We start from the raw sequence: 60948 nt of genomic DNA, 5'->3' as shown, positions 1-60948 counted from the left end.
GAGGAGGGTCGCGAAGAGAGGAGGAGGGTCGTAGGCGGTGGAGGCGGCCCGTGGACGCTAGGGGAGGAGGATCGTGGAGAGAGCCAGAGGATCGCGGAGAGAGGAGGTGGGCCGTGCAGGAAGGAGGAGGTGGCCGCTCCGGCGGGCCGGGAGGAGCGGGAAGAGGCGGACGGGGGAGGGGAGGGGCAGGCGGCGGGTGGGCGGGCCGTGGGCGCGGCTCCGGGGGCGCGGGCAGCCTACCGAGACAGCCAGGGCGGGAGGGCCGCGACCCCGCCCCGACGGTCGAAGGCAATTCGCTTCCCGGCGGCGCCTTGCGCGGAGGAAAACCTGGCGGTGGAAGGCTCCGGCTCTGCTGGGTGACCGCTCTGAATACAAAGAACCTTTCTCACGCCCCTGCGCCCTTCCCCGGGGCTCCCAGATACAAGGGACAGGCTCTGTGACGCCGGAGCCCACGACGGTCGGGGCCGCAGCACCATTTCTGTGGTTCTTGTGCATAAATGTGGTCCCAAGTATTTATTTAAAAAGGAAAGTTTAATAAAGATTATAACACGTTTTGTCTCTCACCACCAATTAAAAAGGGAACAAATTGAGAAATGAAGCCCATGGAATTGTCCCAGAAAGCCAACCTGCCAGGGTCCAGATGTTCCTGGGCAGGGGGGTGTTGGGGGGGCCCCATACCTCAAAGTTGTTTATTAAGCAAACTCCACGCCTCCAGCACTGTGGCTTCGTTTTCCAACTCAGTTAAATGGCGATGAGGGTCCTCCCCAGCCATAATCAGAGTATAGATCAGCTTCTGAATCCTCAGATGAGCCAACCTTGCTTTCAGAATCGCACCGTCCATGAAGCTGGAGAAAAATGGCCTGATTGTCAACACTCGCTCATCTGCAAAGGTCACTTTTCCACAGAATTGGGAATTAAATGGTCTCTTCCAAACCAGACATCACTCATGAGCAGGAGATGGGATTGATCCTGCATTTTCTTCCATCTCTCTTAACCCTCCTGTTCAATATATTGTATCTCTGTCAGGAAGGCCAGATTAATAAAGCGGGAGAGAAAAAGGGCAGGAACTCTTGCAATCCCTAACCGGCCCCCACTGCTTCTCTGGTAAGATTCTTTCCAGGTTTCCCTAATTCCTCTAGTCCCCACATTCCTGGATGTGAATGCTCTGCTTTCCAGTTTCCATCAGGAACTTCTTCAAGATAGGACACAGGAATATAAATACTTAGAGAATGGTTACCAAAGGCACTACCCAGCAAGCAAGTACTTTCAAAACTAAGAATAGTGTTAATGATCGTTGAAAATTTCATTCAATCTCTACTTATTGCTTTGATGCAGGAAATCGGGCATTTATATATCTCAGTGCTTGATCTCCTTCAAAGTATAAAATTTAAAAATATTAAGATTTGCCTTGTCTCATAAATAAAAAGTCATGATTTTTTTTTTTTTTTTTGTCAGGACTCTAGGTCCAAGGTTTTCCAAATATGCGCCGCATATTAATTGTGGGGTGTGTGTGTGTGCACATGCATGTACTTTTAGTCTGTTATTGCACCACAAAAACAAGAGCAGGATGTAATGTCATTTATTTGTTGGGAATGGTTGACTTAAAAGCGGCTACTTTGAGTATAGAGAATTCCCTTTCTGGGAGGGGTTGGGGAAGAACCTTACAGAGAGAAGCAACTGTTCCCCCAGAACAGCTGCAGACACTGATTGGCAATGGAATTGCTTGGCACCAGTACAATTCCATGTAGGCAAGAGGGATTTATTTATTTAACAATAGTTAATGATTCTCCCAAGCAACTCCCAAGAGGCCAGCTTTCAGTAAATGTACTTTCAGGAAATCATCTACCCTTCCTAGAAGCAGGCATCAACCCTACAGTGAAGGGATGTCCCTAGTTGACCACACAATATAACTTTCAGGGGACCACACAGCTACAAACGCCCCCAAACAACTCCCTCCACAGTCTGCCACCGCACTGGCTTTCCATGTTTGAAATGCCCCCTGGGAACATTATCAGGTCCTAAGCAGAAAAGTCGAGAAAAACTGCACCATTTCTGGAAGACCATCATTAAAATAGACAAGTCGCCTGGGAACCAGCGCGGGTCATTCAACCCTCTCCCATTAGCGAAATGTATCAGATTTGCTAGTTAATGCCCAAAGACCAGCATTTCCAAAGTGAAATGTATGTATAACTGGTGGTTCTTGTGATACTGTTAGGTAGTACTTGCATAACATTTTTTACTTTAATGGTCAGAGGTTTTTTTTTTTTTCCCCTAACACATAACGAGAATATCAAACCCATGGTATAATGAACATAATTACTTTGGATGAGTCTGAGTTTTTTTTAAGTTAAACAGAAATCTTAATAAAGTAATAGAATAGCAAAAATAGTTGTAACTTCTATGCAGAAACCAGTTTTTATTCTTTCTTTCAACTTACTCTCTAAGAGTCTCTGCTAGAAATTTAAGACATAAAAAGAATCCCATTTTAACAATCTGTGTAAAAGTCCTGGGTTTTGAGAAAGTCTAATCAGGAAGGAGAGAATCCCTGGTCTGGAGGGTCATTTCGGGGAAGCAGGGACGGTAGATGATGGGTGGCAGGACGGGCACATGGGGAGGGAAACTCCGGCCACTGGGCACCCAGGGTGGATACGTGGCAGGGCAGGACTATCGGAGAACTCCCTTTTTCACAACAGGCAGAACCCAGCAACTCACCGAAGAAAATTCGGACAGTACAATAGAAATTCCAACTGCTGTAAGCCTCTTAAGGGCTTGTTTCCAAAACAGCTATGGAGAGATCCACCCAAGAAACTATTCATGATGCTTTAAGAAAGACTTTATCTTATCAGAACAGCTCCGCTTTTTGCCTGATTGTAACTTAGGGAATACTTTTATACCAACTCTAAACATACACAGGCCACCACCCCTGCTGCCATGTAGAGACACTCAGAACCCCACTTCCTGACTCTCCCCCAGAGATCCACTGTTGTAGGGCAAGTAGAAAGATGCTTACATGCTTTAGGACACCTTTCCCTCGTCGACTGTAGTTTATCAGGGCCTCCTGTGCTAGCTTTTTAGGTCTTACACCTAGGGTGAAGAGATAGCCAATATATGAGTGTTTGTGACAGAGTCTACCATAAGTGAAATTTCCTGACATTCCCAAACATTGTTTTAAATCAATAGATCCAAATCTTTACATATGCAGCCCCTGCCTCTGCCACCAGTATGAGTGGCAAATGCCTCTTGCATTTCTCCCTCCTGTTATTTCTGCATCCTACCTTTTGTATTGTTAGGAGAGATAAAATGATGTAACAATATGGGTGCCAGGAGGAAGGAAGCAGAAACGCAAAAGGTGTGGAAATATCACATGAAGACCACTATTAAAATAAAGGCCAGAAAATGGATATAAAGTAGTAGTTTAGGATGGGACTTACAGTATTTTCCATAATTTGGAGGTGTTGGAAAACAATCACCAAAATCCCAAATTTGATGTGCCTATAAAAAAAAGAGATAGAAATAAATACCAACCACTTTCATAATAATAGAAATCTAATAAAATTCATTTTCCCAACATTGCTCCTCCCCACCCCTGCATTCAGAAAGCACTGATACTGCTGTCAAAAGCCACCACTGTGAGTGCAGTGTAGTTTCAGCCACTCGGGAGGCCGAGGCAGAAGATTGTTTAAGCCCAGGAGTTCACGGCCAGCCTGGGCAACACAGCAAGACCCTGTCTCAAAAAAAAAAAAAAAAGCCACCACTGTAATAACAAACAGTAACAGTAAAATATAGACAAAAGAGTACAATTCTAATATGAAAATACCATATGCAAATCAATTTAAAAAAGCTAAACACCCTAGTAGGAAAATGGACAAAGGAAATATACTATCTTATCATTCAAATATAATTATTCACGAATTTGTATTTGCAAATTCACCTACTTGCTAAAATGTATTTGTAAATTAACTAAGCTCCATTCTGGCATTAGTTATAGTGCTGTTAGCCATGAGTTCAATGTTAATAAATGAACAACATATATTAAGTGTCTTTAAACAGAAACATACATAAAAACAAAATTATATATTGATCAGTCGGCAAAGATGCAGTGACTGGAGGCTCCCAGGAATCTAACCCTGTATTTCCTTTAGGAACAATGGTTCAGTATTCCTTAATTCAGTATTCATGGTGATTTTACAAAATATAACCACAAATAGTGAGAATCAATTACAATTCATGAAAGAACTGTGAATGATGAATAAACATAGGAGGAGATGCTTGACTTCGCTAATAAATAAAATTAAAAGAAAATTGAGCTATCTTCATCTATCAAGTTGGAAAACATCAAGATTATATTTTAAAGCTAGTGTTAGAGAGGATATAGGAAAACAGGCACTCTCACGCACTACTGGGGCACAAAGCCAATTTTTGGGAAGGCAGTTTGGCCATTTGTAAAATAAGTATACTTTTGACCCAAGAATTCCTCTTACGCGAACGTACCCTGAAGAGATGATTTTACAGCTGCAAAAACGTATATTCAAATTTTGTTGATCATAGCATGGGTTACAGTAGTTATAAGTTAGAAAACCTTAAATGCCTCCTTATATGGCATATGTGTATATACATATATATATATATATATATTTTTTTTTTTTTGAGATAGAGTTTCACTCTTGTTGCCCAGGCTGCAGTGCAGTGGCATGATCTCAGTTCACTACAACATCCACCTCCCGGGTTCAAGCAACTCTCCTGCTTCAGCCTCCCAAGTATCTGGGATTACAGGCACGTACCATCACGCCCAGCTAATTTTGTATTTTTTTTTTTAGTAGAGATGGGGTTTCACTATGTTGGTCAGGCTGGTCTCAAACTCCTGACCTCAGGTGATCCACCTGCCTTGGCCTCCCAAAGTGCTGGGATTAGAGGCCTGAGCCACCGTACCCAGCCTATGGCATATTTTTAAATTGTAATGGAGTCAGTTAATAAAATATTATGTATCCATTAAAAATGATAACAAATAATTATGTTGATAAACACTGAAAGATGCCCATGAAAATATTAAGGGATAAAAGCAGGTTACAGAGGACAGTGTCCAGTATGATCTCATCAATAGACTGTGTGTATGCATGTATCCTTATGTATACATAAGTATAGAGAGACATTTATGAGGATGTTCACTGAAATGAAAATAGTGATTGTCCCTGGGGGAAGGGAAAGAATTTCAGATAATCTTTACTGTGTTACTCTGTATTATTTGAATGTTTACAATCAGAGGACAGTTATTTTTAACTGCCAGTATATAATAATTTTTCCTCTGCATGGGAAAGAGGAAAAGTTGGTGATCATGATAAAAGCACAGTATCATCAGTCGTTCACAATTTGTAACCTTGGTTATTGTTGTGTTCCTATAACCTAATAGAAAGCTACACACAAAATAAGCACTCAGGAATAAATGGTGAATATTGTTTTTTAAAATTTTAACCCCTTCTTTTTTTTTAACGAATAATATGCAGTATACAATAATTTAAGCTCTCTACAGGTAAGTGATCACTGAGAAACGTTGGACTTACCACTCCATGCTTGACATCAAATGACTTTTTAAAGGGCCTGGTTATTTCAGGGAATAGTCCTGCATGAACATGAAGAGGGAAAATCAGGATTAAAAGCAGTGTTAAAATAAAATTTCTTACACTTCCAATTAGGCTACTACCACAAATTGTACACACATCATCTGTTTCCCTTTAGCATCTGATGAAAAATTATAGCTAGATAAGAGGAATAAATTTTAGTGTTCTATAACATTGTAGAGGGAATACAGTTAACAGTAATTTATGGCCAGACACCGTGGCTCATGGCTGTAATCCCAGCACTTTGGCAGGCCAAGACAGGAGAATCACTTGAGGCCAGGAGTTTGAGACCAGCGTAGGCAACATAGGGAGACCCCCGTCTCTACAAATAATAATTTTTAAAAATTAGCTGGATGTGATGGTGGCACCTGGGGTTCCAGCTACTAGGGAGGCTAAGGCAGGAGGATTGCCTGAGCCTGGGAAATGGAGGATGCAGTGAGCCATGACTGCACACTGCACTCTAGCCTGGGCAACAGAGCAAGACTCTGTCTCAAAAAAAAAAAACCCAATAATTTATTGTGTATTTTCTTTTTTTATTTGAAATATCTCTGGAAAATTGCATATTTTCAAACAGCTACAAGAAAGGATTTTGAATGTTCCCAACACAAATAAATCATAAATGTTTGAGGTGATGAATATGCCAGTTACCCTGACTCACTCATTACACATTGTTTACATGTGTTAAAATACCACACTGTTCTCCAGAAATATATACAATTATTATGTGTCAATTAAGAATAATATCTTTTTAAAAGTAAGCATCAAACAGGTAAGACAAAACCATACAAGTTAAATTCATAGTAATTCTTCTGGAGCTTTTGGGAGAGATAAACATTTTTGTGTCTGAAATATTCTCCTATGATACACAACTTACACTCTTAGAATTGGAGAGAAGCAAGACTGCTGAAATTCTGAGGCTGTAAATTTTTTTTAAGGTCTTGAGAAGCTCAGGTGTATTTTTTAAACAATTTTATTGATATATCACTTAAAAACTTAAAATTTAAGTACACAGTTCAATGAATTAAGTAAACTTACCAGGTTATGCAATCATCACCATAATCTGGTTTTAGAGTATTTTCATCACCCCAATAAGATTCCTTTTGCTTTTTTATAGTTAATCCCCTTTCTTAACACCAGCACCAGAAAACCACTCATCTACTTTCTCTATAGATTTGCCTTTACTGGACATTTCATATAAATGGAATCATACACTCTGTGATCATTTATGTCTGACTTCTTTAATTTAATACAGTGTTTTGAGGTTCATCCATGTTACAGCTGTTTTAGTATTTTGTTCTTTTTTTTAATTGCTGAATAGTATTCCATTGTATGAATATACTAGACTTTGTTACTCATTCACCAGGTAACAGACATTACGGCTGTTTCCAATTTTGGCTGCTATGGATAATGCTGCCATGAGCATTCACATGCAAGTCTGTGTAGACATGTGTTTTCATTTCTAGTGGGTAAAAACCTATATGTAGCATCGCTGGATTCTGCTTTTAATTTCTGTTTAACTTTTAAAGAAACTGCCAAGGTGTTTTCCAAAGTGGCTGTATTTTAATATTCCCACCAGCAATGAATGAAGATTCCTGTTTCTCCGCATCTTCCCCAACATTTGTTATTGTCTTTGCACTTATAGCCATTCTAATGGATGTGAAGGAGTAGCTCATTATGGTTCTTTTTCTTTTTATTTCTTTCTTTAAAATTTTCTAATTATTTTTATTTCAATAGGTTTTTTGGGAACAGGTGGTGTTTGGTTACATGAATAAGTTCTTCAGTGGTGATTTCTGAGATTTGGGTGCACCCATCACTCAAGCAGTGTACACTATACTCAAGTGTAGTCTTTTATCCCTCACCCACCTCCCACCCTTTCCCCTGAGTTCACAAAGTCAATTGCATTATTCTTATACCTTTGCAATCCTCATAGCTTAGCTCCCACTTACAAGTGAGAACATGCGATGTCATTGTGCTTTTTCACTTGCACTTTTCTTCTTTTCTTTCTTTTTCTTTATTTTTTTTTAGACAGTCTTGCTCTGCCACCCAGGTTGGAGTGCAGTGCATGATCATGGCTCACTGCAACCTTCAACTTCCAGGCTCAAGTGATCCTCCTGCCTCAGCCTCCCAAGAAGCTGGGACTACAGGAACATGCCACCACACTCAGTTAAGTTTTCAACATTTTTCATAGAGATGAGTTCTCATTCTATTGCCCAGGCTGGTCTCGAACACCCGAGCTCAAAGAATCCTCCTATCTCAGCCTCCCAAAATGCTGGGATTACTGGTATGAGCCATGGTGCCCAAACTGATTTTTTAATGACGAATTATACTGAGTTACCTTGTGTGATTTTATTAAAAATCAGGGGAAAATGCTGAAAGGGTGTCTTGCTTGATGTAATATGATGGGATCTGGCATTAGAAATAAGTCGAGAGAGTGAACTAGCCTGTGGCAAATGTTCATTGTTTTGTGTGCTATTTTATGCTGATAAACTTTTTTTTTAAAACAAGGTATCTTAAGCCAGAGTCAAAGAGCTTAACAATTACTTAGCTAAATTCAAGAAAAACCCACTTTTTCATAGCCACAGTAAAAGCAGACGGATAAGAAGTTTATCCTTCACAATTAGTGCTGATTGTTCCATGCTCTGTGAATTCTTAGCCTTTCAAAGCTCTGTAAGACTTCTATAAATCCCACAGGCCTCCCAGAGGCTTAACTAGCTTTTTGTTACCCTTCCTTTCAAGAATTATACTAATCATTAATTAGTAAGTGATATGATTCTATAATACTAAAGTTTTATAGAAAGTAATTTTGAGGGCATTTGGTGCATTATGGGGAAAAAAACAGACATTAGAATTTGTGCTAGATCATAGCATTAGGTATTTATACATTTGTGCTTATATTTCGGCCAACTTGGTCATTTTTCTCACTGAACTAGAAATGTCTCTCATTTTCTTTAGTCAGTATATGGAGAGGAACCAGTGTTCCTCTTCACCAGTGTTAAGCTCACATATGTTGGAGTACGGTTAGCTAATGACTTCTCTTTGCGAGGTCACAGTTCACAAAATAGAGCCCAAAGTACGGCTTGACCTTGGCAGCTTCAGTTGGCCTTTTAATTAAGGACATTTAATGTTACCCTAATTTGCTAGTATGTATCTACCTTCCTGCTCCCACTTCCCAGTCTTAGAACTGTAACTGAATTGGGCAATTTGTTCTTGATAAAACTAAATATCTTCGTAATTACCAACAAATTCTATCTTTAGGTATAAGGTCCTTAAATGTTGTACCAACCCTGATGGAAATACCTGTATTTCCTGTAATTCCTGGTTACGGGTATTTAGTTTTTAAAAGCAGATTATCAAGAAAGCAAGTATAGGCTTGCAGAACCAGAGAAGCTCAAGTGTGGAAGTATACCTGCAGGTCTTCTAGTCATTTAGTCCACCTACTGGGTGTCTGTCATAGTGCAACTGCCAGCCTTATCTGTGATTCTGCTTTCCTTTAATATGTTGGGGATACTTTGATCTCCCACCTGCCTGTCATTTGAAATGAAGGTTCATGAACACAAAACATAATGTTGGAAGGTGAAGACAAACCATTCTCCATCCTTTTCGAGTACTGTGGCCTTAAATTGTATGTACACAAAGGAGGAGAATTTAGATTAAATGTGAACAATACAACCTAGAAGCAGCCAAGATGTGTGTATTCTTGGCCAGTGTAAGTGTCTTTATGCAGCAGTCCCCGATCTTTTTGGCACCAGCCACCGGTTTCAGGGAAGACAATGGAAACATGGAAGGTGGGTGAGCAGGTGCAGGGTTGATGGTTTCAGAATGATTCAAGCACATTATATTTATTCTTTATTCTTACATCACTTTATTTCTATTATTCTTACACTGAAATAGATAATAAAATAATTATACAACTCACCATAATGTAGAATCAGTGGGGGCCCTAGCTTGTTCTCCGGCAATTAGATGGTCTCATCTGGGGGTGATGGGAGACAGTGACAGATCATCAGGCATTAGATTCTCATATGGAGCATGAAGCCCAGATCCTTTGCACGCTCAGTTCGCAATAGGGTTTGTGCTCGTATGAGAATCTCATGCTGCCACTGATCTGACGGGAGGCGGAGCTCAGGCAGTAATGCCAACCATGGGGAGTGGCCGGAAATGCAGATGAAGCTTTGCTTGCTCCCCACTGTACACTTCCTGCTGTGCGGCCCAGTTCCCAACAGGCCTCGAACTGGTACAGTCTTTATGAATATTTTTCTGAAGATAGGTCCCAGAGCTTTCATCAGAATTTTCAAAATGTCTCAAAAATATAAGGTATCATTGTCTTAAAGAGAGATGTGTTAATCATTGGGATAGATTAGAGAGCAAATCTCTTTCCTAACAGATTTTTAAGAATAAGTCATTCAATGTTCTATATATTAGATAAAAATCATTCTAGCAACATTAAATTTCTTTTTTTCTAATCAGCTGACTTTAAGACAATGTCAAACTTTTTTTGAGTGTGATAATAATATCGTGGTTATGTAAGAGAACATTCTTATCCATAGGAGACTCATGAAGAAGTATTTAGGATATACTGTTATGATATTTTAATTTTACTCTCAACATTCCAGCAAATAAGTATATATAGGTATCAGTACAGAGAGATTTAGATAAAGCAAATGTTAGGAAATGTGGCAAAATATTAACAATTGATGAATCTAGGAGAGGGCAGGTGGGTATTGATTGTGCCATTTTAATTTTCTTGTGGATTTTATAAATTCTTTAAAAGGATTTTTCATTCCTTTATTCTTTGGGAGCAAAAGAATAAGGCAGTTCATTTATCTGTCTTTTTATTCGTGCCCTCCCCCTTTTATCTGCCTTAACTTGGTCATTATAAAGAAGGCAGTTCTATCATATTTAGTAAACGGCTAAAACCAGGCACAAGAAAAAAAAAGGAAAATCACCGAGGAGCATCCCAAATTACATTTGAGCTATAACCAAGGACAGAACTAAAAATAATGCTTCACCTTTTCCCTATTTTCTCCCCATGTAACTCCCGCCCGTCTCATAGGCAGACACATGGTTTGTTCATATAAGCCTACTAAAATCACTATGGTGTCCACCATAGCTCTATCTTTTAAGTTCACAGGCAAAATCAATTGCAGCCACCTCCTAGTTGATGTTATGCTTGAACAGTAAAGTGCACGCAGTAACAGATGGCATCTTGTGACCTTCTTAATAACAGGCTTGGCTGCCAATGTTCCCTTGTGCCCAGTCTCTGCAGGGAATTTGGAAACTGTTGCCTTACACTTGAATATTTTCTGGCAAACACATTTAACCATTTCTTAGTCTGTTTTCTAATTTAAAATAGAGAGAGCAAGACAAAACAAAATTCCCACCACCTGGAAGGGACATTGATATTTTCTGAATCCAGAGGCCCATCCGGGGATTCTCTGGGGTGTGCTGGCAGTCACACAGCGTAGCTGTCATGTTTAGTGTGATGAGGCCCTCAATTACAGGCAGAGTGTTTATCACTCTACCTAGACATATTGGTGGCCAGCGTGTTTTTTTGTTTGTTTGTTTGTTTGTTTGTTTGTTTGTTTTTTTGACAGAGTTTCGCTCTGTCACCCAGGCTGGAGTGCAGTGGTAAGATCTCAGCTCACTGCAACCTCCACCTCCCAGGTTCAAGCGATTCTCCGGCCTCAGCCTCTGAGTACCTGGAACTACAGGCGCCCGCCACCACACCCGGCTAATTTTTGTATTTTTAGTAGAGACGGGGTTTCACCATATTGACCAGGCTGGTCTCGAACTCCTGACCTTGTGATCTGCCCACCTTGGCCTCCCAAAGTGCTGGGATTATAGGCGTGAGCCACCGCACCTGGCCATCTTTTTTCTTCCTGTAGTTTAAAAGAAATGCATTCACTTCTCACAGCAAGGCATACAAATTAGCCAAAAAACAATCTAAGTCATGGAGTTAAAAGTTCCCTCTGCCATGACAGCTCACACGGTGGTGAGTGAGGCTTGTTTTCGGTCATCTAGTTCCCTTTGTTGCAAACCTTGCGCAGCGGTGGCTATGGAGGTCCACAGGGAAATGGGAAAGGATGGAGAGGGCAGTGATTAGGTGAGGGAGCAGCCTGCCTGTCTGACCCCGATCCCTCCATTGTCCCACAGGAGCATCTTTCCTTTGTTGAAAATGGAAGGCAAATAAGGGCGACCCTAGGGGAAAACAATGAAGACAATCACACTAAAGCCCTTCCGAGCCCATTTCTCCACTCAGCAGAATGACCTGTAAGGCCTTATACCAGGAAGGAAGTGCTAAAATCAGTCTCTGCTAGGCAATCAATGTGGGGAGATGGCTGGAGGAAGAGCAACAACACCACTCCTCGGGAATATGTGGTGGGGTAAAAAGTGCAGCACCTCAGCTAGCAACAGCTCAGCCAGCAGGTGGAATATTGTGTGGAGTCACTAACAGAAAGAGAGTCTTCCTCACAGTAAGACCTAGGGCTCCTTTGGGGGAGTGTAGGTGGATGGGTTTCACTCCTAGGTATCTCGGTGTATAGCTGAGGAGAAGTCAGAAGTGAGAGTCTTCCTGTTGACCCCATTTCTGGGCTTCAGAACAGAGGAGGCCTTGGAGAGAGAAGTTTCCTCTGCTGGGAAAAGCTGGCCTGGGTGTGAGGAAGCCTTGGCTGGGGAGCTGTGAGTCTTTCCCGGGAAAGCTGGGGGAGGTGCCCATTGCTCCTTTATGTTCGCATCCCAGGGCCAGCGTAGAGTCCCTTTCTTAGACAGACCAGAAGACCCATGGAAAAAGCCTCCCTCTATTCAGGCATGCCCTATCCCACCTGCTTCCACCTTCATTCTGGGGCCCCAACCTCCAGGATCAATAAGCTTTGGAAATGATCCAACCACAGAGCAAGGGGGCACACCTCTGAGGCATGATCAAAACAAAACCAACCAAGCTGGGAAGCCACGAGACCCTCACACTGCTAAGAAATGGAAGGTCCTTCCCCAGCCTCAGGCCCCAACTCCTCCCACAGCCACCAGCCAGTCATCTGCCCTCTCTCCTCTTTTCCTCTCCCCTCAAATCACATTTGCCATCCCTTATTTATATTCCTTATTCATAAGTTTCAGATTTGGGGTTTGCCTGGCTGTATCTCCTGTAGCGCGTCACGGAACCTGGGTAGGGGTGGAGAAGTGAATATAACTAAAATCATGTTTGTGTGGAACACTGCCATGCGCTAGTTATTCACTTCATTTTTAAAGTATTGCAATTCTAGGGGCTCCTACATAGGATTCTAAAGGCTGTCATTGGAAACACAGTTTTTCAAAGGTTGCTTCTATATACTACATTTTAATTTTGTAAAAGTCATTTATAAGTTTCCTTTTGGAAGACAAATTATAAACAAAGAACTGCCCCTATAAAGAAGTACGCTGTGGGAAGGAAAAAGCCAACCATGGAAGGACCATAAAAACCATCGTTCAACAAACACTGACAAACAACCTGCTTTGTGTGATGCCCTGTGCCAGGTGCTGGGGATACAAAGACAAGACAGACAAGTTCCTGCCCTTGTAAAGCTTATGTTCTAGTAGGAGAAAGAGATAATAAGCAAGTAAACAAATACCATAATACATAAAAAGCAAAGCAGGCATCAAGATAGAGATGAAGAGGGTGAGAATGTGAAAAACTTATTTTAAACACGGTAGCCAGGAAAGGCCTCTCTGAAGAGGTGCCATTTAAGTTCAGAATTGAAGGACCTGAAGGATACAGCTCAGCAGAACTGGGATAATTGTGTTCCAGCAAAGACTACAGCATGTGTAAAGGTCCTGAGGTGGGAAATAGCTTAGCAGTTTCAAGTTGCTGAACAAATACAATATAACTGGAACAGAATGAGCAAAGGTGGGAGAAGGTGTGAAATAGACTGGAAAGATAGGCAGGGTCACATTCGTGCAAGACCTTCCAGGCCATGGCAAAAAATTAGGATTTTGTTTTAAGTGCAACAGGAAACAGAAGTGAGATTATTTTGTTTATGCATTAAGATGTCCCTCTGTGGAGAATAGATTGGGTTGGCAAGACATGACTTATGGGGTAGTCCAGTGAGTTCTTACTGCTTTTTGATATCTGTAAAGGCTTGGGAAGGCTTTACAGAAGAATAAAAGTGGGATTGAAAGAGTAGGTGAGAAAGGATGTTAAAAATGGACACAAATACTCTTGAAATTACATTACAACTCGTACACATTTTGCCCTCTTAGAATATTATTTGGTTCTTGTCAATATTCTCCTAGGCACTGCCATCCTTGTTAAATGTCATATCCCATAAAAGCATTTCCAGGTAGCTGATTCAGAGACTTGAAGTTTGCTGTGTTTAGGAAATATCCCAGGGATATTGTACACGTTTTCATATCTGGACTTTACTGTGGTCATAAAATGTAACACCTCCTCCTAGTGCATGTTACATCTTCTGGAACAGCAAGAATAAAAGAGACCAGTGCGCTCTTTTGCAAGGTTCAGCTGGGCTCTCCCTAGAGCAGTACAGGTGTAGAACAGTGAAAGGAAAGGGAAAGCCAGTGAGTGTTGGCCCAGCTGTATCACGGTTTGCATTCTACGTGCTATTTATAAAGTTGCTTCTGCTGGACAGAAGTTTAATAAAAACATGTTAGAATCTGTATTAGCATAGTACAATGGAGAGAAAGTTGAATTAAAATTTTGTTGTATTGCAGCTTTATAATACTGGATTTTTATTAGCTATTGCTTTGTTTTACTTTGAATATAAGAGCTGAGCATATGATATAGAAGGGAATCAGGTCAGAAAAGCCACAGCCAAATCAAACCCTTGGAAAGAAAATTAATATTCATGCAAAAGGAAAAGCACTTAATGTAGGCAGAAATAAACTGAACTCTTTGAAAGGCAGATGTGAAAAAGAATTTGAGAACTTTTCTCCTATGATGACCATGAATCACACTTAAGAACAGCCCATGTAATTTTTCTGTTTATGAATGGATGTTACAAAGGAACAATCAGCAGACCAAAGTCCACTAGTGACAAGCAAATTTATATAATTGACTTGCATTGACAATTTGATCCTTGACTTCAAGCAAAATTAATGTTGATAATCAAAAATTTGACATGGAAATGGAAAAGAAGCACAAGGAGATATTATCATTTGGGTAAATTAAATAGTTCTGCCTTGATGTACTGTTACCTCTTAATGAAGAGAGGCAGCATCAGTTAAATGAAAATGACCACTTGCAAAGAATGAAAAAGGCAACAGGGGTAAATTGATAAGCAGTCATTATGAGTATATTCACCGATGTCATTTCTACCTTTCGTCCTACCAATGCTTTACTATAATAACTGGAGAGCAGATAGGAATGCAAAGTAATACGTGCTGTAGAGTAGTAGATTACTGCTTTTGCTACTCATGTTACTACCCCTCAAATACCCCCACCCACTCAACTGCAGGACTGCTCAGCAGGTATAGCAGGCCACAGGTGATTAGCAAATTCTGAAGGGCACAAAAACCAATATGAATGTAATAGAATTGTACTTTGTGCTACTCAGATCAGATGTGCTGTCATCTTAACTTACTATGAATGACGTGTTCAGGCTGTTTAATTTCCCAAACACAGGCTCAGACTTGTCTTCAAGCTGCATAGTGTGTTTCAATTTTATGTTCTTTACTGCAAAGGGAGGAGAGAAAATCTCCTGATTTTAACAATAGCAAACATGGTCAGCTGCCCTCTCCTCTTGCCTCAACAAACCACAAAGGAACACATAAATCCCTCCTCAGATGTACTATGCTGATAAAGTCAAATTTTACTAGGAAAGCTAACAGAATAGTGATCATCCAAGGCAACCATCAAAAACCTTTATCTCCATTATTTAGGAAAACCCAATAAGGCTGCAGGATAATTTTTTCCACCATGCGCAGCCCCCACCACACACATAGACACATTCCACCACAAATGGGTATTACCTGAATATTTTATAAATTGCTACAAATCCTAATTTGATATTACAATCATTAGTCTTGTTAAACCTTCAAAGATTCAACCCTGAGAGACGGAAATTATATGGAAAATAATCTATTGTGTTCTCTTCTCAAAATCAGTGTGTGGCAGAGTGGCCAGCTGTTCCCTTCCATAGTGAGCAGTTGTTGCTAAGAAGTGGCTGCCCAGCCAAGGAATCCATTTCTGAGCTCTCTGGCATCACACTGGAATGTGAGCGTAAGTGATGCAAGTCACTTCCAGGCTGAAGTGGAGAAAGAGCACGTGTGTCTCCCCTCCCCTTCACCCCCACCTGCCAGATGGAGACAAAGGGCTCTAGGGCTTTGGGGATTGGTGGAAGCCCAAGAGGAAAGAAGTCTGTGTCCCAAGTAACCATGAGAAAGGTCTACCTGCAGAACAGCCAACTTTGCATTTGGATAAAGAAAAAAAATATTTTATTGTGTTAAGCAACTGGAATTTGGAAGTTTATCTATCAACTCCCTAATTAATAGATAATTTTGATAATAGATAAATTGGGGGGCTATCTATAGCAACTAGTGTTAACCTAATTTAACTGAAACAGGGTGGAGGTGGCTATAGATGAGTAAATATAATTTACTAGTTGATAGTTTTGGTTTCTCTTCTTAGTTCCTTGGTGTACTCAGTAAAGCTCAGATTATATCACCTGGAGCTCCAAGCTCTGGTGGAAGTTACATTCTGGGAAGTTACATACTGGGACTACTGTGAAAGAGAAAAATGTCTGCTTTGGAAGAACTGTCATTTTTAAGAGCAACCATTCCAGCGTGGAACATGGTCATTTTCCTGCTAAAGACCACCATCCCTTTAGTAGGTAAATGGAAGCCATTGGGACTACCATCAAGAATCTAAAAGTAGAGGAGAGTGATGTCAGTAAAATGGCAAAATAGGAGTTTTCTACCATCATTTCCCCATGGACGGATTGATTTTGACAACCACCCATGGAAGACAGTACTATAGTGGGAGCCTGGGTGACCAGTGGAAAAATTCCAGTACATTAGTAGAGTAAAAACTCCAAGAATAGATGCATTGAAGAGGGTAAGAGCAGTTTCCCTTTACCTGTGACACCTCTTCTGCAAGGTAGCACAACTCAGTGCCAAGAGAGAGCTCCTCAGCCCACGATTCCTCCCATGGGAAGACGTGAGAGAATAGTGAGTGAGTCCCTGGCTCCTCCAGCTGTGTGAGACGCTGCCCAAGGGGCCCACTTCTTTCTCACCCCACAGAAAATACTGAGGTAATTATCATAGCTGAGTGGTGTGGGAGGCTGCAAACAGGGAAGAGAGGCAAAGACTCACAGCCAGCAGGACTCGGAACTCAACAAAGGGCCATGGATCCCACTTACTGCTTCAGGGAGTCCAGCAGAAACCCACCCATGAGCTGCTTGGGATGCCTCACCTGCAGACCACCCCAACTGGCCCATGGGCACCCCCAATGCCCCACATGCATCACTAGCCCCTCCCCTGAAGCCTGTTCTCCACGTGTGTTCCTGGAGGCAGCAAGTGCAAGCCTCTGCAGATGGCACGTGCAGACAGCCCACCCAACTCCATGAGACTGGGAGAAAACACACAAACGTGAGCATTTTAGGGCACTGCTCTAGGGAAGACAAACAAGAGCCTCTCAGCGTCTGGTCTGGTCTGGCTCTGCAGGATTGACAGAAGCCATACAATCTTAAGAATTCCCTCCAAAGAGGGAGCAAGAAGGGTGGAATGGGCACATCCATAGAAAAGGCCTGAGAGAGCCATCAAATATCCAGCTGAGATGACTGTGATGGTGTTTCTCCCCTGAAGCCAGTCAGTGAAGACTGGAGGAGGTGACTATATCTCCAAATGCAAACACAGTAACTCAAGACTTTGAGGAATATGAAAAGTCAAGGAAACATGTCACCACCCAAGAAACACTGTATTTTTCCGGTAACCAACCCCCCCAAAATGGAGCTCTACAAATTTCCTGAAAATTTAAAATAATTGTTATGAAAAAGCACAGTGAGTCACAAAGAAAACACAGACAACTTAATCAAATCAGGAAAACAGCACATGAACCAAATGAGAAGTTCAACAAACAGAAATAAAAAACAAACAGAATGTAGGTCAGAGGATACAAAGTGGCAGATATGTAGAAAGAACTAGTCTAGAGATCTAATGAACACGTGAGGATTGTAGGTAATAAAACTGTACCAGATCCTGGATTCATGCTATTAATCAATGAATAGATTTTAGCTGCTCTTGCCATAAAAAAGGGTAATTATGTGAGATGATGGATATTTAAGTTGCCTCATTATGGTAACCTGTTTACTATATATGTACTCTATAGCATCATATTGTATACAGGCATACTTTAGAGATAGGGTGGGTTCAGTTCCAGTTCGTTTCAATAAAGAAAACATCACAATAAAGTGGGTCACATGAACTTTTTGTTTCCCAGTGCATATAGAAGTTATGTTTATCCTCTGTTGTAGTCTATTAGGTGTGCAATAGCATTGTGTCTAAAAATAAAATGAGCCAGGTGCGGTAGCTCATGCCTGTAATCCCAGCACTTTGGGAGGCCAAGGTGGGCAGATTACGTGAGGTCAGGGGTTCGAGACCAGCCTAGCCAACATAGTGAAACCCCATCTCTACTAAAAATACAAAAATTTGCCAGGCGTGGTGGCAGGTGCCTGTAATCCCAGCTACTCAGAAGGCTGAGCCAGGAGAATCACTTGAACCTAGGAGGCGGAGGTTGCAGTGAGCCGAGATTGCGCCACTGAACTCCATCCTGGGCAACAGAGTGAGACTCCATCTCAAAATAAAAATAAAAAAATTAAAATAAAATGGACATACCTTAATTTAAAAATACTTTCAAAGTTGGAATCAATCATCTCAAACCCTGTTGCTGTTTTATCAATTCAGCTTATGCAATATTGTAAATTCTTTGTTGTCATTAAAACAATGTTCATGGCATCTTCACCAGGAGTAGATTCCATTTCAAGAAATCAGTTTCTTTGATCATCCGTAAGAAGCAACTCCTCATCTATTAAAATTGTATTATGAGATTGCAGTAATTCAGTTACATCCTTAGGCTCCACCTCTACTTCTAGTTCTCTTGCTACTTCTATCCCATCTTACACATACTTAACTCCACTGAAGTCTTAAACCCCTTAGAGTCATCCACAGGGGATGGAATCAACTTCTTCCAAACTCCCATTAATTTTCGTATTTTGACCTCCTTCTATTAAGGACAAATATTCTTAATGGCATCTAGATTGGTGAATCCTTTCCAGAAGATTTTCAGCTTACTTTGCTCAGATTCATTAAAGGAATTATTATCTATGGTGGCCATAGCCTTTGAAACATATTTCTTAAATAATAAAACTTGAAAGTCGAAATTACTCCCTTATCCATAGGCTACAGAATGGATGTTGTGTTAGCAGGCATGGAACCAACATTAAACTCCTTGTACATCTCCATCAGAGCTCTTGAGTGACCGGGTGCATTGTCAGTGGGCAGTAATATTTTGAAAGGAATCTTTTTTTCCAAGTGGTAAGTCTCAATAGTGGGCTTAAATATTCAGGAAATCATGCCGTAAATAGATGTGCTGTCATTCAGGCTTTGTTGTCCCATTGACAGAGCACAGGTAGACTGGATTTAGCATAATTCTTATGGGCCCTAGGACTTTCAAAATAGTAAATAGTTTTGGCTTCAACTTAAAGTCATCAGCTGCATTAGCCCCTAACAAGAGAGTCAGCCTGTACTTTGAAGTTCTGAAGCCAGGCTTTGATTTTTTTTCTCTAGCTATGAAAGTCCTAGATGGCATCTTCTTCCAACAGAAGACTGTGTGGTCTCCATGGAAAATATATTGTTTGGTACAACTACCTTCATTAATTACCTTAGCTATGTCTTCTGGATAACTTGTTGCAGCTTCTACATCAGCACTTGCTACTTCACCTTGGCACTTTTGTGTAATGCAGATTGCTTCTTTCTTTAAACCTCATGAACCAACAACAACTGCTAGCTTCAAATTTTTCTTCTGCACCTTCTTTGCCTCTCTCATTCTTCTTAGAATTGAAGAGAGTTAGGGCCTTTCTCTGGATTAGGCTTTGACTTAAGAAAATGTTGTGGCTGCTTTGATCTTTTATTCAGACAACCAAAACTTTCTCCATATTAGCAATAAGGCTGTTTTGCTTTCTTATCATTTATGCGTTCACTGGAATAGCACCGTTAATTCCTTCAAGAACTTTTTCTTTGTATTCACAATTTGGCTAAATGTTTGGTGCAAGAGGCCGAGCTTTTGATCTATCTTGGCTTTCAATATGCCCTCCTTACTAAGCTTTTAATTTAAAGTGAGAAATACGTGATTCTTCATTTCACTCAAACAATTAGAGGCCATTGTAGGGTTATTAATTGGCCTGATTTCAATATTGTTGTGTCTTAGGGAAGTGGGAGGCCCAAGGAGAGGAGAGAAATGGGGAAATGGCTGGTTGGCAAAGCAGTCAAATTTTATTAATTAAGTTTGCTGTCTTATATGAGTGTGGTTTGTGGTGTCTCAAAACAATTACAATAGTAACATCAAACATCACTAATTGCAGACTACCATAACAGACACAATAATAATGAAAACTTAAAATATTGTGAGAATTATCAAAATATGACACAGAGACAAGAAGTGAATACATACTGTTAGAAAAATGGCAGCAATAGGTTTGCTTGATGCAAGGTTGCCACAAACTTTCAATTTGTGAGAAAAAGGCAATTATCTGTGAAGCACAATAGAGCAAAATGCAATAAAACAAGGTGTTCCTGTACCTTAAGCAAGCAAAATAAAATCTATTTTAAAAATTCTGGAGCTGAAGAATGTAATAAATGAAATAAAAAATGCAATGGAGAGCATTAACAGCTAACTTGATCAAGCAAAAGAAAGAATCTATGAACTCAAAGCAGATCATTTGAAACTATCCAGTCAGAGGAGAAAGAAGAAAAAAATGAATGAAAAGAAATGTGGAAAGGCCATGGGATTTGTGGAACACTATCAAGAGAACTAATATACATATACAGAATATGGTACTACCAGAAGGAAAAGAGAAAGAAAGTACTAGAAGAGAGAAATAAGTGGAAAACTTATTCAAAGAATGAAAACACCCCAAACCTGGAGAGAGATATGGACAGCCAAGTGCATGAAGATAAAAAATTCCCAAACAGATTCAACCCAAAGGTGATTTTTCCATTGTTGGGCAAAGTGTTAGAGCTCCAGCAATGGAAAGTGGTCAGCAGGGTAGTAAGAATAATTTACCAACAACAGTATAGATTTGAAAAGTAGTTTTATTAGATAGAACACTGGAGGAGGGTGCAGTGGGGCACCTCAACAAGAGAAGACTGAGTGCATTGTGGTGGATTTTTCCTTAGGGGTATTTATGGACCTTAAAGCAGAAGCTTTAAGGGTCATTTGGACCATATTAGCCATGTAGGTTATGATAAATGATTACATTCGTAGACATTTTGGTGCCTTGATGTCGACAAGGGTTGCACAATGAGTTTTGACATGCATGCATTCTGGAGATGTATAAAAATTCTAGTTACTTATGAATTTGGGGGAAAGAAGACTGGCACCAGATGCCAGCTTTAGATTATAGGAAAATCTAATTACTTCTAAATTCCTCAGATAAGTTTTGCCTCTGAATGGTCACCAAGTGATCTTTACTTTCTTCAACCATGACACATTAAATCAAACTGTCACAGTAGGTAGCTAGTTAGACATGAGCAGAACAGGAGAGGGCTCCCCACCCCACCCCACACCCCCGACCACACATACGCAGCAGGAATGTCAGGCAACTATCAGAGAGACGGGCTTAACTGTCTCTCTAAAATAATAATTGGCCACAACCAATGCCAGGGAAAGACAGTCTCTCAAAAAACCAAAACTCCTGAAACTGGTAATCAGCAGCTTCCTGATAAGATTTCAGGAGATGGGTGAGTGGGCTCAAGAGTGCACATTAAGAGTCTAAATGGCAGAGTTTAACCGGTATACGACCTTCTAGGGACATTTGACTGGTAAGGGAAGGATGCCTCAAGTGAGCATGTGTACAATCCAGTACACACACTGTGCATGCTCCCCTCCCAAGCATCAGCAGGCCACTGCACATGCAGACAGCCCACCCCAAGGGAAGGATCAGGAGAGAAGGAACACAATACCCCAGAAGCATACCAACATATAAAAACCCCAAGTCAAAATGTCAAGCTGCACATCTGATCTGTCAAGTCACCTGCTTGGCCCTCTTCTAAGTGTACTTTACCTCTTTTCATTCCTGCTCTAAAGCCTTTTAACAAATTTTCACTACTGCTCTAAAACTTGCCTCTGTTTCTCCTTCTGCCTTATACCCCTGAGTTGAATTCTTTCTTTTGAGAAGGCAAGAATTGAGACTGCTGCAGATCTGTATGGATTCGCTGTTTGTAACATACTTTGGTGCCATGAGGCAAATACATTATGCTGTTAACATACTTTCCACTACGTTCCACTGCTAACAAACTTTGGTGCTGCATGACTCAGATATGTTCCCTAGTCGTAAGAGACTTCTACACCTTGCCTTCTTCATCTGAAGGCATTCAACCTCTGTACATGGTTTTCTTCTCCCCTTTTACTCTCCTGCTTACAAACCAACCCCCAGAATGATTCCTCTCAGCCACAAGTGGCTGTGCTCCTCCTGGCTGATCTCTCAGCTCACCCTGGCAGGTAGCTTGTGGTGGGGGGAAAGACCTTGAAGCCCACATCAAGTAGAACTGAGGCACTAATGGCCCTCGTAAACAGGGAGCTCATGAGAATGGTAGGACTAAAGCCTAAACCCATGCAATGCTTGGGGTTTCTTCTGCTTTTCCAGCTAAAATTACCTCTTTCCCAAAAATACCTATGCTGCCTATTCTCCTGTTTTCTCTGTGTGTTTTCTGAAATGGCCTTGCACACCTGCCAGACTGTCTGCCTCGGGGGCAAGTCCGCCTCTTTGTTTTCACTTTTGCATGCCACGTGACTTCTTAAACACATACTCCCTGTAATTAATGTTCTTGCAAGCTGCATTTGCATGGCAACAAAGACATGGGCTTCCTTGCAGGTATCCCCTGAGATTTATACTTGTTTTTACCCTACCAACTTGGATGACTTCCAACCCTTCCCCTGTCTCTTGGCACATTGTGGGGACAGACAAACTAATTGGAACCCTGGCTCTGCCAGCAACTTATGACTTGCATATGCTTTTTGTTTCTGTTACACTCTAGGGGCAAGTTTTTCAGTGGCTTTTGAAGCAGTTTGTCTACCTGCATAGGGCCTCACTCTGTGGCCCTTTAAAAGTCCCACATACTTGCTTTTTTTGAGTTAGAATCCCTCGGGAAGGAGGCAAAGTTCTTCCTTTGCCATTTGTGAGTTCTTACTCCAAGCCCCAAGCCCCAAGTTCTCTGGAGGTTACTACTTTATGTCAAGAGGGCAAATAAACGTTTCCCTCTAAAATCCAAGGGTTGCTGTTTTTGTGAGCATATGAAGGCTTCCCATGAGTATTCCTCTCACATCCTCCCACTTCTTCCTGTAGCCTCCATTTCTCTAATCACTTCCATGCTCTTCTCAACATGCATCAAGACCTTCAATGTCATATTCAAAGGAAGGGAAGTCCAGCCCCCTTGAGGCAGTTAGCTGAAAAGCAGGCCTCTTTTCTACTTAAAAAACGTGTAAAATGGGAATCTGAGAAAAGATAATGATTTTGTTGCTAAAATGCTCCAAGTGAGAGTCACTATGAGGTCGTGGAGACAAGGATATAGGCCAGCCCAAGACCATAGGCACAAGAGACCCATAGGACAGAGATAAAGCTTGGTCCCAGACTAACAGATTACCATTAGAACAGAGACGAAGGCAAGGTTAGGGGTACATAGTAAGACTGGTTCATTCTGGAACCCCAAGGATAAACAAGGAGACCACTGTTCACTTCAGTATCTCCTCTGTTCTCAAGTGCACACTTGTGATGAGATGGGACCAAGGCAAAGGGTACATGGTAAGACTGGTTCATTCTGGAACCCTAAGGACGAATGGGGGATGCCCCACACAGGATAACAGGAAAGTAAGATGGGACACCTTGTTTTTACTTTTTTCTCTTCTGTTCTCTCTTCACAGACAGGTAATCTTGTCTCGATACCACAGGAACTGCCCCTTGGATGTATCTCCCAAAACGGAAAAATTCCCCCAAACCTTAAAACAAGAAACTAGTTTTCCTTTGTAATACTATTTGGCTTAAAAATGAAAGGGGAGGAAATAACAAAAGTCAGCCTTGGAACCTAGTGCCCCTGTGAAGGAGGTCCTCAGATTAGCCTCTTCAGTCTTTCATAACTGAGAGCAGATTAAGGAGGACAGGGCCAAGAAAAAGGAGAAACAAAGGGAAAGGAGGTATTGGCTGCTCTGCAAGCCCACTAGCCCCCTCCAGGTTGCCCTAAGGACACTTCTCCAGGTAACTACCATTGGTGCAGGAAGCCAGGGCACTGGAAGGCACTGCCCCAGTGGGATAAAAGCTATGTGCATGGCTTGCCCCTTTTGCCAGAAGGTCAGCCACTGGAAATGAGACTACTCTGAGGGCCAAACCACCCATGGGACAGAATCCCAACTCCTGATGGCCTTGAGCTAAAGGGGCTGTCTGCTCTGACTGGCTTCCAAATCAGACACTGTCATCAACAGGACAAAGTTGAGGGCAACTTTGGAGGTGGCAAGTAAAATTATAAATTTCCCTTTTGGGTTCAAGAGCTGCTTACTCTGTGCTAATCTCCTTCTCTGAGCAACTTTCCTCCAAATCCTGTCAGGTAATGGAGGAAATGCCACCCCCTCCCTCCAAAAGAAAAAATTCACATCCTTTTATGTTACTTAAGGGACCAGTACCTGGTGATGTCTAAATACCCAACACCTCTTTAGGGCAAAAAAAAATTTTTTTTTCCAAGATGGGTGCTTGCTTAATATTTACCTGACTTCTGAATTCATCTTTCTTTTATTTTTAAAATTTTTTGAGATGGAGTTTCACTCTTGTTGCCCAGGCTGGAGTTCAATGGTGCGATCTCAGCTCATCGCAATCTCCACCTCCCAGGTTCAAGCGATTCTCCTGCCTCAGCCTCCCTAGTAGCTGGGATTACAGGCATGTGCCACCATGCTCAGCTAATTTTGTATTTTTAATAGAGATGGGGTTTCTCCATGTTGGTCAGGCTGATCTCGAACTCCTGACCTCAGGTGATCCTCCTGCTTCAGCCTCCCAAAGTGCTGGGATTACAGGCATGAGCCACCACTCCGGGCCTGAATTCATCTTCCTAATAGCTCTATTTCTCCTAAGAAAGCTACCTAAATCTTTAACCAATAACTTCATCCTGGACAGTCCTACCCAGTGGTATAGAAATAGCCCACACTTATTCAGACAAGCACTAGCAAAAATCTAACTGAGCAATCTCTTGAGGTGGGATAACTTCTCCAGTGCAGTATGTAAATAATCTCCTCATTTGTTCCCCCTTTACAGAACTTGCAAAGCAACATGCAGTACAAATCTTTACTTTCTAATGAAAGGAGAATGATTTTTGTTGAATTCAAAGGTTCTAAAGGCATGGAAGGTTATAAAGAAGAGATTTTATATAAAAAAGCACCTTTTATATAAAAAAGTATCTTGTATGGGCCGGGCGTGGTGAGTCAACGCCTGTAATCCCAGCACTTTGGGAGGCCGAGGTGGGTGGATCACGAGGTCAGGAGATCGAGACCATCCTGGCTAACACAGTGAAATCCCATCCCTACTAAAAAATACAGAAAGTTAGCTGGGCATGGTGGCAGGTGCCTTGTAGTCCCAGCTACTCAGGAGGCTGAGGCAGGAGGATGGCATGAACCCGGGAGGTGAAGCTTGCAGTGAGCTGAGATTGCATCACTGCACTCCAGCCTGGGCGACAGAGCAAGACTCCGTCTAAAAAAAAAGAAAAAAGGAAGAAAAGAATCTGTTTTCTTTTATAACAGGACACACTTGGAGAAACTGGTTATTTTACCAAGGCTTTGACTGGAATGGCATGCTTTTCTTTAAGGAATCAAAATGGAATTATGAAGCCAATAAAAGTTCCTTCAGAAAACTGCCCTCATACCTTGGCTGCACAGTCCCTGTAAAGGGTTCCTGGCTTGTGGTGAGTAAAGAATGTCACTTTATAACAGGCCTAGAAGCCCCAAGTTATCTTGAGACCATAAGAAGAGAGAACTTTACCCAAGTCATACAGGTATTTGATGGTGCCAACCTAAGGCTTTAAAAAAGTGTTATCTGAAATTCCTTATGGAACACAGTTTCATTAAAGCCAATTTTAAAAGGACTCTATATGGCACATAATTATTCTCACTGTGCTTTATGCAAATAACCATGCCAAGTATAATAAGACTAAAGTTTATTTTGTGAACAAGTCAGTTCTATCATGATTTGTCTTTAATAAAACTGAGGACCAGAGAGAAAAAAATTATGTTTCAAAAACTATGGTACACCTATTATTAGATTCTAGTCTCATCAGTTTTTGAGTTTTCTTCTGCAATTTAGATTAACCCTGCTTATTCCTGTGAACCAACCAGTGATCTCTGGCTGCAGGTCAGAAGAAACAAGACGGATGCGTAATGTAAAAATCTGGATCAATATTCTAATTCTGGGCACATATTGGAATCAGCTGGCAACCCCAAGAACCCAGTGGAATCAGCTAGCAACCCCATGCACCCAAGTCTTAGCAGGCATAACTATAGCCACCAGCTACCTGAGCATATTGGCAGTCTCAGAATTTTTTGGAGCTATCATCATCCCCTTATTTTGGCTTAGCATTCTTCTAATTCTAATAATCCTATTTCTCGCCTCTCACCTTCAGGCCATCAAGCTCCATGTGATCATCAGTGAGGGATACTGTCCTCTCAATATTCAAGAGCCAGCCTTCTACAGAGGACCCCTAGACTGCACATTAGTGGGACATGACAGAGGCAAAATCCTGTCCCTGTCTCTTGGACCTGGTTGGATACTGCTTTCACCAACCCATGGAACCAGCTCTGCCCTGACAGCTAGCAAGAGGCCAAGACCTGCAGAACAATCACTACCACTCCTCTCTGTCAGCAGGAATCAGTTACAGAAGACTGACCTTCATCCACTTTCCCCAAAGAATTGGGGTACTGGACTCTTGAGGGGGGAAATGTTACAGGAGGTAGTTAGTCAGGCATGAGCAGGGCAAGAGATGGCCTAGCCTCCAACCTTGCCACACACACACAACAGGAATATCAGGCAACCATCAAGCTATGGTCAGGTGATTGCTAACTGTCTCTCTCAAATAATAATTGGTCATAGCAGATGCCAGGGAAAGGCAGTCTCCCAATACATAGAAACTCCTGAAACTGGTGATCAGCAGCATCCCAATAAGATCTCAGGAGTCTGGTGAATGGGCTCAAGCTTACACATTAAGAGGCAAAATTGTGGAGTTAACTAGTACATGGCCTTCTAAAGACATTTGTCTGGTAAGGGAAGAATGCCTCAAATGAGCATGTGTACAGCTCCAGTAAACACACTGCATGCTCTCCTCTCAAGTGTTAGCAGGCCACTGCACGTGCAGACAGCCCATCTCAAGGGAAGAAACAGGGGAGAAGGCATGCAAGGCCTTGGAAGCATGCTAACATATGAAACCCCAAGCCAAAGGTCAAACTGCACACTTGATCTCTCAAGTTGCCCGCTTTAGCCTCTTCCAAGGTAATCTCTCAAGTCACCTGCTTCACCCTTTCCCAAGTGTGTTTTACCTTCTCTCGTTCCTGCTCTAAAGCTTTTTAATAAACTTTTACTCCTGCTCTGAAACTTGCTTTGGTCTCTCCTTCTGCTTATGCCCTTCAGTCAAATTCTTTCTTCTAAGGAGGCAAGAATTGAGATTGCTGCAGACCTGTATGGATTTGCCATCAGTAACAAAACTTTCAAAAATCAAAGACAAAGAGAATTTTGAAAGCAGCAAGAAAAAAACATTTGTCCTAATTTCAAAATATATTAGAAAACTGTAGCAATCAAACGAGCATGGCGCTGGCATAAAAACAAGACACATAGACCAATGAAAAAGAATAGAGAACCCAGAAATAAACCCATGCATATAGTTAGCTAATCTTCAGCAAAAGCACCAAGAATACACAATAGGGAAAGAATAGTGAAAGAAATTAAAATACTTTATCCAAAAATATATTTCTTTGACGTATTTTTAAATGGCTGCTACTTGGCCAGCAGACAGAAGTGGCCTTGTGAAGCTATTCTAAGTGGGGGAAATTTGCATCTGTAGAGAATCTCCATTAATGAAGTCATGCCCCCTCCCCTTTCTATGCCTTCCTCCAGATCCAGGAGAGGTTGAGAGTTTGACACCTTTATTATTTATTTATTTAAAACTTTTTCCTCCAACTCTGGCAGATGAACTGACACCTTTAAAAATCTGAAAAGAAACATTTACCATCTATTTTCTCTGAGGGAGGCTTCATCTACATAAAAAAGCCACCTTTGCCAGTCAAGCCTCCTCATTTCTCTCTCTCTAAACCTGCCTTGCCATTAAGCCTGATTTACCTGTTTCTGGACATTCTCTGAGTCTGCATTCTTTACTGTGGCCTCAGGATAATATACATGTTTCTGTAACTCATTGGGAAGTTGGGTTTTTATTCTGAAGGCTCCCATGGATGTATGTTAAATAAATGTTTATGCCTTTTCTCCTATTAATCAATCTGCCTCATGTCAGTGATTTTTACCAAAGCTTTAGGGAGCCAAGAGCCTATGGCTCCCACAGTAGTCTCATCAATAATTGGGCTGAGAAAACCGGATATCGACATATAAAAGAAAGAAACTGTACTCTTATCTTACACTACACACAAAAATCAACTCAAATAGGTTAAAGAGTTAAATATAAGACCCGAAAACAAGAAACTCCTAGACAACACAGGGAGAAAGCTTTCTGACATTGGTCTTGGTAGTGAATTTTGGATATAACATCAATAGCAAAGTCTACTAAAGTAAAAATAAACAAATGGAACTATATTAAACAAAAACTTTCTGCACAGGGAAGGAAACTATCAATGAAATGAAAACTGACAGAATAAGGGGAAATATTTGCAAACCATCTCTCAGATAAGGAGTTAATATCCAAAGTACATAATGAACTTGTAAACCAAAAATAAAATTCTAAGCGCCCCCAACTGACTGGTGGACGCTCCCCTCAGCCAAGGGCATTTCATATTATCCTGAAAAACTAGTTCAGGGTCTGATGGAAACTGGGGGTCAGATATGCCTCACAAACATCAACAGAGAGAGTTTAAGACTGATAGAACAGACTCTTTAAATCTGATAAGAAACACAGTCTATTCTCTCTGAAATCTATCTGTAGGCTTCATTTGCATGATAAAACCTTGGTCTCCAGATCCCTTTATCAAAATCCAGACATTCCTTTCTAATCTATTCCAGGTCTTTAGATAAAATCTCTTTCAACCAATTGCTAATCAGAAAATCTTTAAATCTGCCTCTGACCTGGTAGGCCCTGCTTTGAGTGGTCCTGCCTTTCTGGATTGAACCAATGTACATCTTATATGCATTGACCGATGTCTCGTGTCTCCCTAACATGTATAAAAGCAAGCTCTACCCTAACCTTGGGCATATGTTGTCAGGACATCCAGAGGCTGTTCACAGATGTATCCTTAACCTTGGCAAAATAGACTTTCTAAGTTGATTGAGACCTGTCTCAGATACTTTTGGTATACAAACTCATACAACTAAATAGCAGGAAAAAAAAACTGATTTAAAAATGGGAAAATGACTTGAAGAGACATTTTTCCAAATAGCACATACAAATGGCCAAAAAGTATATAACAATGTTCTCAACCTCACTAAATTCAGGGAAATGCAAATCAAAACCACAGCTAGGTATCACTTCTACCTGTTAGAAAGGCTATTAAAGTTAAAACATAAGTGTTGTCAGAGATGTGTGAAAAGGAAACCCTTATCCACTGTTGATGGAAATGTTAATTGGGAGGTTCTCAAAAAAAAATTAAAAATAGAATCACTGTATGATCCAACAATCCTACTGATACATATCCAAAGGAAATAAAATCATGACCTTGAAGAGCTATCTGCACTCCCGTGTTCATTACAGCATTATTCACAAGAGTCAAGATCTAGAAACAACTTATGCGTCTGTCGATAATGAATGGATAAAGAAAATGTGGTATATACATACAATGGAAAATTATTCAGCCTTAAAGAGAAGGACATCTCGGTCTATGTGACAACATGGATGTACCTGGAGGACATTATGCCAAGTGAAATTACTCAGCCACAGAAAGACAAAAACTGCATAATTTCACTCATATGTGTAATCTAAAAAGTCGAAGTTATAGAAGCATAGTAGAACAGTGGTTACCAGGAGGTGTAAGGTAAGATAAATGGGGAATTTTTGGTCAAGGTGTGCAAACTTTCAGTTATAAGATGAATACTTATGGAGACCTTATGTACACTATGGTGACTATGGTTAGTTACAATGTATACTTAAAATTTCCTAAGAGAGCCGGGCATGGTGGTTTATGCTTGTAATCCCAGCACTCTGGGAGGCTGAGTTGGGCAGATCACGAGGTCAGGAATTTGAGACCAGCATAGCCAACATGGTGAAATCCCATCTCTACTAAAAATACAAAAATTAGTCAGGCATAGAGGCAGGCTCCTGTAATCCCAGCTACTTGGGAGGCTGAGGCATGAGAATCACTTGAACCTGGGAGGCAAAGTTTGCAGTGAACCGAGATCGCACCATTGCACTCCAGCCTGGGTAACAGAGTGAGACCCTGTCTCAAAAAAAAAAAAAAAATTGCTAAGAGAGTAGGTCTGTTTTTGTTTGTTTGGTTGGTCAGTTGGTTTTGTTTTGTTTTTTAAAACATAGTCTTGCTCTGTCACCCAGGCTGGAGTGCAATAGCACCATCTCGGCTCACTGCGAGCTCTGCAAGCTCTGGGTTCAAGCGATTCTCCTGCCTCAGCCTCCTGAGTAGCTGGAATTACAGGCATGCACCACCACACGCAGCTAATATTGTTTTTCTGTTTTTAGTAGACACGGGTTTCACCATGTTGGCCAGGCTGGTCTCGAACTCGTGACCTCAAGTGATCCACCCACCTCGGCCTCCCAAAGTACTGGGATTACAGGTGTGAGCCACAGCTCACATCTTCATTCTTTTTCATGGCTGTGTAGTATTCCATGGTGTATACATACCACATTTTCTTTACAATATTTATTTGTCAATCATATCTCAGTGAAGTCAGAGAAAAAAAAGAACCTGAAAGAAACACAGCAACCCTGGCAAAAGGGCTGGGCCCAGAAACTTCTCATGTTGCACTTACCTTTGACATCTGTAGTCTCTTGGGTACCAGCCCAGCAGAGAAGACGACAGGCAGAACTGTTTGGCAATGACATCCTAAGAAAAGCAAGTAGAAGAAACAAGTTACAAATTTATGGATTTATAAATCACATGAAGCCTATGGACTTACAGGAATTTCCATTTATCTTTTTTTAAAACTTTCATTTTAGGTTTGGAGGTACACGTGAAGGTTTGTTATTTAGATAAACTCGTGTAATGGGGGTTTGTTGTACAGATTACTTCATCACCCAGGTATTAGGTCTAATACCCCATAGCAATTTTTTTCTGCTCCTCTCCCTCCTCCCACCCTCCACCATCCGGTAGACCCCAGTGTCTGTAGTTTCATTATTTTTTTGAGACGGAGTCTCACTCTGTCACCACGCTGGAGTGCAGTGGTGTGATCTTGGTTCACTGCAACTTCCATCTCCCAGGTTCAAGTGATTCTCTTGCCTCAGCCTCCTGAGTAGCTAGGACTACAGGCGCGCACCACCAAGCCCAGCTAATTTTTGTATTTTTAGTAGAGACAGGGTTTCACCACGTTGGCCAGGATGATCCCGATCTCTTCACCTTGTGATTTGCCTACCTCAATCTCCCAAAGTGCTGGGATTACAGGTGTGAGCCACTGCGCCCGGCCACGTTGTTCCCTTCTTTGTGTCCATGTGTTCTCATTATTAAACTCTCACTTATAAATGAGAACATGCCGTATTTAGTTTTCTGTTCCTGCATTAGTTTGCTAAGGATAATGGCCACCATCCATGTTTCTGCAAAAGACATGATCTTGTTCTTTATTGTGACTGCATAGTATTTCATGATGTATATGTACCCCATTTTCTTTTTACAACCTGTCATTGATGGGCATTTAGTTTGATTCTATGTCTTTTCTATTGTGAATAATGCTGCAGTGAACATTCGCATGCATGTGTTGTTATGTTCTAGAAAGATTTCATGACGCAGACACCAAAAGCAATCACAACAAAAGCCAAAGTTGACAAAGAGGATCTGGTTAAACCTAAGAGCTTCTGCACAGCGAAGGAAACTATCAACAGAGTAAACAGCCTACAGAAGAGAACAAAATATTTGCAGACTATGCATCTGACAAAGGTCTAATATCCGGCATCTAAAGGGACTTAAACAAATTTGCAAGAAAAAAATAAACAATCTCATTAAAAAGTGGGCAAGGAACATAAACAGACACTTTTGAAAAGAAGACATGTGGCCAAAAAGCATATGAAAAAAAACTCATTATCACAGATCATTAGAGAAATGCAAATAAAAACCACAATGAGATACCATCTTATACCAATCAGAATGACTATTACTAAAAAGTTAAAAATAACAGATGCTGGCAAGGCTGCAGAGAAAAGAGAACACTTGTACACTGTTAGTAGGAGGGTAAATTAGTTCAACCATTGTGGAAAACAGTATGACATTTCCTCAAAAAGCTAAAAACAGAACTACCATTCTACCCAGTGATCCCATTACTGGGTATTTACCCAGAGGAATATAAATCATTCATCTTTTTATTTCGTTTTTAAACATTTGTTTGTTCTCTTCCACTCTTTCCATGCTCCCAACTGTAATCCCACAATCCCATTAAATAAACTACAGTTGGACTTTCTTATCATCTTTAGTGATTTGTTTGTTCTCTAATTTGTCATAAAAGGGTAACATTTTCAACTTCTGCGCATGAAAAGCTCAAACATTAAGTTTATAATTATTTCAAAGGGATTTATGAGTGTTTCTCTAGGGAGCTGTTTTCGAAATAAGATAAGTGCTATGAATGGGATAAGAAAGATTACAGTAATTATGTTGGTTTCTGAAAAAACCAAAAACTTAATATCAGCGGAGTAACTTGGGGACTCACAGATGCAGTGTGTATCCTTTGAAACACATCTGTATCCCAGTTTCCTTGAATCCAAATATGACACTCTAAGCAAGCAGGGACTGGGTGGGAAGCGCAGGTTATTTTGTATGGAATGAACAAAGTCATCAATTTCTAGAATTCAACACATGGTAGTAATTATTTTGGGGGTCTCTGATTGAGGGAGGAGGGTCCTCATGCTTCAGGAACCTGTAACTCTGTGACGCAGGGGTAGAGTGGAATTGATATCAGCCTAACGAGCCCTAAAATATTCCTATACATGTATTCAGCACACAAACCAGCCCTAATCATTCCTGAGACAGGGATTGGTCGCCTACTCTGCATCTTTCTTCTCCTAACCAACAGCAGCAGTTGAATCACCTGGGGGTATGAATTTAAAAGTGCAAATTTTTAAGCTAAATCCCCAGTAATTATTGTTCAGTAGATTTGGGGCAGATGGTCTGATACAGGTGGTCATTGGGCCAATTTCCCAACTTCTACAGGAACCACTTAATTGCTTCTCTTAATATATTTTATCGCTAAAAACTATAATTTGGTTTGGGCTGGGTTTTTTTTTTTTTTTTTAAATTTTATGTAAGCAGAATTATACAGCATGTCACCTGGTTCAAAATGCCCAACATTATGTTCGTGAGATTATTGAGTGGAACCATAGTTTTTCTTATTCATTACTATACAGTATTCCATTGTATGACCACACCACAGCTGACGCTTCTGTCAATGAATAGTACTTATTCTGCATTTTGCTTGTTTTAGTTTTTTTGGCTATTATGAAAAGTACTGCTAAGAACATTATTGTACATGTCTCTCAACGTACATGTGAAAGCACATTTCAGTTGGAGTAGAATTGCTACGTCTACAATATCCATAGAATCAACTGTAGAAGGTAAAACTAAACTTTTTCTAAAGTGCGTCATCAACGTATGTTCCCATCAGCTGTATATGAGAGATCTTATTGTTAGGCATCCTTATCAACACTTAGTAGGCTTTTTTTTTTAAGACTCAAGGGGTATATGTGCAGGTATGTTACATGAATATATTGTGTGATGCTGAAATTTAGGCTTATATTGAACCTGTCACCCAAATAGTGAACTTAGTACCCAATAGGTAGTTTTTCAACCCTTGCTCCTTTCCAAACTCTCTGCCCTCAGTGTCTACTGTTTCATTTTTATGTCCATGTGTATCCACTGTTTAGCTCCCACTTATAAGTGAGAACATGCTGTGTTTGATTTTCTGTTTCTGCATTAATTCACTTGCCAGCTGCATCTGTGTTGCTGCAAAAGGCATTATTTCATTCTTTTTCATGGCTGTGTAGTATTCCATAGTGTATACATACCACATTTTCTTTATCCAATCCACCATGGATGAGCACCTAAGTTGATTCCAAGTCATTGCTATGGTGAATAGTGCTGCAATGAACATACGAGCACATGTGTCTTTTTGCTGAAATGATTTACTTTCCTTGGGATATATACCCAGTAATGGGATTGCTGGGTCAATGGTAGTTCTATATTCAGTTCTTTGAGAAATCTCCCAACTACTTTCCACAGGAGCTGAACTAATTTGCATTTCCACTAACAGTGTTTAAATGTTCCCTTTTCTCTCCAACCTCATCAACATCTGTTATTTTTTGACTTTTTATTAACAGCCATTCTGCTTGGTGTGAGATGGTATCTCATTGTGGTTTTGGTTTGTATTTCTCTGATGATTAGTGATGCTGAGCATTTTTTCAGGTTTGTTGGCCACTTGTTGTGTCTTCTCTTGAGAAGTGTCTATTCATATCTTTTGTGCAATTTTTTTTTGAGACAAGGTCTCACTCTGTCACCCAGGCTGGTGTGCAGCGGCATGATCATAGCTCGCTGCAGCCTCGAACTACCAAGCTCAACCAATACTCCCACCTCAGCCTCCTGAATAGCTGAGACCATAGGCACATGCCACCATACCTGGCTAATTCTTTTTTTGGGGGGGTTGGGGGGTGATGAGGTCTCCCTATGTTCCCAGGCTGGTCTCAGATTCCTGGGACAAGCAATCCTCTTCCCGCCTCAGCCTTTCAAAGTGCTGGGATTACAGGCGTCAGCTACCCACCTGGCCCTTTGCGTACTTTTTGATGGGTTTGTTGGTTTTTACTTGTTGATTTAAGTTCTTTATGGATTCTGGATAGTAGTCCTTTGTTGGATGCATAGATTAAAAATATTTTCTCTCATTCTGTGGGTTGTCTCTTTACTCAATTGATAGTTTCTTTTGCTATGCAGAAGCTCTGTGGTTTAATTAGGTCCCAATTGTCAGTTTTTGTTTTTGTTGTGTTTGCTTTTGAGGACTTAGTCATGAATTCTTTGCCTATGGCAATGTCCAGAAGAGTGTTACCTAGGTGTTTTCTTCTAGGATTATTATTATTTGTTTTTGTTGTTGTTGTTGTTGTTGTTTTTTGAGACGGAGCTCTGTCGCCCAGGTTGGAGTGCAGTGGCTCGATCTTGGCTCTCTGCAAACTCCGCCTCCCGGATTCAAGTGATTCTCCTGCCTCAGCCTCCCGAGTAGCTGGGATTACAGGCGCCTGCCACCATGTCCAGCTAATTTTTTTGTATTTTTAGTAGAAATGGGGTTTCACCATGTTAGCTAGGCTGGTCTTGAACTCCTGACCTCAGGCGATCCGCCTGCCTAGGCCTCCCAAAGTGTTGGGATTACAGGCGTGAGCCACCATGCCCAGCCTCTTCTAGGATTTTATAGTTTGAAGTCTTATATTTAAGTCTTTAATCCATCTTGAGTTAATTTTTTTATATGGTGAAAGCTAGGGGTCCAGTTTTCTTCTGCATATGGTTAGCCAGTTTTCCCAGCACCACTTATAGAATAGTGTGTCCTTTCCCCTTTTTTATTTTTATTGACTTTTTCAAAGATCAGTTGACTGTAGGTGTGTGGCTTAATTTCTGGGTTCTTTATTCTGTGCCATTGGTCTATAATTGACACTTAATTTTAAATTTTAAAATTTAAATTTTAAATTTTAACTTTTAAATTTTAACTTTTCTGGAAGGTGTTTAGCATAAACTCTTTGTAGTTTTAATTTGCGTTTTATGATTGCTAACGCAGTTGAGCACCTTTGGTATGTTTATTGGTTATTTGGATATCTTGGTTTATTGATTTAATTTTGAAGTCTCTTTCCTATTTTTCTAGTGGGTTGTGTTTTTTTGGTATTAATTTGTAAGAGTTCTTACAAATTCATATATATACACATATACGTATATAAGTACATATATCTCTCATAGATGCCTTTTGTCAGTCACTAAGTTGAAAATATATTCTTCTCTGTGGCTTGCCTTTTTATACACCCTTAATTTTGTATTTTGTTGAATAGACCCACTTAATTTTAAGGTAATTCAAAATTTATCTAACTTTTTCCTTACAGTTAGTGCTTTTTGTGTTTTGTTTAAGAAATATTTGCCAACCTTGAAATAGTCAAGATATTCTCCATATTGTCATCTAATGGTTTCATTGATTTGCCTTTTACACTTTGATATTTAATTCATCTGAATTAATTTATTTGGAATTGAAAACATTGCCTTTCTCTGCTGCTTTGCTGTTTTTTTTTGTTTGTTTGTTTGTTTTTTGTTTTTTTATGAATCAAGTATTTGTATATGCATGGGTCTGTTTCTGGCTCTTTATGCTGCTCCACTGGTCTTTGTTTATTCTTGTTTCATGAAAGCACCCTGCCTCAACTATTAAAGCTTTATAGTAAGTTTGTTGTTGATAGAACAAGACCCTCACCTTTTTGTTGTTGTTGTTGTTTGTTTTGTTTGTTTGTTTTGAGAGTATCTCAGCTATTTCCTGGCTCTTTGTAGTTCCACATGAATTTTAGAATCATTGTGTCAAGTTCTACAAAAACACCTATTGGAACCGTATAAAATCTATAAATCAATTTGGAAAGAACTGACATTTTTACAATATCCTTGTATTAGTCCATTTTCACACTGCTATAAAGATACTACCTGAGACTGGGTAATTTATGAACAAAAGAGGTTTAATTGACTCACAGTTCCACATGGCTGGAGACTCCTCAGGAAACTTACAATCATGGCAGAAGACGAAGGGGAAGCAAGGCACATCTTACATGGTGGCAGGAGAGAGAGAGCATGCAGGGGAAACTGCCACTTTTAAACTATCAGATATCATGAGAACTCTTTCACTATCACAAAAGCAGCATGGGGGAAACTGCTCCCATGATCCAATTACCTCCCACCAAGACCTTCCCTCGACAGTGGGAATTACAACTGGATATGAGATTTGGGTGGGACACAGAGCCAAACCACATCAATCATCTTTCAATTAATGAACATGGTTTGTATCTCCTATTAGATTGCCTCTATTTTCTCGAATGTCTTCTAGTTTTCTGAGTGGAGATCTTGCACATCTTTGATTACATTTCTTCCTAGAGATGTGACCTATTTTAGCCATGTTGCAGGTGCCATTTTTCTTTTTTTTTTTTTTTTTTTTTTTGAGGCAGGGTCTAACTCTGTCACCCAGGCTGGAGTGCAGTGACACAATCATGACTTACTTCAGCCTCCACCTCCCAGGCTTAAGTAATCTTCCCACCTCAGCCTCCCGAGTAGCTGGAACCACAGGCATGTGTCACCACCACCCGGCTATTTTTTTTATTTTTGTAGAGATGAGGTCTCACTATGTTGCCCGGGCTGATATGTGGCATTTTTTACATCATTTTTAACTGTTACTGGTAAGCACTAACTTTTTAATTTCCTCTTTTAATTTAAATATTAAAAGTTTGTATCACGCATGGCCAGGCGCGGTGGCTCATGCCTGTAATCCCAGCACTTCGGGAGGTCGAGGCAGATGGATCACCTGAGGTTGGGAGTTCAAGACCAGCCTGGACAACATAGTGAAACCCCGTCTCTACTAAAAATACAAAAATTTCAAACGTGTCTTTTGCAAATATTTCCTTCCAGTCTGTGGTTTGTCTTCTCATTCTCTTGACATTGTCTTACTCAGAACAGATATTTTTAATTTTAATGAAATTCAGCTTATCAATTATTTCTCTGATGGATCATACCTTTGGTGTTGTATCTAAAATATCATTGCCATTGCCATACCCAAAGTTATTTAAGGTTTCTCCTGTCATCTTCTAGGAGTTTTATAGTTTTGCATTTTACATTTAGGTTTATGATCCATTTTGAGTTAATTTTTGTGAATGGTATAAGGTCTGTGTCTCAGGTAATTTTCCGGCATGTGGACGTCTAGTTGTTCCAACACCATTTGTTGAAAAGAACAATATTTGCTCCATTGTATTGCCTTTGCTTCTTTGTCAAAGACCAGTTGACCATATTTATGTGGGGCTATTTCTAGGCTCTTTATTCTGCTTCACTGATATATTCTCTCACCGATACTACACTATCTTGATTACTTTGGCTTTATAGTGAGCATTAAAGTTAGGTAGTGTCAGTCCTCCAACTCTATGTTCTTCTTCAATATCGTGTTGGTTATTCTTGGTCTTTTGCCTGTCCATATAAACTTTAGAATTAGTTTGTTGATATTCAGAAACTAACCGGCTAGGATTTTTATTGGAATTGCATTTAATCTATAGACCAATTTGGGAAGAGGTGACATCTTGATAATACTGAGTCTTCCTATCCATGGACATGGAAAAATCTCTACATTTATTTAGTTCTTTTTAGATTTCTTTCATTGGAATTTTTTAGTTTTCCTTATGTAGATCTTGTACATATTCTGTTAGATTTATATCTAAGTGTTTAACTTTGGGAGATGCTAATATATATGGTATCATGTTTTTTATTTAAAATTCCACTTGTTTATTGCTCATACATAGGAAAATAATTGATTTTTTATATATTAACATTGTATTCTGCAATCTTGCTGTAATAGCTTATTAGTTCCGGGATTTTTTTTTTTTTTTTTTTTTTGCTGATTCTTTCAGATTTTCTATGTAGATGATAGTGTCATCTGCAAACAAAGACAGTTTTAGTTCTTACTTCCCAATTTATATGCCATTTCATTCCTTGTCTTGAATACAGAAAGAATCAAGACTTAATATTTTATACTTGAGCCACATTCCTGTCTTAGGAATTCCAAAATGTGACCCTTCCCTTATTTTAACCTTGGCAGACAACTGGGATTGATGACAATATTTCATAATAGCTTAAGGTCTGTATCACACTAATCTCCATTCTCCAAATTCAGAATCCTTTTGATTATATTTATAAATTTACATATCTGCAGTTAAAACTGGTTCAGAACCAAATGATCAAGACTTTTACCAAGTTTTTTCTATCTCATACAATATGAATATTCAATGTATGTGGTAAATAAATATGATGAGTAAAAAGTATAATGTATAATGTTTTGTATATTTTAATACTTTCTTGACTTAACCCACTTTATATGATCAGTCATTTTATGTTTTGTCCCAATAATTCTCCTTGGACCATTCTGATTTTACAGTGATGTAGAATGTCCCTCTATAGCCTTATGGAATTTTAATCAAATAGCTTTTGCTCAGAACTTAAAAAGACATTTGTCCTTGGGACTAAAATTAGCCATGAAAAAGATTAAAAACAAAGCAAATTTAGAATATAATCAGTACTTTCAAAATGAGCTCAATCTGTACTTCATCTTCATTTATAACACTTGCTTCTTCTTAGCGTCTAATAGAATAAGCAATAGTTGTGCAAAGAATGTATTTACATTTCTGAGGTTCCAAAAACAGGTGAACCTCACAAGCCCATGCTCTTTTGTGTTTTGCAGTGTCACAGGCCGCCTTGGTTGGAATGATTCACATAATGATCACTCTCTGAATAGGAAAAAATTCAAAGTTCTATACATTTTCAACAGATGTTCTATACATTTTCAACAGATGTCCTATTCCTGCATTTTTTTCAGTTATTAAGTATAGTACCTTTTTTCCTACTCTGGTAAATGGATCTGTTTGGATACCACCTTTCTTTCAAACACTATTTTCAAAAAGGACCTCAGCAGTGCTTAAAGACTCCTGTTATGGTTTGAGTGTGTCACTTAAAAGTTCATATGTTAGAAATTTAATCCCCAATGCAATAGCTTTGGGAGGTAGGGCCTAATAAGAGGTGATTGGGTCATAAGTGTGGAACCTTCACAAATAGATTAATAATATGAGCAGGTTAGTTATCTCAAGAGGAGGCTGTTACAAAGCAAGTTCAGTTTCGGTATCTCTCTCTGTTGCAAGTGCTCTCTTCCACCTTTCACCCTCTGCGATAAGATGATCATCTTATTGCATCCTCACCAGATGCTGGTACCGTGTTCTTGGACTTCTCGTTCTCCAATAACCATGAGCCAAATAAACTTCTATCATTTATAATTTACCCAGTCTGTGGTATTGTGTTGTAGAAGCAGAAAATGACTAAGACAACTCCACTACCTGGCCAAGAGGAACCTCAAGTATCACAGAATTAGCAAAGGGATGTCCAAAGCTAATTAAGTGCCAATATACTTGAGAGATATTTTTAAAATGCAGAAATTATAGTTTGTTGGACTAAACCATGCAAGGCACCCAATTGGGAAGTCTTTCTGAGACATTTTAACTTTAAGCACTTGTTTTGATGATTTGGAAAGGCCTGGATGGAAATATAACTAATATTTATCAGGGTATTATGTGGGTTATTGCTGACATCTGAAGTTGAGGTTAATAATTCAACTGATTATCAAATAGGTTCCAAGAATTTGGATAAAATATTTACCAATTAATATATACAGAGAGATAGATTTAATAACAAGTCCTGATATTTTTCCACATCCCCACTTATACTTTCTCAAATGTACTTAGCTCCTGGCAGCTCCTTGATGGTGTTTGGGGCTAAATGGTTCTTTCTCCATGCACTGTGCTTTTCCATTCCCCACCTCACCTGCCTGTCAAACCAGCTTGGAGGAAACTTGTTTTACTGAGCTCTCTTCAGACATACAACACTCCCTCCCTCACCAGACACCCAAAAAATCTCCTTTCTTTGTGCTGATTAGTTATTTCTATAGTTGCAGTCACTTTATAAACTGAAATTAATTTTTTTGATTTTGGGCTTATCATAGGGCCTGGCTTACAGTAAACACTCAGAAAATGCAATAACCACAGGTAGGGAATAGGGAAGGATTTCGTCAATTTCTTCCTGCTCTGAAGGAACTTCTAAGCCCCTGAAAGCCAGAAACCAAACAAGAAACAAAGCGAAATTCTCAGGAGCACCTTTTTGCTGAAAAGAGAACTCCAAATACCCAAAATTTAGTCAAATATTCATATCCATATCCTTTCAGGAGTAGGCAGTTATATATAATTTTAGGAATACTAAATAGAGAATAGGATCATAATTTCAGCTGGTCACTGACATTTAGCTCTTCTTCCTGCTGACATTTACAAAAGAAAATACAGAGGGTTAAAGTCTATGAAGTCTTTCAGGGTCTACAATACATCTTTCTTCTAAGGGCACTCTTGTCTATTTATAGTGATATATCCAGGTGCAAATTACAAAGAAATCTTACTGTTTACACTCAGGCTGATGCTGTCCTGCTCTAAAAGAAAATTGGCTGCATGTGGACTTGTCCAGTTGTTTTTTCCGGTAACTGCCTATGTATGTTGTCATGGAAGAATCTGACCATCGTGTTTCATCCTGCCAAGATGCTCCAGCCTTGCGTCTGATCAGATCAAACTCTTGAGAAGTAAGAGGGCTAAAGGGCAGAAGAATTTGTGGAGTCAAGTAGAAGAAGTGTGACATAACTACGAATGGCCTGCTCTGGATGAAAACTTGTCAAGTCCTCTACATAATGAAGAATTAATTTCCTTCTAGCAGCAGGAAGCAATTGACTGGGCTCACCAAACTTTGTGACTCAACAGTTCACAGAGTGCAGAAGCTTAACTGTCTTAGATATAGTTGCCAAGCAACGATCACAAAATTCCACAAATGCTACCCCCTTGTCTCCCGAGGGAGGCAAATTTTAACTAATAAATTTGTAAGTTATATAACTTTCTGGATTTTGCTCTAAGAAATATGTTGCTTCATAATTCTGGCAAGAAAGCAGGTGGCAAAATTATTTGTGTTTTACTGCTATCACAAATAAAGCAGTAATTCCTAATGATGGTGGTTCAAGAAGTGGAAATGAGATGAAAGAACAGTGCCAAGCATTCACTTCTCCTAAAGACCTCCAAGTGTCTGGAAGAGAACATGAACTGCCTGTAATGTCAACAATAGCAGGTGACTCAACAGCTTCTCATATGTCACAGAGTAGTGGTGCTCTGGCTGGCTGCACACTAGTCACCCTGGAAGCTGTTAAAATAAGCAGGACTCCAGGCCCCCACCACAGAGATTCTGATTTAGTTGATGTGGAGCAGGGCCCAGGCATCACTATTTGTTTAAAGCTTAATCCTGGAGGATTCTAAAGAGCAGCCAGGGTTAAGAATTAAGGTCATGGACGCAGAAAAAACTTTTGACAAAATCCAGCATCCCTTTAGGATTAAAACTTGAGGCAAAATTGGCAAGAAGGGACATACCTCAAAATATTAAAAGCCATCTATGAAAAACCCAGAGCCAACATTATACTGAATGGGGAAAAGTTGAAGGCATTCCTCCTGAGAACTGGAAAAAGAAAAGGATGCCCACTTTCACTACTTCTATTCAACATAGTACTGGAAGGCCTAGCCAGAGCAATCAGACAAGAGAAAGAAATAAAGGACATCCAGATCAGTAAAGAGGAAGTCAAACAGTTGCTGTTCACCGATGACATGATCATATACCTAGAAAATCCTAAAGACTTATCCAAAAAGCTTCTAGATCTAATAAATGAATTCAGTAAAGTTTCAGGATACAAAATCAATGTACGCAAATCAGTAGCACTGTTATACACCAACAGCAACCAAGCTGAGAATCAAATCAAGAACTCAACCCTTTTTATAACAGTTGCAAAAATAAATAAATAAATAAATAAAATACTTAGGAATACACCTAACAAAGGAGACGGAAGATCTCTACAAGGAGGATGGGCATGGTGGCTCACGCCTGTTACTCAGCACTTTGGGAGGTCAAGGTAGGCAGATCACAAGGTCACGAGATTGAGACCATCCTGACTAACACGGTGAAACCCCATCTCTACTAAAAAGTACAAAAAATTAGCCAGGCGTGGTGGTGGGCACCTGTAGTCCCAGCTACTCAGGAGACTGAGGCAGGAGAATGGCGTGAACCTGGGAGGCGGAGCTTGCAGTTAGCTGAGATCGCGCCACTGCACTCCAGCCTGGGTGACAGAACGAGACTCCACGTCAAAAAAAGAAAAAAAAAGATCTCTCCAAGGAAAACTACAAAACACTGTTAAAAGACGTCATATATAACACAAACAAATGGAAAAACATCCCTTGCTCATGGATGGGTGGAATTAATATTGTGAAAATGACCATATTGACAAAAACAATCTATAAATTCAATGCAATTTCCATCAAAATGCCATCATCATTCTTCACAGAAGTAGAAAAACAATCCTAAAATTCATATGGAATAAAAAAAAATCTGTGTAACCAAAGCAAGACTAAGCAAAATGAACAAATCTGGAAGCATCACATTACCCATCTTAAAAGTATACTACAAGGCTATACTTACTAAAACAGCATGGTACTGGTATAAAAATAGCCACATAGACCAATTGAACAGAATAGAGAACCCAGAAATAAAGCCAAATACTTATAGCCAACTGATCTTCAACAAAGCAAACAAAAACATAAAGTGGGGAAAGGGCACCCTATTCAACAAATGGTGCAGGGATAATTGGCAAGCCACATGTAGAAGAATGAAACTAGATCTTTGTCTCTCACCTTATAAAAAAATCGACTCAAGATGGATCAAAGACTTAAATCTAAGACCTGAAACCATAACAATTCTAGAAGATAACATAGGAAAAACTCTTCTAGACATTGGCTTAGGCGTAGACTTCATGACCAAGAGCTCAAAAGCAAATGCAACAGAAACAAAGTTAAGCAGATGGGATCTAATGAAACTAAAAAGCTTCTGCACAGCAAAAGATATAATCAGCAGAGTAAACAGACAACTCACAGAGTGGGAGAAAATATTTGCAAACCATGCAAAGTTTGCAACAAAGTCCTTTGTTCTAGACAAAGGACTATCCAGAATCGAGAAGGAACTCAAACAAATCAGCAAGAAAAAAAAACAAATAATCCCAGCAAAAAGTAGACTGAGCATATCAATAAACAATTCTCAAAAGGAGACATACAAATGGTCAACAAACATATGAAAAAATGCTCAACATCACTAATTATCAGAGAAATGCAAATCAAAATGAGGTATCACCTTACTCCTGCAAGAATGGCCATAACTTAAAAATAAAAAAAAAATAGATGGTGGCATGGATGTGGTGAAAAAGGAACACTTTTATACTGCTGGTAGGAATGTAAACTAGTACAACCACTATGGAAAACAGTATGGAGATTCCTTAACTAAAAGTAGAACTACCATTTGATCCAGAAATCCCAGTATTGGGTATCTATCCAGAGGAAAAGAAGTCATTATATGAAAACGACACGTGCACACGCATGTTTATAGCAGCACAATTTGCAATTGCAAAAATATGGAACCAGTCTACATGGCCATTAACCAAAGAGCAGATAAAGAAAATGTGGTATATATAGATACCAGGGAATACTACCCAGCCATAAAAAAGAACGAAGTAATGGCATTTACTGCAACCTGGGTGGAGTTGGAGGCCATTATTCTAAGTGAAGTAACTAAGGAATGGAAAACCAAACATCATATGTTCTCACTCATAAGTGGAAACTAACCTATGAGGACACAAAAACATAAGAATTATATAATGGACTTTGGGGACTCTGGGGCAATGGTGGGAGGCAGGTGAGGGATAAAAGATGATACATTGGGCACAGTGTATACTGCTCAGGTGATGAGTGCACCAAAATCTCGGAAATCACCACTAAAGAACTTAAAACCACCTGTTCCCCCAAAAGCTACTGAAATGCTTAAAAAGCACATTTCCTCTTTAAAAAGAGAGAGAGAGAGAGAGAGAATTAAGGTCATGGAAATGCCACCGTGAACTTTTTTACGTTGAGAAGTCATAGCATTTGATCTTCTATTCACTTGAATCCCTCCATCCTTCACTAATAATTACTGTAAATCTGATTATTATGTTTGCCCATCTTCACTTCTCCAGATTAAAAAGCAATTCATTGGCAAATCAAAATGAAATTACTCTCTCAACGTTTGTTCTTTTTTTTTTTTTTTTTCTTTTGAGCCAGAGTTTCGCTCTGTTGCCCAGGCTGGAGTGCAGTGGCGCAATCTTGCCTCACTGCAAGCTCCACCTCCCGGGTTCACACCACTCACCTGCCTCAGCCTCCCGAGTAGCTGGGACTACAGGCGCCCGCCGTCGCACCGGGCTAATTTTTTGTATTTTTAGTAGAGACGGGGTTTCACCGTGTTAGTCAGGATGGTCTCGATCTCCTGACCTCGTGATCCGCCTGCCTTGGCCTCCCAAAGTGCTGGGATTACAGGTGTGAGCCACCGCGCACGGCTGTTTGTTCTTTTTTAAAATTAACTGTTGGTGCAGTAGTTCTCAACCCCCATTGCTCATTCAAGTAACCCTCGGTATTCTTTATAGACACAGATGCCATGTACATTCCCTGCTTCACTCCAATCAGAAGTGCCAATTAGCAACTCTGCAAGTGGAGCTATCATTAAGTGCTGAAAAAAAGAATTTCGATAGAGGATTTAATCAGCACCAATAGGGCCCATTAAACCGGCAGAACTCTCAGCTCTATCTTCAGAGACTGTAGGTCTGAGGTAAAGCCCCGGGATCTGCATTTTTATATTGTTACATGATTCTGCTGCAACTGGTCTTTGAATGCAGGTGACAGACACTGCTCCAGGGATTGAATTTAAAGTCTTTTAAAGTCAGGCTGACACACTATATGGTATGTTTCTCTGAGAATGAGATTATTTGCAAATACTTGTTAGTATGTTTCCTTATGGTTTCTTCCTTAAAATGTTGAAATTTGGAACATAAGCACATTTGCCCTAGAAAAAGAATTAGGCAGATGTTGGCAGGCTTAGCTGCTTTTTATCATGGAGTTGAAGACTTTTTGGAGAAATCCAGATTAGATAAAAAGATGACAGAAGCCAGGGGTGGTGGCACACACCTGTAGTCCCAGTTACTTAGGAGGCTGAGATGGGAGGATCACTTGAGCCTAAGAGTTTGAGTCCAGCCTGGGTAATAGAGTAAAACCCTATCTCTATTTTTTTAAAAAAGGCTATGAAGATAAAGAGTGAAGGAGAGAAAGGAACACTGGGCTGTCCAGGTCTTTCTAACCCATTCGTTATCAGGTAGTGGCTGCTTGAGGAGAACTCTGCCAGCAGTATGTATTGTTTTGACACAGGAAAATAAATAGACAAAATTGTGAAGATTATTTGTAAAAAAAATTTTTAAATTTTCTTCTCAAAGTATGTGTTAGTCTATAAATGAATATGGAATAAAATAAGGTCTTTTAAAAATGCATTATAGTATCAGTGTGCTTTGTTATCAATTTCCTGCCTCTATTTTACTTTTCCCATAATCAGTTATGATATCATTTCAACAATTATAACCTCAAAAACCAAAAGTAGCCAAACTTAAGGGAAAATGTCCACTCTTGGGTTTAGATGGAATTATGACTTAGTTCAGCAGTCCACTAGATGTTGAACAAATCTGTTAAAAATAAATTGGACTGGCTGGTCGCGGTGGCTCACACCTGTAATCCTAGCACTTTGGGAGGCCGAGGTGGGCAGATTGCCTGAGTTCAGGAGTTTGTGACCAGCCTGGGCAACATGGTGAAACCATGTCTCTATTAAAATACAAAAAATTAGCTGGGCGTGGTGGCATGCACCTGTAATCCCAGCTACTCAGGAGGTTGAGGCAGGAGAATCGCTTGAACCCGGGAGGCGGAGGTTGCAGTGAGCCGAGATCGTGCCACAGCACTCCAGTCTGTGTGACAGAGTGAGACTCTGTCTCAAAAAATAAAATAAAAACAAAATAAAATAATAAATTGTACTTCAAATGAGAGAATAAGTGAACAGACTAATTGAATTTATTATCATAAGTGTTTAATCTATAATAATTATAGAGGACCTCATGATCATTCTTTGTTCTGACGTTTTATCAGATACTTTCCTTCTCACGGACACTGATTTGTATGGTCTGACTTCCAGGTTGGAAAATCTGCACTAAAAACTTCCCTTTTGTAACTGATTTATGGCAAGCTGTATTGTTTATTCATCAGTGTGTTAAGTATGACAAAAAAATTAAGAGCACTGTGACAACAGACTCTGGGTTGTGAGCATGATTTCGTGAAAATAGGAGCTTACTGAGTGACCTCATACCAAATAAAACTGGCAGGGGGTGTTCATTTCACCTGGTGCATGGGAGCCTTTGGTGACCAGACACTGACTAGGCTTCTCTCTGAACACAAGCTGATTATTCTAATGAGATGTCAATAGGTATTAATGAAAAGGGTTTCATGGTAAGTAAGTTTAGAACAATTTGGGATAAACATGTTTTTTGTTGTAAGACTTCTCAGAGCCTTTAAGGTCTGTTTGCATTGTGCATCTTGCAAAGTGGCCTAGATTATGCAGCATTTCTTAAACTTATTTGACCACAAAACTCCTTTTGTCAGAAGCATCTCTGAGGATTTCTATTCTACAGAAGAACCCAGTAACAGGAAAGGCCAGAAGTCTCTATAGCTGACACAATGGCTGGTCTGCAGTTTCTGAAAGTTGCTAGATCTTGACTAGATCACTAGCTTAAAGTACTGACAGCCTGCCAAAAGGGTGGATCAAGCCATATTTTGTTAAAAAAAATTTAGAAATAACATCAAACAGCAAAGTACACACATACATTTTACATATGTCCTTACCCGTGTAACTGTGACCCATATTCAGCATGCTAAAATGTTGCTCTGTGTCCCTTTCCAGTTAAAACAGCACACGTACACATGCACACATGTGCACGTGCACACACACACATGCACACACACATACGCACACACACATACACATGCACAAAACACATCTGGTAACCACTATTTCAATTTCTATCACCACAGACTAGATACGTCAGGCTATATCCTGTGAAGGCAGAAGCTTATTGATACCATCACAAGACGAAACCTAGGAAGATACCAGATAAAGACCAGAGAAAGCAGAATTCCCTTGAGAAAAAAACCCCAAGGAAGCTGAAATTTCCATCTCAGACTGAATCCATCTCCTCCCCATAAGGTGCTAAGTTCTGATATTTGGATGAGTGTGGCTACGCACCTTAATGAGTACACCTAAGGAGTTAACAGTGAATAACTGTTTGAGTCTGTCAATTACAATGGTATTAATTCTTAGTCCTTGATCTTGGATAATTTCTCCATACTTACTGACCAACTGTGTGATTTGGAAATTTTTAGGAACTTATCAAAAACTGAGTAGTAGATGGCTTAAAAGACATGGGATACAAGGAACCAGTTGCAATAAGACTTGATGGAAATAAAAGAAGGGGAAACTGCAAAGTAACGGGAAAAGGAAATTGATAAAATTAGTAAGGAAAAGACCAAAAGGAAGGATCTTTTTTCATTGCATTCCTGAAATTTATTTTTGGTTCTGTTTACCATTTGAAAACTGAAACTGGTGATCAATAGTGTATATGTTGTGAACCCAATTTCACTTAATGAAAAGTGTGTGTGTGTTTGTGTATTTTAGAAGAAAAGGCCTAGAAGGTTATATATAAATGTTAATACTTATTTTAGCTGAATGGAAAAATACACATGATTTTTACATCCTATATTCTTTTATTTAAAAAAATTTTTTACAATGAATATAGGTACTTAAAATCAGAGTCAAAATGTTATTTACAAAAATTAAAGCAAATTGAATGTATCAACATATAATCTGTATGAGGCTATTTTATGTTACTATAAAGGAATACCTGAGGCTGAGTAATTTATAAAGAAAAGAGACTTAATTGGCTCATGGTTCTGCAGACTGTACAAGAAGCATAGTGCTGGCATCTCCTTCTGGTGAGGCTTCAGGAAGCTTCACTCATGGTGGAAGTGGAAGGGAGAGCAAGCACGTCACATGATGAGACAAGGAGCAAGAGAAAGAAGCGGGGGTAGGTCCCAGACTATTTCAACAACCAGATATCCTGTGAACTGATTATGGCAGGGCAGACTCTAAGCCATTCATGAGGGATCTGCCCCCATGACCCAAACACCTCCCAGGATGCCTGACCTCCAACTTTGGGGATCACATTTCAACCTGAGATTTGGAGGGAACAAATATCCAAGCCATATCATAATCAATCACTCAAATCTTGCAAAAAATCTTTTGGGTTTGCATTTACTTTTCCACTTTCTTCTAGAGTCTAGGCCTTGAGGAAAAACATCCTCTAAGGCATAGAGATTGGAATCAATTCAATCAAATATGATACTTCTTAAACTTTCTTTCCTTTTAGTTCTGGGTCCAGTAATCAGAGGAAGGAGAAAATAAGGTATACAGTTCTTTTGTGTGTGTGTGTGTGTGTGTGTGTGTGTGTGTGTGTGTGTGTGTGTGTGTGTGTGTAAAATGGGTGGGGAATAGAGAATAGGAAAATAGGGTGGAAAGAATATGAGTCCACGGAGGAAAAGACCAAGGTATACATATGAGGAAACTTGAATGGTTGTTCTTTTTCAGGGAAACCCTGTCTATTCATAAACACCTGTGATGAAATAGTCCACAAATTGTGCCGCACACTCTCAGGCAAATAAGCCAAAGGGCTCATAATAATTGAAGCTAAAAAATAATCAAAGCCCAACACAGTGGCTTATGCCTGTAATATCAGCACTTTGGGAGGCCAAGGTGGGTGGATCGCTTGAGCCCAGGAGTTGGAGACCAGCCTGGATAACATGGCAAAGCCCCCTCTCTACAAAAAAACACAAAAATTAGCGGGGCACGGTGGCGCATGCCTGTAGTCCCAGCTACTCGGGGGAGTGAGGTGGGAGGATCACCTGAGCCTGGGAGCTCCAGGCTGCAGAGAGCTGAGATCAGGCCACTGCACTCCAGCTTGGGTGACAGAGCGAGATCCTGTCTCAAAAAAAAAAAAAAAAAAAAAAAAAAAAAAAAAAAAAAAGATTCATAATAATGGTCAAGGCTTCATGCATTTCCTAGTGGTAACCCTGAGATAAACAGCACGTAGTAATAGCTGATTTTGTCAGGTCACCCAGGGAGGGAGTGGGGAAAGTTGACTCACAAGTGGAGCTGGCCCATCTTTCCTGTAGTATAAAAGTAAGCCAGTCCTATACAATTCTGCTTGTACACCAATCTCAGTCTGTTATATGCTAAACATTATTGGGAAAAGCAAAAGTCATTTAGAAGGATGTCTTAAAAGATATTTAAAAGTATTCTTGTTTAACCTGAGTCTCATGTATATAATAATAATAATAATAATAGATAAATATAGAAGCAGATTACTTACACTTCCCAGGCAAGTTTCTTAGACTTTAACATTCATTTAATCCTCACAGCAACGCTATGAGAAAGGCACCATTATTGCCCTAATTTTGCAGAGGAAGAAACTGATCCATAAAAAGTTTACCCAAAGTCACATTGCTAGGAAGCAGTAGAACTGGGGTTGAAACTCAGGCAACATGGCTGCGAAGTCTGGACTCTTGCCTAGTGAATACTCCATCTATCTGTCACCCTCCACCTCTCTCTACCCTGGCTTTCTCTGGTCCCACACTTGCTGACTTTTCCCTTTTTTCTTAGAACAGTCCAAAAGCATCTCTGACAACCCATATGTGACTGGATTTCATATTCAAAGAAGCTCCTAATCATGACCTAATAAATGAGTCCGGCAGAGAAAGACCAAAGAATGACATTCTTTATTTATTTTTAATGCAAATTGCCTTGTGTTCCCAAGCTGAGGTCTGTAGACTTGTTTACAGGAAAGAAGTGTACAGTCTCTTGTTACATGCATCATTGAAATACTTTGAAGATTCTGAAACCAAGTTTAAGAACCACACATCAAATATTATCAATTAAATATTAACATGCAAAACCCTCACAACCCCAGAAATTATTCAAACTCAGGGGAAATATTCTAGAAGGCTATCACCCATGGCATATTTGCTAACTGGAGTCCAAAAAAGTTCTCTGTTAAAGAAGGATTAATCCTAGTGAATTACAGTTTCTCAATGCTTGAAGACAAATAATAGATGAACTCCTCATAGCTTTAAATAAGTTGAATTCTCCCCAGAACCTCATGTTAAAGGGTGGAGAAAGCCATGAAATAAAGTTGCTAAAATAGGTAATGTATGAATGTTGGTGAACAGAGACCAGATGATAAATCTTCTTGAAGTTTAACAGACAGACCCTTCATTCCCTCCCTATTTACCATGGGGAGTTTATTTGCCTATGTTGGTGGCTTAGTCAAATACATATCCAAGTTTGACTCTCCTTGTCTCTTTTCTCACTATGTGCTGATTTGGGATCCAAAAGTTTAAAGATGCACAGAAAGAATGTGCCAAGACCTGGGAACAGACGATCCTAGAACGACTGAGGTTAATACTTCACCCCATATCCTTTGGACATTTAGTCTGCATGGTGGCAGATTTATAATGTGCACTGCTATTTACATACCTGTTTCTGAATTTCCAGAGGTACACTGAGAGATGCTTGAGCTAAGAGATGCAATGTTTTGTTCTACAAAAATGTAGGTATCCTGACAAATGCCATTTTAGGGTATTTGGAAAATTGCATTAATTCAATATATTACTGCACTTTGATTTGTCACTCTTTGAAGGGACTGTTTAATCTATGGCTTTGTCTCTTTGTCTCTGTGTCTACATATTAACTTTGCTCAGAATTTGTTAATTCATCCATTCATTCCATAAATATTTATTGTGCATCTGCCTTGGGCCACTGAACAGCATCATTTATTTCCTGCCATACTGATCTACTTTCTCTTTTTTTGATATGGAGTCTCGCTCTGTTGCTCAAGCCGGAGTGCAGTGGCACGATCGCCACTCGCTGCCTCTGCCTCCCAGGTTCAAGCAACTCTCCTGCCTCAGCCTCCTGAGTAGCTGGGATTACAGACGCCTGCCACCACGCATGGCTAATTTTTGTATTTTTAGTAGAGACAGGGTTTCACCATGTTGGCCAGTCTGGTCTCGAACTTCTGACCTCAAGTGATCTGCCCACCTCAGCCTCTCAAAGTGCTGAGATTATGGGCGTGAGCCACCATGCCCGGCCTGGTCTACTTTCTACAAATACATTTGAATAATATACTCTATACCAATGACATTTCCTCCTGCCACCCTGCTTAGGATTAATTCACTAATCAAGAGCCATTTAAGTAGAAAACTGTTTAAAAAGGCAGCATAAACAGCATACAAATTTCCCTGGGTATACTTTCTTGATATTGGAAAGCAGGTAAATTATGTGTAGTGAAATATCTGTTGTTGTTTTGAGACAATTTTTGAGCAAATTATTAAGATATTATTTTGAGCTAAAAATCTGTAATGTAAATGCCATATAATAGAGCTTGATGCTAGAGAAGGTGAATGCACATTATAAAAAGTTGAATAGAACTGAAATGAGTTTTATAATAGCAGAACAGTTTATATACTATACCTTTCACCCACTCTTTGGTGAGTGTCAGACATTATCTCCTCAAGGCGGAATAGCTTGAGTGGCCAAACATTTCATAATGGCTTTTCTGTTGCTCATCGCTAATTTTTTTAGAGTGTCTCTAAAATTTCCTGAGTCCCTCTTATAAGGGAACTCAACCTCTCAGACTTGTAAACTTTAGGTATTTGGAATATTCAAAGCCCAATACTGAATTTAAGGCCAAGATGTGGTACAAATCATGGGATATAAAAGGAAGCAAAGTACCCGGATAAGAGAAACACGGGGAATCTCATGTGTTCCTTTCATTTTATGGGTTTCCAAGGTGCTCAGGGAAGCAGAATCGGGAGGTGGAAGAATATATTCTTATTTGGGCAGTGGGGATTGGCAGGGATAAAATCTTTGTAGAGGTTTCTCTCTCTGAGGCAGGCTCAGATAGTTTGACAGCTGTATTAGTTCCCCAGGGTTCCAATTTCTTCACATCCTTACCAAAACTTTCTGTAACTGTTACCATTACTTTCTGTTTTGGTAGTGGCTATCCCAAAGGGTGTGAGGTGACATCTCAATATCTCACTATGGCTTTGACTTACATTTTTCTCATGATTAGTAATGTTGAGCATCTTTTTGTACGCTTATTGGCCATTTGTATACCTTCTTTGGAAAAATGTCTATTTAAGTATTTGGAATATTCAAAGCCCAATACTGAGTTTAAGGCCAAGATATGGTATAAATTGTGGAATATAAACAGAAGCAAAAAGGCTGCCATTAAAAAGTACCACAAACTAGATGGCATAAAACAACAGAAATTTATTATCTCTCAGTTGTGGAGGCTGAAAGTCTGAAAGCAAGGTGGTGGCCGGGCCATGCTCCCTCTGAAACCTATAGGGGAATCCTCCTTTGCCTCTTCCTAGTTTCTGGTGTTTGCTGGCAACCTTTGGTGTTCTTTGACTGGCAGCCGGCTGCATCACTCCAATGTCTGCCTTCATCATCACATGACATTTTCCCTGGGTTTCTTTGCCACATGTTGCTTTCTTACAAGGACATCAGTCCTACTGGATTAGAGGCCCACCCTACTCCAGCATGACTGCATCTTAACTAATTACATCTGCAACAACCTTATTCCCAAATAAGATCATACTCTGAGGTACTGGAGGTTAGAATTCAACATATTTTTTGGGAGGAGGGACACAATCAAGGCACAACAACAGCAATAATATATGACAGGCAATAAAATGTTCTGAGATTCATTGAGGAAAATGGTTTTTGTGTCCTCTATTATTTTAAGAGCCCCAAATGACTGGAACTAGTGGGAAGAAAGTTTCTGGAAACAGTAACACCACTGGTTTTGCAAAAGAGGTAATGTGATTTCTCAGATTCTTGATTTGGAATAAAGATGTAGTATGTGTAGCAGATCTCTAGGAAACAATGACATTTCTAGAATTAAATAGACTGATAACTTTATAAGGGAAGAGCAGGAATAATAATAATAACTTAAAGGTCTATGTGCAAACCATATATCTGACAAGGGGTTAATATTCAGAATATATAAAGAACTTCTACAACTTTATAACAAAAAAAAATAACTTGATTAATAACTGAGCAAAGGACTTAGACATTTATCCAAAGAAGATATACAAATGGGCATTAAGCATATAAAAACATGCTCAACATTACTAATCATCAGGGAAATGTAAGTCAAAGCCATCGGTGAGATATCACCTCACACCCTTTAGGATAGCCACTACCAAAACAGAAAGTAAAAGTTACAGAAACTGTAGGTGAGAATGTGAGGAAACTGGAATTCTGGTACACTGTTGGGAATGTAAAATGATGCAGCCATTATGCAAAACAGTATGGAGGTTCCTCAAAAATTAGAAATAGAACTACCATATTGATCCAGTGATACGGTTTGGCTGTGTCCCCTCTCAAATCTCATTTTGAATTGTAGTTCCCATAATCCCCACGTGTCCTGGAAGGGTCCTGGTAGGAGGTAATTGAATCATGGGAGTGGTTACCCCCATGCTGCTGTTCTCGTGATAGTGAGTGAGTTCTCACAATATCTGATGGTTTTATAAGGGGCTTTTCCTTCTTTGCCCGGCACTTCTCTTTGCTGCCATCATGTGAAGAGAGATGTGTTTGGTTTCCCTTCTGCCACAATTGTAAGTTTCCTGAGGCCTCCCCAGCCATGTGAGACTGTGAGTCAATTAAACCTTTTTCCTTTATAAATTAGCCAGTCTTGGGCAGTTATTTATAGCAGCATGAGAACAGAGTAATACATCCAGCAATTCCACTTCTAGGTATATATCCAAAAGAGTCAAAGATAAGGTTTCAAAGATGTATTTGCACACCCAGCATTATTCACATTTGTAGCACCATTCATGACAGTCAAGAGGTGAAAGCAGCCTGTTTATTGACAGATAAAAGGATAAAGAAAATGTGGTATGGACAGACAATGAAATATTATTCAGCCTCAAAAATGAAATCCTGTCATAGGTCACAACATGGATGAACCTAGAGGATGTTATGCTAAATGAAATAAGCCAGTCACAAAAGACAAATACTGCATGATTCCACTTATATGAGGTGGTTAAAATAGTCAAACTCATAGAAATAGAAAATAGAATGGTGGTTGCCAAGGGCTGGGGGAAGAAAGCAGTGGGAAGTTTGTTCAGTGGCTAGAGCATTTCAGTCATGCAGGGTGGGGGTGGTTCTGGGCATCTATTGCACATTATGCATGTGGTTGATGCTCTTGTATACTTGGAAATTGAAAGCGTGAATGTTACATTGTTTGTGTGTGTTTTCTAGAGAGAGTCTTGCTTTGTTGTCCAGGTTGTAGTATAGTCCAGAGATCATATTTCACTGCAGCCTCAAACTCCTGGGCTCAAGCCATCCTCCCCACTTCATCCTCCCAAGTTGCTGGGACTACAGGCATGAGCCACCACACCCCGACTAATTTTTACTTTATCTTGTGTATAGATGGGCTCTTGCCATGTTGTCCAGGCTAATCTCGAACTGTGGCCTCAGGTGATTCTCCCACCTTTGCCTCCCAAAGTGCCAAGATTACAGGTGTGAGCCACTGCACCCTGCCTATGTTGTGTCTTTTTTCCACAAATGAAAAAAAAAAAAAAAAAAAAAAAAAAAAAAGGGCCAGGCACGGTGACTCATGCCTGTGATACCAGGACTTTGGGAGGCCAAGGCAGGTGGATCGCTTGAGTCCAGGAGTTCAAGACCAACATGGCCAACATGGCAAAACCCTGTCTCTACTAAAAATACAAAAATTTAGCCAGGCATGGTGGTATGCACTTGTAATCCTAGCCACTCAGAAGGTTGAGGTGGGAGGATTGCTTGAGCCCAGGAGGTTGAGGCTGCAATGAGCTGTGATGGTGCCATTGCACTTCAAGTCTGTGCAACAGAGCAAGACCCTGTCTCAAAAAACAAAAAGTCTAAACATTTTTCTTAACAAATTGTTTCTAATCCATGTCACAGAGAGATCACTGAGTAAACGCTAGCTAGGAGAGGTAAGTTTGACTGTAAGTCATACTGGCTGCTTAAATCAGTTAGTTCACTCCTCTGGAACTCACTGATCTACCTATTATTCTGTGGTGGAAGTACACATCACGGCCTGTTTTAACCACCGACCCCAAGAAAAAGTGCTTTCCAAACGGTTCTTCATGAATAAACAGGAACCATATTTATGCTTTATTATCCCACCTCCTGAAATGCAGATTGAGGTGAGCAACTGATTCTGGGAAACCTACCCATAGATTCCTCAGTGACCTCTGTTGCCACCAGAAGATTTCTGTCAGGAATCCAAAATTTGGAACCAATAAACTGTAAAGTGCTAAAGTGGAAACTAAAGCTCTAAGGTAATGAGATAAAATTTAAGCTACAAAGGCCCTTGATAGTCCATCTAAAAAACAGTTATGAAAGAGTTAAAATCTAGAATGGTGCAGGAACAAGACAGAGAGAAGTATCATGACTGAGACTTTCTGGTTCACGTGAGAATGGCCTGCATTCTTTTTGTCTGGTTTTCTGCAGTTCAAATATATGGTTATGTGTGGGTTTGTTGTTGTTGTTTATTTATCCTGTTTAGTATTCACTGAGTTTTCTGGATCTGTGGTTTGGTGTCTGTCATTAATTTCGAATAGTTTTCAGGCATCATTACTTCAAACATTTCTTCTTTTCTCTCCTTTTAGTATTCCATAATTGTGTATCTTTGGGAATTTTCTAACAGTTCTTGAATGTTCTGTTCCATGCTTTTATTCTTTTTTATCTTGCATTTGAATTTATGAATTTCTAATGGCTCATTTTAAGCTCACTGATCTTTTTCCTTGGCCATGTCGAGTCTACTGAGGAGCTCATTGAAGCCTTTTTAAATTTTTGTTAGTTTCAGAAATTCCTAGCGTTTCCTTTTGATTCCTTCATAAAGTCTCCATCTCTTTGCTTACATTACCTATCAGTTGTGGTATGTTGTCTATTTTTCCATTAGATTTCTTAGTATATTAATCAGGTATTTTTAATTCCCTGTTTGATAATTCCAACATCTATGCCATATCTGAGTCTTGTTCTGATGATTGCTTTGTCTCTTCATATTATGTCTTTTCTTGTTTCTTGGCATACCTTGTAATTCCTTTATTGAAATGAATACATGTTATTGGGTAACAGACACTGAAATAAACAGGCTTTTAGTGTGAGGATGCAATTAGTCTGGCTAGGAGTTGAGCTGTTTTTAATATTGGGATAGGTGCAGGTACTAGAGTCTTCAAATTCCTCATGTCCTTGTTTTTGTCTTTCCTCTTGACTTGAGGCTTCCCTAAGTACTCCTCCTCAGAGAGAGAGTCTGTATCTGGCAGCTCTTACAACTGTAATCCACTGTTACAATATTAAAGCCCTGGTGGCATGATGGCAAGGTTTAAGGGTCTTATAATCTTAAAATTAAATATCAGTCTTTTAATTGGTCTTGTGCTTCTGGGCTGTGACTTCACAAGTGTTTTTCCAGTGGTATAGATTTCCCCTACTTCCACTGCCTTCTCCATTCACTGGCTACCGAGTTTTTAATCTAGTTGCCCCAAGCCCTGACTCCTGTTGACTATGTTCCCCTCCCTCTTTTAGGTTAGAAAAAAGCATCAGCTGGGAATGGAGTGGAAGGAATGCCATTATCCCAGCTGGGAAAAAGCTCAGACAGTCTTTTCTCCTGGAGAGTAGGCCTATGAGAAGGCTCTGGGCTTATTACATAATGAGTTCTCTTTTCTTCCTCCTGCCAGAGCCATGAGAGGATTTTTTTTTTTTTTTTTTTTTTGGTTGAATCTCCACTGTGACAACACTGTTGTTGGAAGTAAACGCCATACAACTGTGGGGATTCCCCTAAGACTGCAACGTCCAGAAGTTTCTCACTTTTGCACTAGTCCAAACTCAGCCTCCAGCAATTCTTCAAAATAATCACTTAATTTTTCAAAATAAGCTAATAGTTCATGGCTCCAGTGGTTTCCGCTCTGGATAGGCAGATCTCGGCTGTGACTGTCTGGGTGCATCTGTCTCCAGATTTTGGTCTGGTGGTTCCCTATGGGTCCAAAAGTCCTTTTCAGTTTTGCCAGCATTTTCTTGTGGTAAGGATGAAGTGGGGATTTTCAAGTTCTTTATATGTCAGTTTAAAATGGAATCCTTATTGCCTCCATTCTTAAAGGCTAAATTTTGATTCCTGTCCTTGGATTTTCATGAGATTCTCTATATTTAAAATAAACCATTTTTTCTCTAGAGTTGGCTTGAGTAGGTCAACCACAAAATCAAAAGACCTGTGTCTGAAACGTATTGCCTGCTTCAACTGTTCAAAGGGGCTGGTTAGGCTAAAATAACTCTTAAAATCCCTTATTAATTAGCTAGACATAAAAGAAATAATACAAAAAAGATATCATGCTTTAACCATCTTCTTGAAGCTATTGATCCTTTGTTTGCAGATGCATCTTCACTGTTAGGAAAGGTAAGTATTAAGTTAGTATGGGGGGATAAAAGAAAAATATTTTACTTGTAAAACTGGATTGGGGAAGGATATTTCTAATAAGTAAGGGTGTTATTGCCACAAAAGTTCAAATATATGACAGCTGACAATATGAACCTCACTTGTGCGTGTTTCAGTGGGTATAGAGTTGACCCTTGAACAACATGGAGGTTGGGGCGCTGAAACCCCACACAGTCAAAAATCCACATATAACTTTTGACTCTGCAAAAAGCTTACTGATAGCTTACTGTTGATCAGAGGCCTTACTGATAACACCAACAGTTGATTAACATATATTTTGTATGTTATGTGTATTATATACTGTATTGTTACTATAAAGTTAGAGGAAAGAAAATATTAAGAGAAAATATATTGATCCCTCATTAAGTGGTAGTGGATTGTCATGAAGGTCTTCACATTGCCATCTTCACATTGAGTAGGCTGAAGGAGGAAAAAGAGGGGTGGCTGGTCTTGCTGTCCCAGGAGTGGCAGAGGTGTAAGAAAATCAGCATGTAAATAGACCCACACAGTTCAAATTCATATTGTTCAAGGGTCAACTGTATTACCGATAACTAGGTAATTAAACCTTTTCATGAAGATTGAATCTTTTAATATAAGACACCAATCAATAATACTTATATCTCACTTTACTCCAAAACAGATTAAAGTATCTATAATAGACATCTGTTTTGTCTGCCTGGCATCCTATTTGATTCTGTGACTATCAAACCTCTTATTTTGGGGAAATGATCTTTCCTCAATTCCTATCAATCATAGAACCCACATCCCTGGCCATGGAGATGGACCTACGACCTGTCAGGCAGACCAGTGAGAATGCTCCCCTGAGACTTTCAGAATTAGGTCTATGGAGATAGGGGAAATCCTTCCTGTGGACCTAAGTGCTGCTGTTGCCATATCTCCAGCTATGGGGAGGAACCCAGGAGAATGAAGTCAATACACAGAGGAGAAGAGGAGAAAAGGCAAGGAGAATCCCCAGCATCGTTTGTGTCTGTGAAGTACTCTTCTCCTACTCTTCTCCTTATATGATTAGATGATCCAGTATATTACTCTCTTTCCCAAGCTAATAGATTTCTGTCGTTTCTAGCCAAAAGTTGGGCTAATACAGAAGCTGATATTAAGGGTTTCTGTTTGGTTGGGTTTGAATGTCTAAAATATTATCCTTAAACATAAGCAAAAAATTCTACTGGAAAAAAAATACCTTGAGGTGTGTTCTCCACAAAAGCAAAATTAAGGATATTAGGTTATAGAAGAAAGGTCTTAAAGTTAAAACACTGAGCAGGATCTTATCATCTGAGTCATGTACAAATTCCTTAATTACTCTATACCACAGAGGTATCTATAATTGAAGATAACATCTGTCACTGAACTGTCTTATAGAAAGAATGAGGTTCATAGAGTGCTTTGAGCAACTTGGAAAATAGTAATGTTTGAATCTAATGTATGTGATGCATCACATTTAGAAATGGTGAACTTTGATTAATTTCCTAGTATCCCTGATGCTCAATTTCTTTTTCTGTAAAATGGGGGTGATACCTTTTTTGAGAGGTTGACAGAATTAGCAATCATATCCACATGTGAAGCTGGGAGGTCATGATTCAGCCAAAGGTGATACTACCAGAAAAGGAAGGATAGCCAACTACCCAGGCATCCTTTGCAGGAGTTGATTTACATTTTGAAAAGTGGGCTTGTGTGGGGAAAGCTGTCTGCAGAGGTGTGTACTTACGTGCTTGGGGAAAAGACAGGAGACCTGAGGACAATAAGAGATGGTAGTAGTTGGTTCCTATCCCAGAACAATGCACTGGCCCCTACTGGAAGAGAGGCAAAGAAGCTGTACCCTGGAAACACAGCACTATTTTGGCAACTTAAGTGTTTCACAGTTTGGGAACATCTAAGCAAGGCAGCATTCTCCTACAGGAACAGCAGCATTAGAAATAGTGGAGGCTCAACAGAAGCCTGGCATGAGTAGGCTGCACCCAAGAGTGTGAACTTGTTTGTGAATCAGTGAGGAAACCCCTGAGACTTCCAAAAATAGTTGGGGAGAGGACTCTTCAGGGGACTGAGATCTCGTATGCAATGGAATTCTGAGTCAGCAAAATTTGGGTGTAAATGCTAATGTGGCTTTGTAAGAGAACACTGATCCTTGAAATAGCTGGGTTCCACATATAACAAGATTTGGCATTGAAGTATGAGCCCTATAAATGGCTATACTGTCATGCTAAGATTAACACCATGCAACAACATGGATGAACCTGGAGGACATTATGTGTAGGAAAATAAACCAGACACAGAAAAAGAAATAATACTGCATGATCCCACTCATGTGGAATCTAAAAAAAGTTTTATCTCATAGGGAACAGAACCATGGTTACCAGAGACTGAGGAGGGGAGAGCAGAAGGAAGGAAAGGGG

The 60948-nt window shown here is 39.9% G+C and overlaps 1 protein-coding gene across 1 annotated transcript; it reads right to left on the bottom strand.

Moving 5' to 3' along the window:
- Positions 1 to 512: 512 nt before the first annotated feature.
- Positions 513 to 41616, bottom strand: C5H4orf51 (chromosome 5 C4orf51 homolog). Its single transcript, NM_001194878.1, is given in 6 exon segments — positions 513 to 845; positions 3011 to 3084; positions 3432 to 3492; positions 5559 to 5617; positions 30974 to 31047; positions 41384 to 41616. Coding segments are annotated over 6 exon segments (609 nt in total). The 3' UTR covers positions 513 to 737.
- Positions 41617 to 60948: the final 19332 nt, after the last annotated feature.

Source organism: Macaca mulatta, chromosome 5 (assembly GCF_049350105.2).
Source record: "Macaca mulatta isolate MMU2019108-1 chromosome 5, T2T-MMU8v2.0, whole genome shotgun sequence".
NCBI lineage: Eukaryota > Metazoa > Chordata > Mammalia > Primates > Cercopithecidae > Macaca > Macaca mulatta.
Note: the sequence above shows the minus strand (reverse complement) of the source record. Positions and strands in the feature narration are given on the sequence as shown.